This window comes from Lepidochelys olivacea (genome assembly GCF_965140295.1).
Source record: "Lepidochelys olivacea isolate rLepOli2 genome assembly, chromosome: 14".
Taxonomy (NCBI): Eukaryota; Metazoa; Chordata; order Testudines; family Cheloniidae; genus Lepidochelys; species Lepidochelys olivacea.
In genome coordinates, this window is record NC_140424.1 from 38,917,768 (window position 1) to 38,987,872 (window position 70,105).

The 70,105-nt window shown below is 50.3% G+C and overlaps 2 protein-coding genes and 1 pseudogene across 4 annotated transcripts; 1 reads left to right on the forward strand and 2 right to left on the reverse strand.

Annotated features, from left to right (window-relative positions):
- Window positions 1-1,350: 1,350 nt before the first annotated feature.
- LOC311530996 (class I histocompatibility antigen, F10 alpha chain-like) lies at window positions 1,351-10,521 on the forward strand (annotated as a pseudogene). The gene is made up of 7 exons: window positions 1,351-1,411; window positions 4,268-4,528; window positions 6,247-6,524; window positions 8,577-8,855; window positions 9,309-9,425; window positions 9,761-9,793; window positions 10,340-10,521. The product of its transcript is annotated as a class I histocompatibility antigen, F10 alpha chain-like (transcript).
- A 5,216-nt stretch (window positions 10,522-15,737) lies between these two features.
- Window positions 15,738-30,713, reverse strand: LOC311530814 (uncharacterized protein). Its single transcript, XM_084647756.1, has 5 exons — window positions 30,470-30,713; window positions 20,675-20,762; window positions 19,083-19,209; window positions 18,363-18,476; window positions 15,738-18,032 (listed from the first exon to the last, which is right to left on the reverse strand). The coding sequence occupies exons 2-5, from the start codon at window positions 20,696-20,698 to the stop codon at window positions 16,042-16,044; spliced, it is 2,256 nt and encodes a 751-aa protein (XP_084503882.1). The 5' UTR covers window positions 20,699-20,762; window positions 30,470-30,713; the 3' UTR covers window positions 15,738-16,041.
- A 16,013-nt stretch (window positions 30,714-46,726) lies between these two features.
- LOC311530862 (zinc finger protein RFP-like) lies at window positions 46,727-63,128 on the reverse strand. 2 transcript variants are annotated; one of them, XM_084647840.1, is made up of 7 exons: window positions 62,695-63,128; window positions 58,124-58,219; window positions 54,927-55,157; window positions 52,204-52,226; window positions 51,529-51,644; window positions 49,224-49,274; window positions 46,727-47,281 (listed from the first exon to the last, which is right to left on the reverse strand). In XM_084647840.1, the coding sequence occupies exons 1-7, from the start codon at window positions 63,109-63,111 to the stop codon at window positions 46,734-46,736; spliced, it is 1,482 nt and encodes a 493-aa protein (XP_084503966.1). In that variant the 5' UTR covers window positions 63,112-63,128; the 3' UTR covers window positions 46,727-46,733. The 2 variants fall into 2 exon arrangements, with proteins under 2 accessions (XP_084503966.1, XP_084503967.1); XM_084647841.1 differs by lacking the exon at window positions 49,224-49,274.
- Window positions 63,129-70,105: the final 6,977 nt, after the last annotated feature.

Here is a 70,105-nt window from a genome sequence, read left to right on the forward strand (position 1 = left end):
CTCTCTCCTGTGTGGATTCTCTTATGTTCAATAAGGTTTGAGTTCAGAATAAAACTTTTCCCACACTCAAGGCATTTAAAGGGTCTCTCTCCTGTGTGCACTCGCTGGTGTCCAGTAAGTTGTGACTTTTGAATGAAGCCTTTCCCATATCCAAGCATTTATGGGGTTTCTCTCCTGTGTGAGTTTTCTGATGTGTATTAACGGTTGATTTCAAACTTAAACTTTTTCCACATTCAAGGCATTTATAGGATCTTTCACCTGTGTGGATTCTTCCATTTTTAGAATGGGATGAACATTCGATAAAAATTCCCCACACTCGTGGCATTTATAGGGTCTCTCTCCCATGTGGATTCGTCCATGTTGAATAAGGGATGAACTTTTGCTTAAACTTATTCCACACTCAAGGTATTTATAGGGTTTCTCTCCTGTGTGCAGTATTGGGTGCTTAATAAAGTTTAACTTCTCATTTAAGCTTTTCCCACAGTCTAAGCATTTATAGGACTTCTCTCCTGTGTGGGTTCTCCAGTGTGTAATATAGTTTGCACTGAATTGGAATCTTTTCCCACAGTCAAGACATTTCTAGGGTTTCTCTTCATTGTGACTTGACAGCTGGAGAGATGGGGTGAATTAGCATATCCATTACATTTCTGACTCCCTTGTTCCCTTGAATGGCATATGGAGAGGCAAGTCTCTCTCACACTGGAGCTGTGCACTACCCGACCCTCCCAACCTAATACAACTGACCAGGGAAGAACCTGACCAGATTCAGACAGGCAGACCCCATGGCTTCTAATAGGTGAGGAAACAGGAATCCTTTACCCAGCGAGGTCACCGTCTCATAGTTCTCCTGCATGACGTCCCAGTGGAGGGCTCTCTGACCGGAGTCCAGCAGAGCCCCCTGCCCCCGGGTTTAGGTGGGGTTTAGGGGAAGAAGTGGGGCGGGGGAAGGTCCCCGCGCTCCTGCAGCAGGCTCTGTTTTTCAGGAAGTTGACAACCCTAGAGAGCGATTCCAGCCCCGCTCTGCTTGCGCTCTGCTGGGCTCAACCAGCCGGTCTCCTCTGCGCAGCCAGACTCTGCCGCCGCCCAGCCGCCCTGCACCTGCCCGCTTGCAGCCAGCCCAGGGGACACGGGGCGCGGCCCCACAGTTAACCTGGCACAGCCACTTCTGCCCGGATACCGATGACGAACGGCTGCTGCCTGCGTGCTGATTGGAGGCTGGGGCAAAGGGCTAGGAGGACAGGGTGGCCGTGGGTCCTCTGGGCGATCGCACCTGCTCCCCGGCTGGCAGTGAGTAGAGATGGGCTTGGGGGGCCGCTGTAAGACACCGCGCGTCTCGCTCTCAACGCCGGGATGCGCAGCCTGGGCCGCTTCCGCGGCGGGGAAGAGACTGGGGTCCCGGGGGTCCCGCAGGGCCCGCTGCCATAATAGCGGGTGCACCCTAGAAGAGCCCCACTGCCAAGCCCCCCTCCCTGCAGGCCTGGCCTGTGTGGCCCCTGGGAAGGGGCCTGTGCGCACATTTCCGTCCCCCCCCCATACACTCACACGCCCAAAGCTCTTGGTCTTCGGATTTTATTTCGTGTGAGTTTTCCTGGGAGTTTATCCGTGTCACATACAAAAGGGGGTGAAAACCAGTGCCAAATACAGACTTCCCACCTTCTGGGTCAGTATTGGGGTGAGGACTGGGGGGGACGGGGGGAAAGCAACAAAGGGGGAAATCTGAGTATTGAAAGTCAAAGGAGCCTCATACGGTGGGTTATTTCATGATCTGCATTGAGGGGTATAAAGAAAAGGAGGACTTGTGGCACCTTAGAGACTAACCAATTTATTTGAGCATAAGCTTTCCTCAGCTACAGCTCACTTCATCGGATGCATAAAGTGGAAGATACAGTGAGGATGTTTTTATACACACAGATCATGAAAAAATGGGTGATTATCACTAGAAAAGGTTTTCTCTCCCCCCCCCACCCCACTCTCCTGCTGGTAATAGCTTATGTAAAGTGATCACTCTCCTTACAATGTGTATGATAATCAAGGTGGGCCATTTCCAGCACAAATCCAGGTTTTCTCCCCCGCCCCCAACACCCCTCCCCCCCCAAAAAACACTCTCCTGTTGGTAATAGCTTATCTAAAGTGATGATTCTCCTTACAATGTGTATGATAATCAAGGTGGGCCATTTCCAGCACAAATCCAGGGTTTAACAAGAACGTCTGGGGGGGGAGGGGGGGAACAAGGGGAAATAGGTTACCTTGCATAATGACTTAGCCACTCCCAGTCTCTATTCAAGCCTAAGTTAATTGCATTCAAGCCTAAGTTAATTGCAAATGAATTGCAAATTGGATACAATTAACTTAGGCTTGAATAGAGACTGGGAGTGGCTAAGTCATTATGCAAGGTAACCTATTTCCCCTTGTTTCCCCCTCCCCTCAGATGTTCTTGTTAAACCCTGGATTTGTGCTGGAAATGGCCCACCTCGATTATCATACACATTGTAAGGAGAGTCATCACTTTAGATAAGCTATTACCAGCAGGAGAGTGGGGTGGGGGGAGAGAAAACCTTTTGTAGTGATAATCACCCATTTTTTCATGGTTTGTGGGTATAAAAACATCTTCTGTATTTTCCATAGTATGCATCCGATGAAGTGAGCTGTAGCTCACGAAAGCTCATGCTCAAATAAATTGGTTAGTCTCTAAGGTGCCACAAGTCCTCCTTTTCTTTTTGCAAATACAGACTAACATGGCTGTTACTCTGAAACCTGTCATTGAGGGGTATGTACATGTAGGGGTGTGTGTGTGTGTTCAGGACCCGCCTTAGGGGAAATGGCGCCCTGGGCAAACTTGTATTTGGTGCCCCCGGCTCCCTGAGCCCCCAACCCCTGCACTGTGCCCCCTTCACCCCTAACGCCCCTCCTGCACCCACGTGGGGAACCTGATCTGGATGCATGGAGCGGCTGGCATTGCTGCTCACTCCCCCACTCAAACACTGCTTCTCCACGCACCCCTAGGGGGCTGTGAGGCGGGGAGCAAAGAGCGACATCAGGGCTCTCTGCATCCAGGTCACTTTTCCCCATCTGGGCTGTGTCAGCACAGGAAAGCAACAGCTCCTGGTGCCTCACAGCACAGCCCCCGGGGGGGAACGGGGGGGAGAAAGTGACCTGGATGCATGGAGCACTTGGTATTGCTCTCCCACAGCCCCCTAGGGGCACGGAGAAACATATGGAGTGGGGGAAGCAGTATCTGTGCATCACCACTCATGCTCCCCCATGTTCTTCGCTGGGAGAAATCTGGGTGCCAGCCGCGTAGCCAGGTGGAGGGAATGGGGGGAGCCATCCAATAAAGAAGGCACCACCCACTGCGGCGCTCCCTCGCTCACACCGGGTGTCTTCGGCGGCACCGACGGTCCCGCCGCCGGGTGAGTAAAAGCGCCGCAGCGGGAAAATTTCCTCAAGAGGGGAAAGTTTAAAAGGCGCCAAGACATTGACCAGGCACCACTTGTGCTCAGTGGGGGAGCGGCCGCTGCCCCGCTCCCCCCACCCCAGCTACGCTACTGCTGGGCGCCCCCCTCAGTGCTCCCCTGCCAGCTGGGAGCAGTTTCTGACTCTTCTCCGGCAGCCTGCACCTCTGCGCTGCTGCACAGCAGCCCTGGCCCACCTGCGCCCCTGGACAGTCACCCAGGTGGCCCACCCCTAAGGCCGGCCCTGGTTTCCGTGCGCGTGTGTTTGTATCTTCCTCTCCATTGCCGGACGTTAACAGACAGCCTCGCCTTTACACTTAGACTAATTTATTGTTAGCAGAAACACATCGACCCACTGTCACGGGCTGGATTTTCTTGCCCTAATCAGTACTTCTGTGCACCTCAGTGAGCCAAAATTTGGGTGAAAATTGGTAAACACCAAATAACGCCCTACGTGTGGCACACGGGCCACAGACGCCCCAGGTTCCGCTGTAAGCAGTTTGCCCATCCGCCCCTCCCATCCTCAGGGCATTTGGCCATGTGAGGAGCTCTACAGGGGGCAGTTAGCCCCCCCCCCTCCGCCAACTGACTTCCCTAATCAAGCCGCCGACTTTCAGAGGCGCAGGCTGAGAGATCATCCTTCCTGATTCCCCCTCGGCACAGTGCCGTGTGAGTTACTGATGGATCCCAGCTTGTCCCTTGCTCAGGATGGGGTTGAGGGAGGGAAGTCTGCTGGTCCCCACTGGGTGACCCTCTTGTCCCCTGAGCAAGGGAGGAAGCCTCTGGTTAACTCAGCCTCTTCCCTGTTACTTTAGGGCGCCACAGCCTGGATATACTAGTCACAGGAGTCATTGACAAAGAGAGGACCAATCAGTACCTCATGATCGCCAAGCTGGATGATGTTAAGATGGCGTACTACAGCAGCGACACGCGAGAGGTCAGAACCACCCAGGAGTGGGTGGCTCAGGCCGTGGGCTCTGACTATCTCCAGGAAAAGACCCAGAAGTTCTGGAGGTACGAGGAGGGCTCTAAAGGTCAGACCAGATGGTGGATGCAGCTGCACAACCAGACGGGCGGTGAGTGTCTGAGAGGTATTGTTATGAATGGACACAAGAGAGCTGCCCGCTCAGAATCACTCCCATTGGGGGATCGGAGCCTCGCTGCCCACACCAGAGCTGACTGGAAAAAGGAATTTTCTTCCCACAGAAAATTTGGTATTCCCAGAAGTGTTTTCATTCCCGATCGGAAGGAAAAGTCAGAAATGGGAGGTTTCCCTGGGAAGGAAATTTTTCAGAGATTCCATCTTGGGAGAATCCCTGGCAGAGATCTGGGCAGCCGTGGGATCTTCCCTTTCAATTTTCCCAACACAAAACCAATGTTTTCTGGCAAAATTGCAACTTTCTCACAAAAAATTATAATTGTGCAGATACAGCCTTTTCCCAGGCTAAACGTGAAAGGAACCATTAGGAAAGGGATAGAAAATAAAGCCGAAAATACCGTAATGCCTCAATATAAATCAGTTGTATGCCCATGCCTAGAATATTGTGTGCAGCTGTGGTCACCCCAACTCAAAAAGCGTAGAATTGAACTGGAAATGCTTCAGAGAAGAGCAACAAAGATGATCAAGGGTATGGAATGGCTTCCAGGTGACTAAAAAGATTAGGGCTGATGAGTTTAGAAAAGGGATGAGTAAGGGAAGATATGATAGAGGTCTATAAAATCATGACGGGAGAAAGTGAATAGAAAAGAGTTCTTTACCTTTTCCCATAATAAAAAACAGGGGTCACCCGATTAAATTAATAGGTAGCAGGTCTAATGCAAACAAGACTAAGTACTTTTTCACACGACACACAGTCAGCCTGTGGAACTCCTTGCCAGGGGATGTTGTGAAAGCAAAAGTATAACTGGGTTGAAAAAAGAACTAGATGAGTTCCTGGAAGATAGGATCCATCAATGGCTAGTAGCCAGGACGGGCAGGGATGCAACCCTATGCTTGGGGCGACCCTAAGCCTTCAACTATCGGAAGCTGGGAGGGGAAGGCAGGGGTGGATCACTCCAAAGTTGCCTTGTTCTGAAAACTTTCCTTGAATCTCTGGTATTGGCTACAATTGGAGACCTTGGTCTTGCCCAGTATGGCACCTCTTATGTTTAAGGCTACGATTTAGTCATGGGTATTTTTAGTAAAATCGTGGACAGATCACGGGCAGTAAACAAAAATTCATGGCCCGTGACTTGTCCATGACTTACACTATAAATACCCCTGACTAAATCTTGGGGCGGAGGGGTGCTGCTGGTGCGGGGGATGGAGCCAGCAGCACGGGCTGCTGGGGGCCACTGAGCAGCTGCTGCTCCAGCCATTCCCAGGACCGCTGCGGCTGGTCCCGGGGCTGCCCGAGCAGCTGGCTGCAGAGCCACTCCAGCAGCGCCCGGTGTGGCTGTCCCTGGGGCCCCAGACCCAGCTGCTTGGGCGGCCCTGGGGTCAGCCACACTGGCCACTGTAGAAGTCACAGAAGTTGCGGAAAGTCACGGATTCCATGACTTTCCGTGGCAGACACGGAGCCCTATGCTCACTATTGGAGAGACGCCAGGAGCTGAGTAACTGTCCGGCAGGATTCCAACACTTCAGTCCTTCTCATGGTTCTGCTCTGAACCCTCCTGCTTCTCGGCATCCTCTGGAACTGGTCGCTCGCTCAGCACCGGTCAGAGATGGGTGTCACTGACCCCACCCCACCCTATGTACACGTTTCCCAGATCTCAGTGCCCGGTCTGAGCTCTCTCCCTCCCCCGCCTCCAGGGTTTCACACCGAGCAGGTTCCCGTGGGCTGCGCTCTGAGCGGCCAGGCCCTCGTGGACCCCCGAGGTTCCAGTATGCCTACGATGGGAGGGACTTCATCAGCTTTGACGACCAGACGGGGACGTGGGTCGCGGCCGAGCAGCCGGCCTTCCCTCAGAAGCAGAGCTGGGAGACGGGCAAGACGTGGACTCAGTACGTCCGGTGGTACCTGAAACAAAAGTGTCTGGACACCCTGCAGAGCCCGGTGCAGCAGGGGAGTGGGGTCCTGCGGCAGCAGGGTGAGTGAGCCTGCAAGGAGCTAGCATGGGGTGCGGGAGGGGCACAGTCACACCAATGGGACTTAGGTACAGAGGTGCCGACTTCCCAATTCTCCAGGGGATGCTCGACCCCCACTCTGCCCCAGGCCCTCGCCCCACTCCACCGCTTCCTGCCCCACCTCTTCCCACACCCGCTCCGCCCCCCACTCCAATCCCTCTGCTTCTCCCCACCCTGTTCCGCCCCCTTCCCCCTCGTGCGCCGCCCCCTCCCCCTCCCCCTGTGAGCCTCCTCCATGACACAGAACAGCTGACCGTGGCGGGCCGAGACGGCGTTGCGGGGGAGGGGAGGCGCTGATCGGGAGGGCTGCTGGTGGGTGCTGAGCACCCACCATGTTTTTTCCTGTCGGTGCTCCAGCCCCGGAGCACCCACGGAGCCGACGCCTATGCTTGGGTATCTCCGGAAAGGGTGGTGTGGCTGGGCAGAGGGACTGTGATGAAGCGCGCCTGTGTTCTATTCCAGCTCTGTCCCTGGCCTGCTGGGTCACCCTGGGCCAGTCACAACCCCTCTCTGTGCCTCAGTTTCCTCATCTGTATAATGGGGATAAAGAAGCTGACCATTTTTTGTAAAGTGCCTGGAGATGGAGCAATGGCGAGCTTGCCGAGAACTGCGGGTTGTTCTCAGTTGTTACCAGTGCAGACAGATTATTAGCTGGTGCTAGCAGTTCTGGCTGCCTGGGCGCCTCCATTCTGCAAGCCCTTTCCTATTGGCTTCCAGCTCCCTCCAACGTCTCCTTTTTGGGCTGAACCGTTTCAGCCCTGGGTTGTGAGTTGATTAATTTTGGCAAGTTTGAGCCGGAAAAGGCCCAGCCGTCTGTGCGTGTGAAGGCAGCAGACTGGGAATGGGGCGGGGGATGCATTTTGTCATTCGACAAAGAAAAAACACTTGCCTTGAGCTTCTTTTGCCCAGCGCTAGCACCTCCTCAGTCGAGGGCAGAGGCGTGGAAAGGGCCAGGGACTCGGGGCAGTGTGGCAGCGGGATTGAAGTGCCCGAGGATGCAGAGAGGGGCCTGCTGGGATTTCCAAAGGGAGGCGCCTGACTCCCTGTGAAATCACCGGGGTTAGGCACCGAGGGGGGTTGGAAGTCCAACTGGCCCTTAGCCCCTTAAATCGCACATGCGTGTTTGGAGGGCCCAGTGAAAACCTGCCTGGATGTAGCTGGGTTACAGTGCAGGAGCGTGCGCAGTGAAGGAGACCTGGGCCCAGGCTTCTGCTGGTACCTACCCAGTTCAGCTACACCAATATGAGAAAGGATTAGAACAGAGGGGATTGACACCAGATTAACTAACTCCATTTACAAATCAGTGTAAATGGGTGCAGACCAGGTCTCTCTCACATGTGAATACTACCTGAATTCAAACTGGAACAGGTGCAGAGAAGGGCTACTAGGATGATCTGAGGAATGGAGAGCCTACCTTATGAGAGGAGACTCAAAGAGGTTGGCTTGTTGAGCCTAATCAAGGAGCGTATGATGGGTCCACCTACGATGGTGTGTGGCCCATTGGTGACTGCCAGTAGCAAAAATCCCCAATGACCAGAGACAGGACATTAGATGGGGAGGGCTATGAGTTGCTACAGAGAATTCTTTCCCAGGTATCTGGCTGGTGGGTCTCACCCACATACTCAGGGTCTAATTGATCACCAGATTTGGGGTCAGGAAGGAATTTTCCGCCGGCTCAGACTGGCAGAGACCTTGGGGGGTGGGGTTGTTGCCTTCCTCTGCAGCATGGGGCATGAGACACTGCTGCTTTAAACTAGTGTCAATGGTGAATTCTCTGTAACTTGAAATCTTTAAATCACGATTTGAGGACTCCAGTCGCTCAGGCAGAGGTTAGGGATCTGTTGCAGGAGCAGGTGGGTGAGGTTCTGTGGCCTGCAATGTGCAGGAGGTCCGACTAGATGACCACAATGGTCTCTTCTGGCCTTAGTCTGTCAGACACGCTGAAGGGCCTTTACCTGTTCTGTTACATGGTCCCAGCCCCCGGCGTCTGGCTAACGCCCTGTGTCTCCTCCCAGTGCCCCCCAAGGTCTCAGTTTCCTGCAGAGACGCCCCCGACGGCTCCATCATCCTCTCCTGCCACACCAGGGGTTCTTACCCACGTCCCATCCACATCTCCTGGATGCGGGATGGAAAAGACATCCTGGTGGAGAAAGAGTCCAGCGGGATCCTGCCCAACGCTGACAGCACCTACTACATGCAGTCGTCTCTTGAGATCTCCCTGCAGGAGGAGGACAGGCACCGCTATGCCTGCCGGGTAGAGCACAGCAGCCTGGCAGAGCCTGCGCTTGTCTGGGGTAAGGGTGGGGCGAATGGTGGGGGCACAGCCCTCTTGGAGTTTCAGAGATGGGGTGAGCCCCTGTAGCAGAAGGGTCAATATCCCTGCCCATCATCAGTGTGAACTCTTCTAGTCTGGGGATTTGTGTGACCCACAGAAATGGCCGATCCCTCAGAGAATCTGATTTTCTGGCCATGGTGGCATCCAGTGACGGTGAGTTCCACAGGCTGATGTTATTACAAGTGAAAGGCCCAGCTACTGTGTGGTGTGTATGGCTGGCAGTGCCCGGCAGAGTGCTTGGTCTTGTGCCCCATCCCTGTTCACCTCCTGCCTCGGACTTTCCTCTCCTCTGGAGGCCAGGTCTCTGCATAGGCCCTTGGGGAGAGGTTCAAGGCAAAAGCCTGTGGCTGACCCGGGAGGATGGACCAGTGGATGCTCCCCTCGCTGACCTGAGTCCTTCTCCATCCCACAGCCCCTGGGAAGAAGGGCCCCCTGCCCCTCTGGGTCCTGGCCTCCATCACCCTGGCTGCGCTGGTTCTGGCTGGAGCCATAGGAGCCAGCATTACCCTGTAGAGGAGAAAATCAGCAGGTAACAGCTGCTCCCTGTGAAGCTGGGATGTATGCGGGGGGAGGGCTCGGGAATGGGGTGGCCCAGCCAGCCAAGGATGAATGGGTCCTCCCACCTCCAAGGAGAGGTGGGGCAGCGCTAATCACAGTAGCCTGGTCCTGCTGGGGGCAGAGTGGGCTCTGTTGTTGACTGGGCATCTTATTGTGCGGGGGGTCACTGGGGTAGGGCTGGCCTCGGCGAGGTGCAGTCGGGGTCACGGGGAGCCTTGTGTCTGGGGAAGGGGGAGTCAGGGTCACCATGGGGGAGGGGTTACCCTGCTCCCCTGCACTGATCCTCATTCTCTGCTTGTGTTTCAGGCCCATGGAGACCTAGCTACGCTCTGGCAGCCAGTGAGTAAATCTGGGGTACAGGGCCCAGATGCCCCAGTGCATCATAGTGGGAGGGGAGTAGTGACTGGAGATGAGCACCGATTGCTGTTTACTCTAGGCCTGACAATTCCTGGGCCTGTGGAAATCTGTGGGGCCGCCCCAGCCATCACCCTTCCCCGGCTCCCCTGGAATCTCTGACACACGCGCTGCCTTCGCTCAAAACCCAGGGAACCCCAAAGAGCGGAAACAGCATCCAAAGGTCACCCCCCAGGGCAAAGCTCGGCCAGCGTCCCAGCATGCACTGCGTGCCCCTTAGCATGACTCTGGGGACAGGAGTGCAGGCCTGTACCCGGAGCACCGGGAGATGGTGCGTAGGGTTGTTATGCTCTCTCCTGGAGGCCTGCCCATTGTCAGGACTGGGGGTTTCTGTACAGAGCTTAGTTTGGGGTCCATGAGGGGGCATAGCGGGAGGAAACCCACAGCTGAATTCCCATCCTCCTTCCCTAGCTGGGGTTCCCAACAGGTAAAGCCACCTCTAAACAAGTGTTTTCTCTCTCTGTACCGCAGCAAAAATTGGAGAAGTTTCTGCTTCCAGCTCTTCATCGGGAACAGACATCCAGAGCATGGGAGCCCGGAGCTATGTTCAGAGTGGCCCTGGCCATCCAGTGAGGAATTATGGGATGCCACCTCCATCTGTGAGGCAAATGGGCCCGCTTGAAAAAACTGAATGCAAAAATTGTGGTTTGTAGGAAGAAGACCCTTTGCTCTCATCGAGCTCCAGTCTGAGATGCCACCAGCTTTTCTGACACACAAAAATTTGCTCCAAACTGAGCCACTGAGCCTCCAGATATCAGACGGTGGTTTGTTAGCATCTCTGGGTGGAGCAGGACTTGCAGAAAGATGAGGATCTATCCCTCTCTGGCTGTGGCTGAGGGGATGTGGAATGGGTTTTTCCCTATTTCTTTTCCAGTTCCAACTTTTTGCTGGCTTTTCATTTTTAAGAAATGATTTCTGGGGACTGACACACGACCTCCAATGTCTCAGATACCTACAGACCTGCGGACTGCGTGGATTTTTGGGTAACAAAGCGCGATGATGGGGGTTCCCCTATCACAGTAGTGCTACCTCTCCCTTTCCTCATGCTCCGGTCCAGGGGCAGCGCGTTATGACAGACGGGGGCATTCCTGTCACCATTTGCTACGAGTGTGACATTTCTATTTTAAATTTGGACACAAATAAAGTACCTTTGTGATTGGAAAACGCGTTCTACAGCATTAAACCTCGGGGCAAGTGTAGTAACTTCTTGCTTAACGTTGTAGTTATGTTCCTGAAAAATGCGACTGTAAGCGAAATGATGTTAAGCGAATCCAGTTTCCCCATAAGAATGAATGTAAAGGGTGGGGGGAGGGGAGGTTCCAGGGAAATTATTTTCACCAGACAAAAGACTGTACACACACACACACAAACACAAACACACACTATAAGTTTTAAACAATTTAATACTGTTCACAGCTACGATGGTTGTGAAGCTTGGTTGAGGTGGTGAAGTTAGAGGGTGGAGGAGGAAGGGATATTTCCCAGGGAATGCCTTACTGCTAAATGATGAACTAACACTCGGCTGAGCCCTCAAGGGTTAACACATTGCTGTTAATGTAGCCTCACACTCTACAAGGCAGCACCAATGGAGGGAAGGGAGACAGCATGGCAGACAGAGACACAGGGGGGGTGGGGTGGGTGGGTGGGTGGGTGTGTGTGTGTGTGTGTGTGTGTGTGTGAGAGAGAGAGAGAGAGAGAGAGAGATATGCACTTTGCCCCTTTAAGTACTCTGACCCCACTCTAAGTACATTGCCTTTTTAAGAAGATCGGCAGGTTGAGATGGGAGCTGCAGCCAGGAAGCTCTCTCCATCCTGAGCCCTGTCGTGTCTCCCCCACCACCACACACCCATTCTATGGAGATGGGGTAAGTGGGGTGCAGGGGGCAGAGGGACACCTGGACATTAGTCCCCCTCCCCTCCCTCAGCACAGCAAGCAGGAGGCTCTGGGGAGCAGCTCCAAGGCAGAGGGCAGGAGCAGCATATGGCAGTGGCAGGAGGGACAGCTGAACTGCTGGCAATTGATAGCCTGCTGGGCGGCTGCCACACTGGGAACTTAGGGGAACAGGGAGCTGATAGGGGGGCTGCCGGTCCACCCTGGTTCCAAGCCCCCACCAGCTAGCTGCAACGGGCTGCTCTTCCTGCAAGCAGTGGACAAAGCAGGTGGCTGCCAAAGGACGTTATAAGGGAGCATTGCACAACTTTAAACGAGCATGTTCTCTAATTGATCAGCAAGGTAACAACATAACATTAACAATCTGCTTTACAAGGCTGCTTGCTGGGTCTGGCAGGAAATGAAACTTACCCTGTTACACTGTCTGCAAAAAGCCATGGCTGCAGCCGTGAATCCTTTGAAGAGCCTCGGAGAGGAAGCTACTTGCTCCATCTGTCTGAGGTTTTTTTTTTAAGGATCCCGTGTTTTTAGATTGCGGGCACAGTTTCTGCCAAGCCTGCATCACTGAGTTCTGGGAGTGACCGAATACAGACATCTCCTGCCCTCAGTGCAGCGAGACCTTTCCCCAGAGGACCCTAAGGCGGGACAGACAACTGGGGAACTTTGTAGAAATAGCCAAGCAGCTGAATGTCCCAGCAGCAGCAGCAGGAGATTTGTGCAATGTGCACCAGGAGCCTTTCAAACTCTTCTGTAACCAGGACCAAATGCTCATCTGTGTGATCTGCAGAGAGTCCCAGGCTCACCGCGCTCACAGGGTGGTCCCTATAGAGGAGGCTGCCTGGGAGCATAAGGTAGGCCACAGCTGGGCACGACTTTAAGTGAGGAGTTAGTGTGTATGTAAACCCCAGAATGAAGGTGGTGTTATTTCTTTATTAGTCTCATTCCATTACAGATTAGAACAGTTTAATCTGATCAGGGCTTAAATTCTTATAGAGTATTTCCCAGAGCCCCCCATGCCCTCCTCCAATATGCTATAAAAACTCCAGGGGGGTTGAAAATATTTACCAGCTGAACTTAAGCCCTGAATCTGAAAATCGATCCCCTGTTCGCCTGTCTCCCATTCTCATCCTCAGGGTTGGCTGCGGTGGCCCATGACTCCAACTCCTCCGGTACCCATGGGGCTTGGGGGTGGCACGGCATCACCGCAGAGGACAGCGTGCAGCTCCTTGTCAAAGCAGCATGTCTGTGGAGTTTCTGTTCCCCCAAAATATCCCCCCCAAGCCTTACACCCTTTTCCTGGGGAGGCTTGAGAATAAACAAGATGAGCACTGACCAACCTTGGGTTTTTAGAACCCTAAAAACCCCAATCAGATTTTTTTTAAAAACAACAGAACTTTATTAGAAGAACAAAACAAAGAACTAGTCTTGTAAGATTAGGATGGAAGATAATCTCACAGGCAATTAACTTCAAAACATAAAGAATCCCCCTCTAGGCAAAACCTTAAAGTTACAAAAAAAACCCCCAAAACAGGAATGCACATTCCCTCCAGCACAGAGAATTTCACAAGCCAAAAAAAAAAGAAAATCGAACGCATTTTCTAGCTAAATTACTTACAAACTCTATAGGAGTTGGATTGCTTGCTTCCTTGATCTGTCTCCAGCAGAGGCATCACACAGACAAAAAAGCCTTCTCTCCCCTCAGATTTGAAAGTATCTTCTCCCCTTATTGGTTTTTTTGGTCAGGTGCCAGCCAGGTTACTTAAGCTTTTTACCCCCTTACAGGTAAGGAGGAATTCTAGGCTACCCTTAGCTGTATGGTTATGACAGTCCTTCTCCTCATCTCCATGGCAGGGGGATCCTGGCTGGGAGGGGAAGGGAGAGGGGGGAACTTCAGCCAGGCAGAGGGAGCAGTTGGAGGAGTTTCTCTCTCTCCCTTCCCCCACCTGTGGCCCATCAGCTCAGCAGCCAGGGCTGTAGCAGGGAGGAAGGGCTGATCGGGGCTTCTGCTCCTTTGTCTGTGGTTTGCTTAGGCCAGGCAGAGCCAGAGGGTCACTGACCAGCTGATGCTCGGCTGCTGCTGGATCCTCACCCGAGTGATGGGCAGCTGGATCCTTGGGAGCCAAATGCCCCTGATGTGTGTGGAAATGAGGAAATGGAGGCGTCTCTGATGCCCACTGTGGGTTACTTTCATTTGGAGCATTTTCCACATGGAGAACATCTCAGAGGTTACTTCCCTGTGCAGATTTGCAGATGCCTGATGCTCCGGGAGCAGCACGCTGAACTTGATCAATTAGGACAAACTGCAAAGCATGGGGCAGACAATCCCCCAAACTGGTGGATATTCCAATACTTAGATTCACCAAACCAGCAACAAAACACCTTCTATGCCTATCTTACTGGTTACCCAGAAGCCAAAACATAGTTCCCTGAAAGCACAGGTAGCCAATTCTTTTTTTCAAGGTCAAAATTTCCTTGTCAAGCTATAGACAAAGTCCACACTCCAGAGAAAATAATAATAAAGAAACCACAACAGTAATGATAATAGATAAATAAAAACATTTCAGGGTTCCATTCGAAAGCACCTGGTTGTCTAGATTTGGCCCATGTCTGCCTATTGACTACCCCTGCATTAAAGACACCCAGCCTTGGGCTCCTGCCCAGACAGCCCAGTTAAATATAATGCGGATTACTGAAAATCTTGTTCATCATCTAAAAAGTTCAGCCAACCCCAAAGGATCGGATACATTACCCAAGAAGTTAAGGAATACTTCAGTTCTTACCCAAATACATGCTTACAGCCAATTCTTATTAACTAAAGTAACTCTTATTAAAAGAAGAAAAGAGAGAGTCTTGATCATTATACACACAGACATGAATAGAGTCCTTAGGGCAGTTTCACTGCAGGGATGATGCTTTAGAATTGAAGGGTCCTTTTTCGAATCATTTCATCAGGTTCTTGTCCAGATGTGAGCAAACTATGGCCTGCGGGACCATCCTGCCAGGCCCCCAAGCTCCTGGCCGGGGAAGTAGCCTCCGGCCCCTCCCCTGCTGCCCCCCTCCCCCACAGCTGCAGCGCGCCCCGCGGGCAGCGAGCTCCTGCCGCTTTGAGCGCCATGGTAAGGGAGTGACGGTGGCGGCAACAGACGTGGTGGGGGGAGGCGGTCAGGGGACAGGGAACGGTTGGATGGGGCAGAGGTTCTGGGGTGGGGTGGTCAGGGGTCGAGGAACAGGGGGGGTTGGATAGGCATGGGAGTCCCAGGGGGCCTGTCAGGGGGTGGGGGTGTGGATAGGATTCGGGGCAGTCCAGGGACAGTGAGCGGGGGGGGGGGGGAGGTTGGATGGGGGGGGTCCTGGGAGGCCTGTCAGGGGGTGCAGTTGTGGTTAGGGCTCGGGGGGGAGTCAGGGGACAGGGGGGTTGCATAGGGGGTGGGGTCCGGGGGAGGGTGGTTTGGGGCAGGGGTCCTGGGACGAGGTGGTCAGGGGACAAGGAGCAGGGTGGGGTGGATAGGTCGGGGGTTCTGAGGCTGCCAGTCAGGGGGCGGAAGCGGGAAGGGGCAGATAGGGGGCAGGGGCCAGGCTGTTTGGGGGGCACAGCCTTCCCTACCCAGCCCTCGATACAGTTTGACACCCCAATGTGGCCCTCAGACCAAAAAGTTTGCCCACCCCTGTTCTAGTCTAATGTCAAAATCAGGGCAGTTCACTATCAGGGCAGTCCAGATGGGACTGGAGATCTCAGTCTTACCACTCAAACTCAAACTAAGAAGATCTGAGAGAAAAGGATCAGGTCCCAAGAGTTTTTATATAGATTTTTGCAGCCTCTCGCTGGCACGCAGTCCTGGGGTGAAAAATAGGCTTTTGAAATAACCTTGTATTTCCTAAATATCACTGACAATTAACTACAGGGATTAACAGAAGGTGATTATCCATTAAGCAGTTCATGGACTGTTTACCACAAACTTTAAAGAGACATGCAGACAGGGACATTATTACACCTAAATTTTATCTAAATGTTAATATTTCCTTTTGATCTCCAAGTTAACAGAATACAGCCCTAGAGAGGAACTGTCTGATTACATTGTTAACCTCTAACAAGACATAGGTAAACAGAGACTACTACGGTTACCATCTTCCAATTCTTTAGGAATACAAGTTTACATTTCAAAGCTCAAGCCTATAGAACATGCAATGGCCCTAAATACCATTTACACACTTAGAAGCATGTCTCTAAAGGTTGAATCTAGATCAATTAGCCTGCAAGATGCTTCACCCTTTCTGGCCATGGGTCACGGAAGTTTAAATGCTGTGTGGATTCTCCAATGTTTATTGAGGTTTGATTTCTGTGTGAAACTTTTCCCACAGTCCAAGCACTTATAGGGTCTCTCTCCTGTGTGGATTCTCCAATGATTAATGAGGGCTGATCTCAATATGAAACTTTTGCCACAGTCCAAGCACTTATAGGGTCTCTCTCCTGTGTGGATTCTCTGATGTCTTATAAGGTCTGATCTCAATGTGAAACTTTTGCCACAGTCCAAGCACTTATGGGGTCTCTCTCCCGTGTGGATTCTCCGATGTTTAAAGAGGCCTGACCTCCATATGAAACTTTGGCCACAGTCTAAGCACTTATAGGGTCTCTCCCCCGTGTGGATTCTCTGATGTCTTATAAGGTCTGATCCCAATGTGAAACTTTTCCCACAGTCCAAGCACTTATGGGGTCTCTCTCCCGTGTGGTTTCTCTGATGTTTAAGGAGGCCTGACCTCCATATGAAACTTTTCCCACAGTCTAAGCACTTATGGGGTCTCCCTCCTGTGTGGATTCTCCGATGTTTAAAAAGGCCTGATTTATCCTTGAAACTTTTCCCACAGTCCGAGCACTTATGGGGTCTCTCTCCTGTGTGGATTTTCTGATGTATAACAAGGCCTGATTTGTGTGTGAAACTTTTCCCACAGTCTAAGCACTTATGGGGTCTCTCACCTGTGTGGATTCTCTGATGTCTTATAAGGGCTGACTTCCAAAGGAAACCATTTCCGCAGCAGAGGCATTTATAAGGTCTCTCTCCTGTGTGGATTGCCTGATGTGAAACAAGGGCAGCTCTCTGTATGAAACTTTTCCCACAGTCCAAGCACTTATGGGGTTTCTCTCCTGTGTGGGTTCTCAGATGTGAAACAAGGGCAGATCTCCATGTGAAACTTTTCCCACAGACTAAGCATTTATAGGGAACCTCTCCTGTGTGGGTTGCCTGATGTGAAACAAGGGCAGATCTCTGTATGAAACTTTTCCCACAGTCCAAGCACTTATGGGGTCTCTCTCCTGTGTGGACTGCCTGATGTGAAACAAGGGAAGATCTCTGAATGAAACTTTTCCCACAGTACAAGCACTTATGGGGTCTCTCTCCTGTGTGGATTCTCCCATGTTTAACAAGGCCTGATTTCTCTGTGAAACTTTTTCCACAGTCCAAGCACTTATGGGGTCTCTCTCCTGTGTGGATTCTCTGATGTGTAACAAGGCCTGATTTCTGTGTGAAACTTTTCCCACAGTCCAAGCACTTATGGGGGCTCTCTCCTGTGTGGGTTCTCTGATGTGTAACAAGGCCTGTTTTCTGTGTGAAACTTTTCCCACAGTCTAAGCACTTATGGGGTCTCTCTCCTGTGTGGATTCTCTGATGTGTAAGAAGGCCTGATTTCTGTGTGAAACTTTTCCCACAGTCTAAGCACTTATGGGGTCTCTCTCCTGTGTGGATTCTCCGATGTGTAAGAAGGCCTGATTTCTGTGTGAAACTTTTCCCACAGTCTAAGCACTTATGGGGTCTCTCTCCTGTGTGGATTCTCTGATGTGTAAGAAGGCCTGATTTCTGTGTGAAACTTTTCCCACAGTCTAAGCACTTATGGGGTCTCTCTCCTGTGTGGGTTCTCTGATGTTTAATTAGTGCTGACTTCGAGTAGAAAGATATCCAGCACTGGAGGCACTGAGAGGGTTTCTCGCCTGTGTGGCTTCTCCCATGATTATTCAGGTCTGAGCGATTAATGAAGCTTTCGCCACGGTCCAAGCATTGAAGGGGTTTTTCTCCAGTGTGGATTGTCTGATGTGTCACAAGGTGTGAGCTCAGAATGAATCCTTTCCCATATTCGAGGCACTGGTATGGTTTCTCTTCATTGGGATTTCTCTGCTGGGCTGTGGGATCCTTGTGTCCTCCACCACATATAACAGATCCATCAACTTCCCCAGGAACGTCCTCATGATGATTCCCATCTTCACTCTCACTCACTCTCTTAGCACCTGCTGGGAGAGAGACAATCCAGACAGGAGTCATCGTGCTGGGGAGAAAGAGGAATAGCACACAGGGAAAACCCAACACATTAAAGTTGTGAAGAATCAGCAATTGCATTTTGACTCTACATTCCACCCAAACACTCACAGGGAAGGAAAGTTGGGAAGGAAGCTCCAGCAGCTCACAGGGTGGGTGGAATGGCGTGAGCGATATCTGCTGACTACGGTCCTGCCCTGGCTGAGATGAGGAAGAACAGAGGGCGCTTACTCACACCACTCACATTTGGGATTCTCAACTTTTTCCTTCACTCACCACATGGTTTCTGTGTCAGTCCTCACCTGTGCGGGTGCCTCTCGGGATCTCTCTTTCCTCACAGGCCTGGAGATCCGGGACCCACAACTCTTCCCCTCGTTCCAGCTGGGCGATCAGCTCAGGTTTGGGAATGGGAAACCCTGTGCAGGGGATGAAATCAGACCAGATCAGGGTGCATGGAGAATTGAGAGAGTCTGTCACAAAGGGCATTCCATGTCCCGGTGCTGTGCTGGGGGAACGTGGAATCCAAGGGGACAGGAACATGGTCACTGAGCCCCCTTGGGAGAGGCAGACATCTGGGGAGGTGAGGGGAATTGTCACACCCTCACTAGGAGTTTGCAGGATCTGTGCATTCTGCGGGCCTTGCTGACAAACACACAGCTCTAGAGTTAAACCCCTGCCTCCTTCTAAACCTGCAGAGCCCAGAGCCCTCCCCATGGCGAGAGCTAGACCCAAGGAGGGAGATGAACAGAGATGCTGTGTGTGAATGAGAAATAATAGACAGGACACTTCATGAGTTCTGCCCCACTGAAAGCTGGAGGTGGGTGGGAATGGTTTCGCATGTCCATTAGGTTTTGACACTGTGGTCCCATTGGAGAGGGTACAGAGATGCAAGTCTCTCTCGCCGCAACTGTGGACTATGGGACAAATTCTCCTCCAATCTAACTGACCAGGGAAGAACGTAACCAGAGTCAGAAATGCAGGCCCTACACTTTCTAATAACCGAGGGAACGGGAATCGCTTACCCAGTGAGGTCACCGTCTCGTAGTTATCCTGCATGACGTCCCTGTAGAGGGCTCTCTGACTGGGATCCAGGAGAGCCCCCTGCCCCTGGGTGAAATACACAGCCACCTCCTCGAAGGTCACCGGCATCTGGAACAACAAGAGTCCCCCACTCAGCACCTGCTGCTCCAGCCACAATCCCACTAGTCACGGGAAAGGAAGAAAAAAAAGCTCTGGGAGGGCCAGAGAAGCAGAATCCCTCTCCCACCCTGCAGCAGCCATGTGGCTTCAGGGGGTGGGAGAAGGTGAGAGCTCCTTGTCCCCCCAGCACACAGAGCAGGGCAGGGTCTTCTCATTTCCCACATGCCTGCCAGCCACAGGCAGATACGGAAAGCAGAGCTCTGAGCCGGGGACAGGGACAGGAATCCCGACAGCTTCCCTTCGTATTTCACAGCAGCCTCTGGCCAGTGGGGTCAGGCTCCAGCACTGGGAGTCTGGAAAATGTTCCAAGCCCTGTTTCCTGTTTCATAAATGAGGAAAGTTCCCCTGCTGCCAATGGGCCTATTCAGAAAAGCAGCAGGTGTGAGGATGTAGAGATGCAGGCCTGGCTGTAAAGGCCGATACTCTAAGAATTTAGGTGTATTCTTATCACTTGGCTAGTTCTAGAGATGTAAAAGAAAGAATCAAAATCACTGTCTGCGGGTGTAAGGGCCTTCTCTTACTGTGACAGTCTGAGGCCCTGTGCTTAGACTAAGGCCTTTGGCTAAGCAGCAGAGGCAGCCATAAACCGGGAAGCCACCGGTCACCTCCTCACATTCCAACCTAGTCACATTGAAATAAGGTGCTATTGGGCTGTTAGGAATACAATCCTGTCCTGATAATGCCTATCGCCTCCAGAGAAAGGGAAGTGCCTAGAAAATGTAAAAGGAAACTTAGTTTGATAGCATCCTGTCTGGCAAGAACCCACTTATCAATAGCTGGGATGGGAAATCCTCACTTCTGTATTGTTTTGTCATTATAGTTCCCACTTTGCTATTGTTTATTTGGATGGTCTCTGTCTGGTTCTGTGATTGTTTCTGTCTGCTGTAAAATTAATTTTGCTGGGTGTAAACTAATTAAGGTCGTGGGATATAATTGGTTACATAATCATGTTACAATATGTTAGGATTGGTTAGTTAAATTTCAGGAAAATGATTGGTTAAGGTATAGCTAAGCAGAACTCAAGTTTTACTATCTAGTCTGCAGTCAATCAGGAAGTGAGTGGGGTGGGGGGAAATGGGAACAGGGAATGGGTTTGGGGAAACTGGAATCATGTTTAGCTAAGGGAAGGAATGGGAACAGGGACACAGGTAAGGCTCTGTGGTGTCAGAGCTGGGAAGGGTGACACTAAGGAAGGAAACTGGAATCATGCTTGCTGGAAGTTCACCCCAATAAACATCAAATTGTTTGCACCTTTGGACTTCGGGTATTGTTGCTCTCTGTTCATGCGAGAAGGACCAGGGAAGTAAGTGGGTGAAGGTATAAGCCCCCTAACAGCAGGTGTATCACACCCTGTTTCCTCCCTGCCTCTCCCTTTGACCCCCTCCCCCCTAGCAGCTCCCTTAAAATCTCCTACCTGAGCTGGCTCCATCACAGCCATTTCCCTTCCCTTTCTCCTGGAAGATGGGTTGATCTGGAGCGAAATCTGGACGTGATTCCTCAGCCTGTCAGGGTGAGAGGGGCGATGGGGAAGGTTTCAGAAGGGGCTTGAGTCCATTTCGCACCCCGATCCCCCCCCAGGCTCTTTCCCTAGAGTCTGATGCTCTGGACTTTGCCATGCTGGGAAGAAACCCAGTTAGGTTATTACCACCCAGGCCAGCCCCCTCCCAGGAGAACTGAACCCACCGGGACACTTTGAAACTCTCCCTGTAACAGTGTCTCTGAGCCAAATGCTGGAAAAAGAGCAGAATCAGAGAAGCCACTTTTGGGGATTCCCTCTGACACTATCCCCAAAGGCAGCGCCTGTCCCCCCACTCTACAAGCAGTGCAGTGATTCCAGGCAGTCAGCAACTGGCTTTTCCTCTCTCAGCTCCTCTCCTTGTGCCCAGGAGAGTCAGTCTGGCCGGGATAATGTAGGGAATGGATCTGGGTAGGTCTGGGAACTTCTCTTCCTGCTGCTCCTTCCAGTCTCTCCACTCTCCCTTTTTATCATCTTCCCTCTCCCTGGAGAACTGGTGACTGCTCCATTGACGTGGGCCTTTGCTCTCCTTCGGGAGATCAGCCACTGACACTGCTAACAGGGGTTTGAACCCTAGCAGTATCCATGAGGACAGCAGCTCTGGGACTCACAGACACACGGGGAGCCCCTCCCTCCTGTACTTCAAACTCGCCAGCAGGTCCCTGAAAGGGGCCCTTTGTGCAGAGTCACTTTTCTGCCATGTGGAGGAGCAGAAACTGCTCCCTGTAGGAATTTGCTACTTAGGGTGCACTGAGCATGCTGACTGAACTGAGCACGCTCAGTAACATCTGCTGAAGTCACTGCCCTTCACCCTGCCCTTATTACCCATAAGATTCTGCAGACTGTTTTTACAGGAGTTAAAAAGAAGGAAAGGGGGCAAATCGGAGGAGGGAGGTGTTGGCCAGATTCTGAGCAGGGGGCAAAAATTCATTGGTCAGGGGGGTCAAGCAGCTGGAAGCAGGGTTAGGATAGGGGCTGAAGGGCAAAATCAGGGATGTGGGGGAAGGAGCTGGGGTTAAGCCCAGGGGTAAGGCGCTGCCAGAAGGTAAAACCCTGGCAGAGGCAGGGGCAGATGGGGTATGAGTTACCCCGGTGGACTGAGACACCAGTGTTTCCAAAAATAGGGTGTATGGGGGGGGAGGGGGAGAGGGTCTTTTTTATTTCTCCTCTCACAGACAGCTCCTGTCAGCATGGGTTTCCCAGGGCTGGGTTCTTAAAGGCATCCCAATGACTAGCCACTGGAGCTCCTCTCTGTCTGATGTAACCTACTAAGGTGCTGCAGGAGACTTAATTCAGTGAAACAGGGACTTCCCTCCCCCTCCCCGCCCCATCCTTTCCCCGCCCCGCAGTGATCAACTAGTTACCTGCAGTGTTGCCAATTTAGTCATTGGTTGGAAATTGCAATCGAAATTGAAACATTAATACGCACTTTAAAATACACATACAGTGTATGATAAAATAATTGTACCTGAAAGTATAATAGGTTTGAAAAGTCTGAACAAAGACTGGCTTCCTCACACAGCCGTTGTTTTTTCTGACAACGTCGGCACATTGGTTTTGGCAATGTTGGCTAACCTTATAATTTAAAATGATGATTTGTAAACAAGGTGTGAATGAGTTCTCCTCTGACAGCGAGTGATGAGCCAGGGGTAGGGGGAAGGCTTCAGGACCAGACTGTATTTACATGAACTCACCTACTCTGCCGAGGTATCCAGCAGACAGAGCTGCGGTGCCCAAGTGATCAATTTTGGCTGGTGTCGGGAGTTTCTGTACTAAACATTTTTATCATATTATAATTAATTTTTGCATAAGAACGGCCAGACTGGGTCAGACCAAGGGTCCATCTAGCCCAGTACTTGGTCTTCCGACAGTGGCCAAGGCCAGAGGCTTCACAGGGAATGAACAGAACAGGCAATTATTGAGTGACCATCCCCTGCCGTCCACTCCCAGTTTCTGGAAAACAAAAGGCTCTCAGAGCATGGTTTTGCATCCCTGCCCATCCTGGCTAATAGCCATTGATGGACACATCATCCATGAACTGATCTCGGTCTCTTTTGAATCCAATTCTAGTTTTGGCCTTCACACCCCCCACCCCGGCAAACAGTTCCAGAGGTTGACTGTGCGTTGTGTGAAGAAGTCCTTCCTCATGTTTGTTTTAAACCTGCTGCCTATTAATGTCATTGGGTGACCCCTTGTTCTTGGTTACGTGAGGGAGCTTATTCACTTTCTCCACACCAGTCAAGATTTTATAGACCTCTATCATATCCCCTCTTAGTCCTCTCTTTTTCAGGCTGAAAAGTCCCAGTCTTTTTAATCTCTCCTCCTATGGAAGCTGTTCCACACCCTTCATCATTTTAGTTACCCTCTCTGTACCTTTTCCAAGGCCAGTGTATCTTTTTTGCGATGGGGCGACCAGCACTGCACACAGTATTCAAGATGTGAGCGTTCCATGGATTTATAGAGTAAAAGTGGAGGAGCTTGGTTTGCCAGACTGACCAGCAAAGCCAATGCTGACAAACTATGTGAAAAGGCTGCAAAACACCAATCCTTTGGACTGCATCGACATGCAGAAAGCCTCAGAAGCCAGTCATTGCCAAAGCCAATTTGAGAAGAACTTAGTGAGGTGTTAAGAATGCTGGAGACACACCACAGTTTATGCGAACAAACATGGCTGTCACATCACACTTTCTCTTTAAGCAAGAGATACCACATGCTACAAACTGGGGGCCAATGTTAAGTGCACTGTCCAGCTGAAAAGTAAAGTACATTGACTTGATTCTTACATCTCTACAACAACAACTTTTGGATTCTATCAACCTCTATGTAGCTTTTTCAGATGCCTGTCTTACAAAACAACAACAGTTGAGTGGAGTGAGGCACTCCCAGCAATGGGGCTGCCATGTGATCAGGACAGAATAGAGAATTTGAACACAGAGTGGAATATCACATGATGAACAAATGAAGATTTGATTTCAACTTCATCATCATCATCACGAATGGTTTGACCCAATTTTTGTGCTGTGTTTCCTGGGATGAAAGGAGTAGGAATTCACCTCTTCCTACTCTCATTCACAACAGCTACAGCTGAGTGTTCTCGTTCCTCATTGAATAGAATTGTGTGTTCTGAAAGAAGTCGGCTTCTGCCTGAGCATGAGCATATCTTGAAGGAAGGAAGGATCTGACAGATGAGAAGCCTCCAAAAATGAATGCCCTGCATTCGAGAAGTTCATTAACAGAGTTTGCAAAATTACAACAAGAAAACAAGAAGGATGTAGATATAGTGCTTCATAGTAGGCTTGTGTCACAAAAGTAAAGGGAAGGGTAACCACCTTTCTGTATACAGTGCTATAAAATCCTTCCTGGCCAGAGGCAAAACTCTTTCACCTGTAAAGGGTTAAGAAGCTAAGATAACCTTGCTGGCACCTGACCAAAATGACCAATGAGGAGACAAGATACTTTCAAAGCTGGAGGGGGAGAGAAACAAAGGCTCTCTCTGTCTGTGTGATGCTTTTGCCAGGAACAGATCAGGAAAGCAGTCTCTGAACTTCTGTTAGTCAGTAAGTAATCTAGCTAGAAATGCGTTAGATTTCCTTTTGTTTAATGGCTGGTAAAATAAGCTGTGCTGGATGGAATGGATATTCCTGTTTTTGTGTCTTTTTGTAACTTAAGGTTTTGTCTAGAGGGATTCTCTATGTTAGAATCTGATTACCCGGTAAGGTATTTACCATCCTGATATTACAGAGGTGATTCTTTTACCTTTTCTTTATATTAAAATTCTTCTTTTAAGAACCTGATTGATTTTTCATTGTTCTTAAAATCCAAGGGTTTGAGTCTGTGTTCACCTGTACAATTGGTGAGGATTTTTATCAAGCCTTCCCCAGGAAAGGGGGTGTAGGGCTTGGGGGGGATATAGTAGGGGAAGACATCTCCAAGTGGGCTCTTTCCCTGTTTCAGAGTAGCAGCCGTCTTAGCCTGTATTCGCAAAAAGAAAAGGAGTACTAGTGGCACCTTAGAGACTAACCAATTTATTTGAGCATAAGCTTTTGTGAGCTACAGCTCACTTCATCGGATGCATTCAGTGGAAAATACAGTGAGGAGATTTATATACACACAGAACATGAAAAAATGGGTGTTATCATACACATTGTAAGGAGAGTGATCACTTAAGATGAGCTATTACCAGCAGGAGAGCGGGGGGTTGGGAGGTGAAGAAAACCTTTTGTAGTGATAATCAAGGTGGGCCATTTCCAGCAGTTAACAGGAACGTCCGAGGAGCGGGGGGGGGGGGGTGATAAACATGGGGAAATAGTTTTACTTTGTGTAAAGACACATCCATTCCTAGTCTCTACTCAAGCCTAAATTAATTGTATCCAGGTTGCAAATTAATTCCAATTCAGTAGTCTCTCGTTGGAGTCTGTTTTTGAAGTCTTTTTGTTTCAATATTGCGACCTTTAGGTCTCAGATCGAGTGACCAGAGAGATTGAAGTATTCTCCGACTGGTTTATGAATGTTATAATTCTTGACATCTAATTTGTGTCCATTTATTCTTTTACGTAGAGACCAATGTACAAGGCAGAGGGGCATTGCTGGCACATGATGGCACATATCACATTGGTAGATGTGCAGGTGAACGAGTCTCTGATAGTGTGGCTGATGTGATTAGGCCCTGTGATAGTGTCCCCTGAATAGATATGTGGACACAGCTGGGAACGGGCTTTGTTGCAAGGATAGGTTCTTGGGTTAGTGGTTCTGTTGTGTGGTTGCTGGTGAGTATTTGCTTCAGGTTGGGGGGCTGTCTGTAGGCAAGGACTGGCCTGTCTCCCAAGATTTGTGAGAGTGATGGGGCGTCCTTCAGGATAGGTTGTAGATCCTTGATGATGCGTTGGAGAGGTTTTAGTTGGGGGCTGAAGATGATGGCTAGTGGTGTTCTGTTATTATCTTTGCTGGGCCTGTCCTGTAGTAGGTGACTTCTGGGTACTCTTCTGGCTCTGTCAATTTGTTTCTTCACTTCAGCAGGTATTGTAGTTGTAAGAATGCTTGATAGAGATCTTGTAGGTGTTTGTCTCTGTCTGAGGGGTTTGAGCAAATGTGGTTGTATTGTAGAGCTTGGTTGTAGACAATGGATCATGTTGTGTGGTCTGGGTGAAAGCTGGAGGCATGTAGGTAGGAATAGCGATCAGTAGGTTTCCGGTATAGGGTGGTGTTTATGTGACCATCGCTTATTAGCACCATAGTGTCCAGGAAGTGGATCTCTTGTGTGGACTGGTCCAGGCTGCGGTTGATGGTGGGATGGAAATTGTTGAAATCCTGGTGGAATTCCTCAAGGGCTTCTTTTCCATGGGTCCAGATGATGAAGATGTCATCAATGTAGCGCAAGTACAGTACGGGCATTAGGGGACGAGAGCTGAGGAAGCGTCGTTCTAAGTCAGCAACAAAAATGTTGGCATACTGTGGGGCCATGCGGGTACCCATAGCAGTGCCGCTGATTTGAAGGTATACATTGTCCCCAAATGTGAAATAGTGATGGGTGAGGACAAAGTCACAAAGTTCAGCCACCAGGTTTGCCGTGATAGTATCGGGGATACTGTTCCTGATGGTTTGTAGTCCATCTTTGTGTGGAATGTTGGTGTAGAGGGCTTCTACATCCATCGTGGCCAGGATGGTGTTTTCAGGAAGATCACCGATGGATTGTAGTTTCCTCAGGAAGTCAGTGGTGTCTCGAAGATAGCTGGGAGTGCTGGTAGCGTAGGGCCTGAGGAGGGAGTCTACATAGCCAGACAATCCTGCTGTCAGGGTGCCAAAGCCTGAGATGATGGAGCGTCCAGGATGGGTAGCAGATAGAATGCCCCAGGTCGGGGTTCTAGGGGTGTGTGTGTGTGCGGATTTGTTCCTGTGCTTTTTCAGGGAGTTTCTTGAGCAGATGGTGTAGTTTCTTTTGGTAATCCTCAGTGGGGTCAGAGGGTAATGGCCTGTAGAATGTGGTGTCAGAGATTTGTCTAGCAGCCTCTCGTTCATATGCTGACCTATTCATGATGACGACAGCACCTCCTTTGTCAGCCTTTTTGATTATGATGGCAGAGTTGTTTCTGAGGCTGTGGATGGCGTTGTGTTCTGCACGGCTGAGGTTATGGGGCAAGCAATGCTGCTTTTGCTCAAATAAATTGGTTAGTCTCTAAGGTGCCACAAGTCCTCCTTTTCTTTTTGCGAATACAGACTAACACGGCTGCTACTCTGAAACCTGCCATTATGCAAGGCACTGCATTTAGCCGTATGGGGTGGAAATCTATCAACTTCATGAAAAAACTCGTACAGATACAGACAGACATCATCTTCCTTTCCAAATGCAAACAGATGGACATCGTACCAAAAGGACTGAAGGTAAAAAGTCCATTACAATCTACATACCACACAGACTATGCTGACAGCCTGTGCCACACGCTCTCAAAGAAACCGCGGAACCACCTGACCAACATCCTCTACAGCAAACAGGGAAAGATTAAGAATGAGCTCTCAAAACTGGATACTCTCATAAAAAAACAACCTTCCACACAAACTTCCTCCTGGCTGGACTTTACAAAAACTAGACAAGCCATTTACAACACACACTTTGCTTCTCTACAAAAGAAAAAGGACACTAAACTCTCTAAACTACTACATGCCACAAGAGGCCACAGCAATGGTTCCCTTAACCCACCCAGCAATATTGTTAATCTATCCAACTATACTCTTAGCCCAGCAGAAGAATCTGTCCTATCTCGGGGCCTCTCCTTCTGCCCCTCCACCCCCAAGAACATGATACAGTTCTGTGGTGACCTAGAATCCTATTTTCGACGTCTCCGACTCAAGGAATATTTCCAACACACCTCTGAACAATATACTAATCCACAGAGACCTTCCTACCAACACTACAAAAAGAAGGATTCTAGATGGACTCCTCCTGAAGGTCGAAACAGACTGGACTTCTACATAGAGTGCTTCCGCCGACGTGCACGGGCTGAAATTGTAGAAAAGCAGCATCACTTGGCCCATAACCCCTCCCCCTCCCCCTCCGCGCTCCTCGGACGTTCCTGTTAACTGCTGGGAATGGCCCACCTTGATTATCACTACAAAAGGTTTTCTTCACCCCCCACTCCCCCACCCCCCCGTTCTCCTGCTGGTAATAGCTCATCTTAAGTGATCACTCTCCTTACAGTGTGTATGATAACACCCATTTTTTCATGTTCTGTGTGTATATAAATCTCCCCACAGTATTTTCCACTGAATGCATCCGATGAAGTGAGCTGTAGCTCACAAAAACTTATGCTCAAATAAATTGGTTAGTCTCAAAGGTGCCACTAGTACTCCTTTTCTTTCCCTGTTCTTTGTTTAACACACTTGGTGGTGGCAGCATATGGTTCAAGGACAAGGCAAAGTTTGTAGCTTGGGGAAGTTTTTAACCTAAGCTGGTAAGAATAAGCTTAGGGGGTCTTTCATGCAGGTCCCCACATCTGTACCCTAGAGTTCAGAGTGGGGAAGGAACCTTGACAGCTTGTATAGCAAACTTTAATTTGTGTGATGATTTAAAAAACAAGCTAAATCTAATAAAATGGTTGTGAAACATTTTTCAGTTTTTACTATGGTGCCATACAGCCCACCTTCACCCTAACAATCTCACCCGTCATCGGTCTCCCCCTCCAGAGGAGGAGAAGGTGATACATCTTTGAGCAATGGTGGTAGGCGGGGCGAGGCCCTGGGGCCACCAGGAGCACTGGGGAGTGAGGGTTGCCCTCACCAGTACAGAATAGGTGTAGCAGCATACACTCCACAGAGTGCATGGCTCCTCTGGGCTGCTCAGGACAGCTGGCAGTGCCTTCTGCCCCCACCCGTTTGCCATCAGGGTATTTCGGCAGCAGCAACATTGCGGCTTCCACATGCACGGGAGTGTTTGGGGAGGGAAAGGACTTCTTGGCCCCCTTCTCACCTCCACCACCACTAATGGCTCTGTGTGACGGCAGCCATATTTTGACCCTGTAACAAATAGATAGGAATTGTTTCTGCCAGGAAAAATGTCAGGGGAGCATAGATTGTCCTCAGTAAGGGAAACAGGAAATCCAACATACTTCTCTCTCCTTTCTACCCAGCCCCCAGAGACTAAAATACACCTGCATGAAGACAAACCCCTCTGGCTCATCTTTATCCTACAGATTTCAAAATCTCTGTCTGAATAAGCCCTTTCATCGCCAGTGAGACATTACCCTAGGAGCTGGCGGGAATCTACCCTCCCTTGGATCAGAACCTTTCTCAGTCAAGGCACCAGGACAAGGGCATTGCTGCCTGGGCCTGCCCGCTGAGCTGATGAATGGTCACGGTCAGAGATCGCACCAGCCCAGAGTTTAAATTATCCTCCATGTGTCCCGCGTCCCACTACGATGAATCCAACCCACAGTTGCACGGAAATATCAATATCAGGATGCTACATTGTTAGCACAGTAAGTGACGCTGCAAAATGAGTGGTGTTTCAATGACCTCCCTATTTTTTACAATCCTCTATTAAGAGGTAATTGATACATCTGTACACCAGGCAGGGTCGTTTGGAAGCCGATGACTTTATGCTTCCATCCCTTGCCACTGTCAAGTTTTAGCAAATTTCGACAAGTCAGCCCATAAGAACGATGTTCTTAGGTATGAGTAACTGCTACTGTTAACAATTTGCTACCTCTGTCCCTGAAGACAGGAAAGGTTAGTAGCAAATTTCTACAGATAGCAGTTTCTCACACCCTACAGTGTGAAATTAGCTAAGTCAGCTAGCAGTTTTTAGCAAAGTAGGACTTGTCTGCTACATGTAGCAAATTCCTACAGGGAGCAGTTTCTCATACTATACCTACCCCAGCACTTTGCCCCAGGTCTCTCCCCTCACCTGCAGGCTCCGGCTCAGGGGCTGGTGTCAGCAGAGCCTGGGGCTGCCCCGGGGCTGGTCCCAGGCCCCGGAGAAAGTCCCCACCCGAGATGGGCACTGAGGGGGCTTTAACAAAGGTCGCTCCTCTGCTGGATAAGCAGCAGCTTCTCAGTTTGGGTTCCTAGGTCAAAATGCAGGAGGCAGCTTCTGATCCAGGCAGCTCAAACTCCAGAGCTGTATCCTGAGCAGAGAGACACACACCAGCCTCCTCCTCCGGCTTAGCAAGAGCCGGAGTCTTCTGGTGGCAACACCTGATGAACGAGTTGCCCTGGACTCGCCCTGCACCAGGGCCGGCTCTAGCTTTTTGCCGCCCCAAGGGGGGGGGGGGGAGTGCCCTCCCTTCAGAAGTGCCCCCCCCCCAGCATGGCCCCTTGAGAAGTGCGGCCCCAACCCGCCTCCTGCCCCCTCACACATCCCTGCCCCCCCCCTTCAATTCCCCTTATCGACACCCCACAAAGCCCTGGCGGGGATGGTTTAGTTGGGGATCGGGCCTGCTTTGAGCAGGGGGTTGGACTAGATGCCCTCCGGAGCTCCCGACAACCCGGAGAGTCGAGGATTCTCCAGACCCCTCCCGGCTGCCCCCACGTGTTGCCCCAGCGCGGCCCGGCCGGGCTCCCCCCGCCCCGCGCACGCCGGGGGCTGCGGCAGCTTTCCCGGGCCCGGGGCAGGGAATCGCAGCCGGCTCCGCGGGGAGCAGCCCGGGGCCAAACCCGCCCCCTGCAGCCCGGGGGTGCCGGGGGGGGGCGGGTCTCTCTTACCTTCCCTCCGAGCGGGGCCCCCCGGGGCAGGGGCCGGGCCGGGAAGGGGCCCTGGCCGGGCTGGGGGCTCTGCCCTGGGAGAGGCTCCCGGGGAGCAGCGGGCAGGGCCCGGCTGGAGGTTCCCCTCTCCCGGCTGCAGCCCGGGCTCCGGGCTCCCAGCACCAGCCGCCGGGGCGCGGGGATCTCGCCGGGAGCCAGAGTCCCCGCAGCGGCTGCGAGTCACTTCCTGCGGCCGGGCCTGAGCCCCGCGATCCTCCCCCCAGAGCCGCCCCCCAGCCGCTCCTGGGTCCTAGCGATCAACCCACCGCGCTGCAGCCGCCTGCCCCAGATCCTGCCCCCTGGGGGCCCCACTTCCCCAGGGCTCCTGCAGCTTCTCCCAGCCCTATGCAGGCGTCCTGCCTCGAAGCCACAGGATCACGGGGGGGACAGAAAGGAGACGAGCAGAGCCCGGGGCGGGGGAGAAGGGGGGTTTCTAGGGAGACTCCAGGTTGTTCCAGAGGATCCAGGGGTGACGGAGCCGGGGACACTCTGTGTGTGATCCGCTCTGGTAACAGACTGGCACAGGGAGCAGGTGGTCAGAGCTGGTCTCGTCTCTCCACACCAGGCTCACTGGCGACCTGCTCTGCTCCCCTGGCTCGGGTCATGGAGCTGTCAGAGCTTTGCCCCTGGGTTCCTCTGGTTACCTGTAGGTCCGGATGAACCCACCCCTGGGCTCTATTTAAACTCCCCTCCTGTCTTCCCCCTCTCAGGGATCCCCTCTGCCCATGTCCTGGCTGGCTCCCCGTGTGGGCACTGACTGCAGCTCCCCATCGGGCACCGGGATGTCGGCAGCGAAGCTCCTGTTGTTCTGGGTCAGGGACTGGTGCTCTGCCCACTCAGGCTTGTCACCTGTTTCCCCCTCATTGTTTTCCGATTGTCACCAAAATCATCCGCCTTCTCCTAATGGTCACCTAGAAATTCCCCTGAAATGTTGGAATTGATCCGATGCAGCCATCGAAACAGACCAGTGCCACCGAGTTAAGTGCTAGGCCAAAAATAAATCAAGATATTCGATAGCACTCTTAGGTCATGGCCAATGATGGAGCCGCACCCCAGTTAGCTCTCTGGTGCAGGGGTTCTCACAACAAATGTTTTGGTGGCCTCACAGCATGGCCACCAACTACCACTGGTGGCCACTCTGACAATTTGGTCTAAAATACTTAATTAACTTTAGGAATAAATAAATCTGCCCTTATCCATGCCCAAATCATTGCAATTTATTGATGTAGGGTTTTTTTCATACTCAATAATAAAAATAATGTACAGTTGTCTCTATTCTTTACAGGACCTACACAGAATAGAAACACAAGTAAGGTGCTTTGCATGTTCTTGTCTTTGTTTAATTGTTGTTTCTTTTGCTTTTTTGGTTACTTTTTTAAAGACTTGCTCGCGAGTAAGTCTGCTGCTGTGAAAAGTGATGTTTGTACGTTTGTTAATATCACGTCTCACAGCAGGAGACTTGCTAGCGAGCTGGGAGGCAGCGAAAAGTGATTCACAAACATACAGATATCACTTTGCACAGCAGCCTTCCTCAGACCCAGCAAGCTGGGGGACAAATTAAGCCCTGGATGGGAGGTGGTCAGGGTCCAGGGCTGGCCTGACCATGAGGCGAACTGAGGCGGCCGCCTCAGGTGCCAGACTGTGGGGAGGCACCACTAGGACCCAGAGCGTAGAAAACTGTGTCTGCTGCTGGGGCATCTGTATTCTCTGCTCGAGATGCCCAGAGATGGGGGAGTGCTGTGCTGGAGGAAGGAGGGCACAAGAGACCTAACAGGCAGGCAGGAGAAAAGGTGAGAGGGAATAGCAGAAAGCAGCAGGAGCTGCAGGGAGAGAGAGGAGAAGGAGCCTCTCATGTACCTCTCTAGCACCCCCAGGAGCCTGGCCTGATTAACCCCAGCTTCTCAGGCAGCTTCCTGTTTCCTGCTGCTTCCCTGAACCCACCTGGGGAGAACAGGCAGTCAACTGAAACAGTAGGAGCCAGTTAGGCCCTTAAGACGCTGATATCTTCCCTCACTCAGGCCTGTTACCAGCCTGCTTATTTGTCCCCTTCCACTGAGTGTTGAAGGCCACTATAGCTGGCACAGAACAGCAGTCATGAGTGAAAGAAGAAAACGCCCCTCTGGGGCAGCACTCAGAAAAAGAAAGAAAGTGAAGGAAGCTTTTCTATCTAAGCAGGAAGGAGCTCTCCTGAGATACACAGACACAAATGTTCACGGTGAGCCTTCCGGCCCCAGTGAGGATGTGAGTGGTGAGGAGATGCCTGATCTTCCAGTTAGTCGGAGTGCAGGTGACCTGGCAGCTACTGCAGCATCCCTATCTCCATCTCAAATGGATGTAACCATGCACATTCCTGAAGAAAAGTGTAGATCAGAGAAGAGTGTGGTGGAGGCGCAAGAAACAGCTGCTCCTGAGTTTAGTTCCTTAAGTCTAGATGATCCAGAACTGTGGACCCACTTGAGCAGTAACCCGAGGGACTTCCTTGTACTGCATTGGCCTCAACAAGTGAAAAACTTCATGTTCCCCAAAGACAACGAAAATAGAAGTTTCCATCCAACACTTTACTGGCGTGAAATCCCCAGTGGTGACAAAGTGGAGAGACCATGGCTTATGTACTCAAAAACCCAGAATGTTGCATACTGGTTTTGTTGCAGACTCTTCCCGTCTAATGTTCCAGCCACATTGGGTTCTACAGGAACAAAGGACTGGAAAAATCTGGCTAGAAAACTGGCATGCCATGAGAAGGCAGCAAATCACCAGAGAGCATTCCATAGGTGGAAAGAGCATGAGATGAGACTAAGGTTAAAGGCCACCATAGATGATCAGCATCAAGAGAAGATTGCATCACAGTCTCTTTACTGGCAAAATGTTGTGAAAAGGTTCATTGCCATTGTGAGAATGCTTGCTACCCAAAACCTAGCACTGCGTGGCACTTCAGATCAGCTGTATGTGCCAAACAATGGAAATTAACCTTAATTGACCTTAAAATTGTGGAGCTGATGGCTGAGTTTGATGCCGTACTCCAGGAGCAGCTAAGAAGAGTCACCACCCAAGAAACGTGTACACACCACTACCTTGGAAAAACAATTCAACATGAGATCATACAGTTACTGGCAACAAAAGTCAAACAGAAGATGGTGGCAGATCTGAAGTCAGCAAGATATTACTCTGTTATTCTGGACTGCACACCTGACATCAGCCATACAGAACAAATGACTTTAATGGTGCGTTTTGTAACAAGAACAGAACCTAGTGAAAATGTCCCTGCAATGGTGACTGTCAGAGAGCATTTTCTAGAATTTATTGACATTGATGATACCACAGGAGCTGGTATGACAGATGTGCTTCTTAAAAAGCTGGAAGATACGGGAACTGCGATAGCTGACATGAGAGGTCAGGGCTACGATAAGGGTGCCGACATGAGAGGAAAGAACAGAGGAGTACAGACACGGATCCGAGAGTTAAACCCTCGAGCTTTTTTTGTCCCATGCAGTTCTTATTCATTGAACTTGGTGGTCAGTGATGCAGCATCAGCTTCTAGTGAGGCTGCTGAATTTTTTAATGTAATTCAAAGCATCTATGTATTTTTCTCGGCATCAACTCATCGATGGCAAATTTTGAAGCAACATCTGGGAACATTCTCTCTGACACTGAAACCGCTGTGTGCCACTGTGATGAAGCGGGACTGTTCGTACTGTTTCCTCTGAATATTGTGGGGGTGCCTCAGTTTCCCCTAGGCAGTTCTTAAGTATCTAGGTGGTGGGATAAGGGCATATGATCCTTGCAGAGCCCTAGAGGGCAGGTATGTGCAGGGGTCTGGACACAGAGAATGGCCAACACCCTGTTTCCTGGCAACTGATGGCCTGGGCCCTTCCCCCCTGCAAGGTAAGAGCTAAAGGGTTGGAGAACAAAGGAATCAGGTGACTTCCTGGCCCGGGAAATGGACAAAGCCCAGAGGAGGAGGGGCTGGAGGGAGTTTCAGTTTTGAGGCTGGCTGGGGACGTGGAGTGAAGTACAGATGTGGTTGTCTGGCTCACTGGCCCCCAAAATGGACCCAGCTGAGGGGTCCTGTTCTCTGCACCTACAACCATGTTCCTGTCGTCTAATAAACCTCTGTTGTACTGGCTGGCTGAGAGTCACGTCTGACTGCGGAGTTGGGGTGCAGGACCCTCTGGCTTCCCCCGGAGCCTGCCTGGGCGGACTCGCTGTGGGAAGCACAGGGAGGGGCAGAGGATGCTGAATGCTCCGAGGTCAGATCCAGGAAGGTGGAAGCTGTGTGAGCTGTGTGTCCTGCAGACAGTCTGCTCCCAAAAAGGAGACTTCCCCAGAGTCGAGCCTGGCTTCGTAGGGAGCAGTTCCAGAGCATCGCCCAGGGACTTCGTGACAGCCACACAATAGGAAAGTCAAGTGGAGGCCATAAAGCCTATCAAACACCAAATTGGGAAGATAGATGATGCCATAGTTGCTATTATGGAGGATAATGCTATGAAAGGAACTGTTTGGGGGAGAACAGTGGCAGAGGGAAATGGAATCACCAGAAACATACAAAAAGAAAAGGAGGACTTGTGGCACCTTAGAGACTAACCAATTTATTTGAGCATGAGCTTTCGTGAGCTACAGCTCACTTCATCGGATGCATACCGTGGAAACTGCAGCAGACATTATATACCCTTCTGCCCATCAGAGTTGGCAGCAGCAAGGGCTGGGTTCAGTATCTAGGGGTTCCATTCCAATAACACAATGCAAAACTGGCTCGAGCCCCCACTCAGTGACCTGGGACAAATATATACCACCCCTGCTGGGCGTCTCCAAGAGGCAATACTTCCCCTCTCGCAAACACAGAGTCTGAGTGTAGCAAAAAGCCTTTTAATAACAGAGAGAAACAATGTGGCATTTTGTTGGGGAAACACCACCAACAGGATTCGTAACACAACCCATGAGTAAAAAAAAAAAAAAAAAAACCCACCACAAGCAAATTGGGGCATGCCCTTTCCCTTTGGTTCTTGAGTCCAGCAACCCAAAATCACCCAAAGTCCCAAAACTCCAACGACCCAAAAGTCTCTGTCCCTGGTCAGGGCAGCCCCAGAGTTCGAAAGTTCATCTGCAGAGTTTTACCTCCCAACCTGGGTGGAGGTGGGGGGGAAGAGGTAAGGGGCACCTTACATGATCTGAAGCTGACTGCCCTGCAGCTCCATAGGGCTTTACTCCGATCCGCCCCACAAACTGCTCCGCTCCGCTCCGCATCCCACAAGCAGCTCCTGCCATCCCATGAACTGCTCCACGATATATCTTCAGGCTCCCCCACTACTTAATACAACACTCAGTGATTTCAGCTCTTAGTCAGTTTAGCTCTTTTGTGATTTCAGCTTGTAGGAGGGGAGCCTCAGTACTGGTGTACTATTACCCCAAAGTGAATTTAGCTCAGCAGCCTGTAACTAGACTCCTAATAGAATCAAAATTAGCTCTGATATTCCACAGTGGAGAGAGAAGGAAATGCAATTAGCATGTAAGGCCCATGCCACCAACTATTAATACCTATCCCCAGCCTCTCTTCATTCACTGGGTTTTGGAACCCATGACCCTTGCCTAGCGAGTGCTGCTTAGTTGATGGCGAGTCCCTCCATCATAACAAAAGGCTGAGTACAGTTCCACTGTCCTTGATTCACATAATCAGGATAATAACAGTTTATTCCTGCCCCAATAACAGAGAAATTGGGGTTCCTACAGCAGCCAAAGTGACCATCAAGGATGTGCCTATGCAAATGAGATCAGCCCCTGAAGTTCTTTTCCACAACCCACCATGACTTGCCACCAGATGTCAGGGTAAAGCTCATCCTGGCTCTGCTTACACAAGAGTCACCACAGAAGAAGACATTTTGATGACGAGGCACGGGATAATCCCATCAGAGACCCCAAACAACAATTCAAAGTTGAATTCTTTAACCAGGTGCTAGATTGTGCAATACAGTCAGTTGAAGAACATTTCATGCAGCTGAAGGAACACAGCAGTATGTTTGGGATGTTGTATGATATTCCAAAACTCACTACACTTGAAGAAGACCTACACCAGCAATGCAGGGCACTAGAGACAGTGTTGACACATGATGACATGCGCGATATTGATGTGAGTGATTTAGGTGATGAACTGAAAGCCCTTTCAAGATATATTTCAGCAGGATCAACTTCAAAGGCTGTCCTGGAATATATGTGCACAAAGAAGATGACCCACCTCTTTCCAAATGCTTTTGTTGCTCTGCGCATACGTCTAACACTTCCTGTAGCAGTTGCCAGTGGAGAACGCAGCTTTTCCAAGCTGCAGTTAATAAAAACACATCTGTGCTCCACAATGACACAGGAGAGGCTGGTCGGCCTTGCAACCATCTCAATAGAGCATGAGCTGGCCCAGACGGTGGACCTTCAGCAGGAAGCAGTTCAAATCTTTGCAGCCAAGATGGCACGGAAAGCACCACTTTGATTATTCAAACAGACAAAAATGCCAGTGTTTACTCTGCAGACAAGAAAAGTTACATTTGCTGTTCAGGTGTTTGAAAGTTGTTACTTAAAATTTTGGAACAAGGCATTTGAAGTTGTTAGTTCAACGCTACGAACTGCTGCCTGCACAATTTGCGACTTGTAGTTGCTACTGACATCTCTATTCTCCCTTTTACTGCCATGAAACAATTTGCTGCCTTTGCCTTTCCCCATCCTGCAGTCCAGAGGGAGCATTCCCATCGCAACTTGCTACCTGTCACCTTTCCCCATCCTCTACCTTTCCCCATCTCCTGGCCCAGGGGTAACAGAGCGCGATGATGGGGGTTCCCCTATCACAGTTGTGCTACCTCTCCCTTTCCTCATGCTCTGGTCCAGGGGCAGCGCGTTATGACAGACGGGGCATTCCTGTCACCATTTCCTAGGAGTGTGACATTTGTATTTTAAATTTGGACACAGATAAAGTACCTCTGTGATTGGGAAATGTGTTCTACAGCATTAAACCTCAGGGCGAGTGTTTGTAAACCCCAGAATGAAGGCGGTGTTATTTCTTTATTAGTCTCGGTCTATTACAGATTAGAACACAGAGTTTAATCTGATCAGGGTTTACATTCTTGTAGTGTATTTCGCGGAGCCCCCCATGCCCTCCTCCAATATGCTATAAAAACTCCATCGGGGTTGAAAATATTTACCAGAGCTCCGCTCCTGACAGCTCCAGCTGAATTTAAGCCCTGAATCTGAAAATCAACCCCCTGCTCGCCTGTCTCCCATTCTCATCCTCAGGGTTGGCTGCGGTGGCCCATGACTCCAACTCCTCCGGTACCCATGGGGCTCGGGGGTGGCACGGCATCACCGCAGAGGACAGCGTGCAGCTCCTTGTCAAAGCAGCATATCTTTGGAGCCGCATCTGAGTGACTGGTTGCCTCCCTCACCTCCTGGTACGCCTGGCGCAGCTCCGTGGCTGTCACATGGCAGTGCTGTGGGACCCTCTTCTAGCCCTTCTCCCCCACGCTCCGAGCAATCTGCTCATAGACGTCCACATTTCTACGCTGGATCGGAGCCCGGCCTGCACAGCCTCTCCTTATTCAATCGACGTAGCAGGTGAGTTATGTCGGTGGGAGGAACACTGTAGTATGGAAGCTGACATTATTAGGTCGGGGTAAGCTGCCAGACTTCGACCTAACTCTGTAGTGTAGACCAGGCCTTCGTTGCTTAAGTCCCTTTGTGAATCTGAGCCTTTCTTTTAACGTTGCTCAAATCCTTTCTCTTTCCAGTTTAGTAACTTGGAGACTTGTGTAAACAGTAGGGAAAAATGACACCCAATGAAATCCATTTATTGGCTTTCAGGGGCACAGTTTTAAGGTATGATCTCAGAGGCTGAAGAGAAAAGAAAGGGAAGATTTTCTCAGTGAAGGCATAATTGAACATGAAGACTGGGGTCTTGTGATCAGCATCGTAAAGTGTCACTCGCCCCGATAAACCCTGATCTTTGTGAGTCTTATGCTCGGAGTCACAGAGGTCCTTGGGTAGGTGAGAGCCTGGATTTGGTTCCAGCAGAACCTCAGAGCCAAGATGCCCTCTTCAGGTTTAACACAGAACCATCCCTTTCTCTTCACTGATTTTCTGGCCACATCAGTGGTCCAGCTTTCCCTATTCCCCACCTCCACCTCCCAGTGATGTTTCCCTGCCAGGAATCCTTCAGAGCCCAGTGCACACAGCAGAATTAAATCTCTCAGAATTGTTGGGCAGGTCCTGTCGTGTGTGTTCATGTCTGACACTTTTCTGATCTGCAGACAGGTTAAGGTGAGGGTGAGCTGTTCCTGGATCCCATGCAACCTCTGCTGGGGACGCAAACTCAGTATGCAGTAAACACTGGGCTTTCCCCACACCCTGGAAGAGACTCACATTTGCTGAGCTGGAATCAGACCATAGTTAAAGTTACAGCCCCTGCAGGCTATGGTAAGAATTGTAACCCAGCATGCCCTAGGAGTGGTGTGAAATTCACAGGGACAAGCTTGACTAAATGCTGGAACTAATGTTGTCAATCTCTAGTGTCAGCTACAGCTCAGAAAATCCCGATTAGGATGGTGGCATTTTTAAAGAACAAACTCATTATAAAGCCAGGGGGAAAGAGAGAACAGTTACACCAGTGAGGCCCCAGTGAGCACTGTGTGGACAGATGCAAAATCATTAGTCCATCCATCTGCAGAGCAGCCTTAGAAAGACTAGGCAATAGTGAACAGCCATGGGGCAGCAAGACATAGCTCTGCAGGCCCAAACAAACATCTTAAGGCCAATCTGTAAACAGGAGTTTCCTGGCCCCACTGCCCACCTCCCCTCTTTTCCCCTGCTCGACTTACATCTGACCTAGTTCTCTCTGGATTCCCTTCAGAGAGGCACCTGAGAAAGATTCAGCCGTCCCCAAACCCCTTGTTCTGGGGAGAAACAAAGTGAGTGTCAAAGCCTTGGGGTTGGGACCAAGTAAAGATGCTTCTTTCTGGCTGGTCTGTTTCAGTTTAATAACCCAAATCCTGTCCATGTGGCCAGTGGCTGAAAGTCCATTGGGGAGCTGCTCAGGGGGCTGTGTGAAATGCGCTGGGATCTCAGCCTGGTTCCCGGGGTGTAGACGTCTCCATCACACGCCGAGGTAACCAGCAAACTCTCCACTGATCGTGCCCCTCTGTGTGAGGCTCAGCGGAGAGGTCAGGGACTCAATGGACCGTGCAGACAGAGCTCCCCTCTCCCCTTTAGAGAGAGATTCACCCCAGGTCAAGGCAGAGGACCAATGGCCCAGGAAAGTGTATGTGAGGGGAACTAGTACTGGGACCCCTGCATTATACAGGTAAGGGGTTACACAGAGTCTGCCAGCTCCCTTCTCTATTCCAGCTGCAGGAGGGGGCATCCTGGGACAGACTGAGGGGGCCTCGGAGAAGCAGCCACCTGGGCCCAGAACATGTAATGTAACCATGGTGGGAAAAGGGCAGTGACTGGAGCACCGCTGGGGACCCGTCTGGTTCCAAGGATGGCTCTGCAGAGGGATACAATGTTGCAACAAAATGCAATTTCCCTTCCTCGCTACTCTGAGTGAAGGCCACATGAAGATCATCCAAAATTCGTCTCACCAAGCACAACCCTGCAGTGTCCTCCTTTCTGATGCACCCCACCGCGCCCTCCCCTCACTTCCCAACAGGGGGTGATTGTGAACGTGGAACCCCCGCCAGAGCCCTGTACAACACAAACTTATTTCTCGACCTCCAAGCAAGTCAAAGGAGGTTGGCCCTGCCCTGGAAGAGCCCAGCTAGCTTACAGATGGGGAAACTGAGGTACAGAGTCTGTGTCATTCACCGAGCCTGCCCATTCTCATCAGCCACCCCAGTCTCAGCTGATTCTCTGTTGTCAGCGCCGCGTGTCTGTGCCATGCACAGAGCGTGGCTGCTCCCACCCCACTTCCAGCACCACGTGTCTCTGCCAAGCACTAGGCATGACTGTTTGCAGCTCCCCCCGCCCCAGTCCGTGCTATGTCCGTGTCATGCCCCAACTCTGCACGTTCTCAGCGCTGTGTGTCTGCCATGCCCCAAGTCGGCCGGCTGTCGGCTCTCCCAGCCTGCTCGCACTGCTGCGTGTCTGGGACACGCACAGAGCCGACCTATTCTCCTCTACCTCCCCTGCCCCCGGTCCCAGGGCTGGGTGTCTAGGCCATGCTCCAAGCCTGAATCAACTGCACCCTTGTTTCAGTGTTGTGCAGCTGGGCCATGCACCACTGGCCTGTGTGGCTAGTTGAGCTGGTAGGTTCATTTCCAAAGGCCGCGGGGTTCAGTGATTGAGGTGTGGGTCTGCTGTATTTGACGGAGACCTGGCACGAAGGTGTACATTTCTAATGGTGAGAGTAATTAAGCACTAGAGCGATTTGCCAAGCGGCGTGGCAGAGTCTCTGTCACTAACAAGTTTTAAATCAAGATTCAGGAAAAAAAATCAAAATGATGCTCTAGGAATTATTTGGGGTAAGTTCCGTGGCCTGTGTGACACGGGAGATGAGAAAATCGGTCTAGAAGATCACAGTGGCCCCTTCTGGCCTTGGAATCCATGAAACATCGTCTCAGCTTTGTCTGAGCCCTGGTCTACACCAGGACTTTAGGTCAAATTTAGCAGCGTTAAATCGATGTAAACCTGCACCCATCCACACGTTGAAGCCCTTTTTTCGACTTAAAGGGCTCTTAAAATCGATTTCCTTACTCCACCCCTGACAAGTGGATTAGCGCTTAAATCGGCCTTGCTGGGTCGAATTTGGGGTACTGTGGACACAATTCGACGGTACTGGCCTCCGGGAGCTATCCCAGAGTGCTCCATTGTGACCGCTCTGGACAGCACTCTCAACTCAGATGCATTGGCCACGTAGACAGGAAAAGAACCGCGAACTTTTGAATCTCATTTCCTGTTTGGCCAGCGTGGCAAGCTGCAGGTGACCATGCAGAGCTCATCAGCACAGGTGACCATGATGGAGTCCCAGAATCGCAAAAGAACTCCAGCATGGACGGAACGGGAGGTACGGGATCTGATCGCTGTATGGGGAGAGGAATCTGTGCTATCAGAACTCCGTTCCAGTTTTCGAAATGCCAAAACCTTTGTCAAAATCTCCCAGGACATGAAGGACAGAGGCCGTAACAGGGACCCGAAGCAGTGTTGCATGAAACTTAAGGAGCTGAGGCAAGCCTACCAGAAAACCAGAGAGGCGAACGGCCGCTCCGGGTCAGAGCCCCACACATGCCGCTTCTATGATGAGCTGCATGCCATTTTAGGGGGTTCAGCCACCACTACCCCAGCCGTGTTGTTTGACTCCTTCAATGGAGATGGAGGCAACACGGAAGCAGGTTTTGGGGACGAAGAAGATGATGATGATGATGAGGTTGTAGAAGCTCACAGCAAGCAAGCGGAGAAACCGGTTTTCCCGACAGCCAGGAACTGTTTCTCATCCTGGACCTGGAGCCAGTACCCCCCGAACCCACCCAAGGCTGCCTCCTGGACCCGGCAGGCAGAGAAGGGACCTCCGGTGAGTGTACCTTTTAAAATACTATACATGGTTTAAAAGCAAGCATGTGAAAGGATTAATTTGCTCTGGCATTCGCGGCTCTCCTGGATGTACTCCCAAAGCCTTTGCAAAAGGTTTCTGGGGAGGGCAGCCTTATTGTGTCCTCCATGGTAGGACACTTTACCACTCCAGGCCAGTAACACGTACTCGGGAATCATTGTACAACAAAGCATTGCAGTGTATGTTTGCTGGCGTTCAAACAACATCCGTTCTTTATCTCTCTGTGTTATCCTCAGGAGAGTGAGAGATCATTCATGGTCACCTGGTTGAAATAGAGTGCTTTTCTTCAGGGGACACTCAGAGGTGCCCGTTCCTGCTGGGCTGTTTGCCTGTGGATGAACACAAATGTTCCCCGCTGTTAGCCACGGGGAGGGGCGAGAGTTGAGGGGGTAGCCACGTGGTGGGGGGAGGCAAAATGCGACCTTGTAATGAAAGCACATGTGCTAAGTATGTAATGTTAACAGCAAGGTTTACCCTGAAAGAGTGTAGCCACTGTTTTATAAAATGTGTCTTTTTAAATACTGCTGTTCCATTTTTTTTCTCCACCAGCTGCATGTGTTTCAATGATCACAGGATCTTCTCCTTCCCAGAGGCTAGTGAAGATTAGAAAGAAAAAAAAACGCACTCGTGATGAAATGTTCTCTGAGCTCATGCTGTCCTCCCACACTGATAGAGCACAGACAAATGCGTGGAGGCAAATAATGTCAGAGTGCAGGAAAGCACAAAATGACAGGGAGGAGAGGTGGCGGGCTGAAGAGAGTAAGTGGCGGGCTGAAGACAGGGCTGAAGCTCAAATGTGGCGGCAGCGTGATGAGAGGAGAAAGGATTCAATGCTGAGGCTGCTGGAGGATCAAACCAGTATGCTCCAGTGTATGGTTGAGCTGCAGCAAAGGCAGCTGGAGCAGACTGCCACTACAGCCCCTTGTAACCAACCACCCTCCTCCCCAAGTTCCATAGCCTCCTCACCCAGACGCCCAAGAACGCGGTGGGGGGGGCCACCGGCCAACCAGACACTCCGCCACAGAGGATTACCCAAAAAACAGAAGGCTGGCATTCAATAAATTTTAAAGTTGTAAACTTTTAAAGTGCTGTGTGGCATTTTCCTTCCCTCCTCCACCACCCCTCCTGAGCTACCTTGGTAGTCATCCCCCTATTTGTGTGATAAATGAATAAAGAATGCATGAATGTGAAGCAACAATGACTTTATTGCCTCTGCAAGCGGTGATCGAAGGGAGAAGGGGAGGATGGTTAGCTTACAGGAAAGTAGAGTGAACCAAGGGGCGGGGGGTTTCATCAAGGAGAAACAAACAGAACTTTCACACCGTAGCCTGGCCAGTCATGAAACTGGTTTTCAAAGCTTCTCTGATGTGTACTGCGCCCTCCTGTGCTCTTCTAACCACCCTGGTGTCTGGCTGCACATAACCAACAGCCAGGCGATTTGCCTCAACCTCCCACCCCAGCATGAACGTCTCCCCCTTACTCTCACAGATATTGTGGAGCGCACAGCAAGCAGTAATAACAGTGGGAATATTGGTTTCGCTGAGGTCTAAGCAAGTCAGTAAACTGCACCAGCTTGCCTTTAAACGTCCAAATGCACATTCTACCACCATTCTGCACTTGCTCAGCCTGTAGATGAACAGCTCCTGACTACTGTCCAGGCTGCCTGTGCACGGCTTCATGAGCCATGGCATTAAGGGGTAGGCTGGGTCCCCAAGGATACATATAGGCATTTCAACATCCCCAACAGTTATTTTCTGGTCTGGGAATAAAGTCCCTTCCTGCAGCTTTTGAAACAGACCAGAGTTCCTGAAGATGCGAGCGTCATGTACCTTTCCCGGCCATCCCACGTTGATGTTCGTGAAACGTCCCTTGTGATCCACCAGAGCTTGCAGCGCTATTGAAAAGTACCCCTTGCGGTTTATGTACTCGTCGGCTTGGTGCTCCGGTGCCAAGATAGGGATATGGGTTCCGTCTACGGCCCCACCACAGTTAGGGAATCCCATTGCAGCAAAGCCATCCACTATGACCTGCACATTTCCCAGGGTCACTACCCTTGATATCAGCAGATCTTTGATTGCGTGGGCTACTTGCATCACAGCAGCCCCCACAGTAGATTTGCCCACTCCAAATTGATTCCCAGCTGACCGGTAGCTGTCTGGCGTTGCAAGCTTCCACAGGGCTATCGCCACTCGCTTCTCAACTGTGAGGGCTGCTCTCATCTTGGTATTCATGCGCTTTAGGGCAGGGGAAAGCAAGTCACAAAGTTCCATGAAAGAGCCCTTACGCGTGCGAAAGTTTCGCAGCCACTGGGAATCGTCCCAGACCCGCAACACTATGCGGTCCCACCAGTCTGTGCTTGTTTCCCGAGCCCAGAATCGGCGTTCCACAGCATGAACCTGCCCCATTAGCAGCATGATGCATGCATTGGCAGGGCCCATGCTTTCAGAGAAATCTGTGTCCATGTCCTGATCACTCACGTGACAGCCCTGACGTCGCCTCCTCGCCCGGTATCGCTCTGCCAGGTTCTGGTGCTGCATATACTGCTGGATAATGCGTGTGGTGGTTAATGTGCTCCTAATTGCCAAAGTGAGCTGAGCGGCCTCCATGCTTGCCTTGGTATGGCGTCCGCACCGAAAAAAGGCGCAGAACGATTGTCTGCCGTTGCTCTGACGCAGGGAGGGGCGACTGATGACATGGCTTACAGGGTTGGCTTACAGGGAATTAAAATCAACAAAGGGGGTGGCTTTACATCAAGGAGTATTTCAGGCAGGACTTCACGGAGGGTTCCAATAAGAAATGGTGCACCTAAGTAATTGTTCTTATTGGAACAAGCAGGTTGGTCTGGCCTCTGATTGATACATGGCTAGATTTACCTCACTGCACCTTCTCTGTGAGTGACTGCAGTGTGACCTAGAGGAATGAGTCCCCTAGACGGGGGTGGGGCGGAAGCAAATGAGTACAAAACAAATCTGGTCTATTTCTTGTTTTGATCCACTCCATCTATCTTTTACATCTTTGGCTGGCAGCAGACGGTGCAGAAGGACTGCAAGCCATCCACATCTCATGGCTGCTCGGCCGAATTCCACACTTAGTTCACAGCGTTTTAGAAACAGCTCCTCTTGAGAGGGGCTGAATGTCACACACCCCTTGACCAAATGACTCCAGATTTGTGCCCCTGACCCTACCCTCTGCAGGTGTAACGGGTTTCTAGGCACTCAGACTGCAAATGTGAACTTAAAGAAAAAGGGATAATTTGGTTTGGGAAAGAAACGCTGTTGCAGCACCATGGTACGGCCAGGTGCCAGCCCATAATATTACTGCAGTTGATGATGTGAGCTGGCTACTTTATTGCCAGTTTCCTTCTGTTTCTCAGCAGCTGGAAGTTGCCAACAGATTTCTTTCACAGCGAGGATGCTGTTGCTTCTTTTCTTGCCCAGGGAAAGCATCGCTTGATGCTTTGATTTTATTTACTCTTTCCTCAGATTTTGCTTTTAGAGCTCTCGCTTAAAGTTACCCAGCTGCTTTTCTTCAAGCCCCTTCAAGGCATTTGCTGGTGGGTCTGTCTAGCCTTTCAGGGCAGAGCCGCACAGATCTAGAACCCTTGTGACGAAGTCCAAGACCAGAAGATAGAAATAAACTTTATTCTGTGAATTTACTCATCTGAATCTACAGCATCCAAATAACGAAACAGAGCAAAATAGGAGCATTGAGCTGGGGAATTGGAGGGAGAGGGAAACACCACTATGGTTTTCATATTCACAAGTAAAGAGCAGAGGACTTTGATGGATGACCCGAAGTGAGTCAGAACTTAGGCCAGGTCTACACTATAAACTTCCATTGGTAGAACCATATCGCTCAGGGCTGTGACAAATCCACACCCCTCAGTGAACGCAGTCGTATCGACTGAACTCCTGGGGTAGACAGCGGTACGTTGACGGGAGAGCTTCTCCCCTGGACATAGCTACCGCCTCTCAGAGGTGGATTAACTACACTGATGGGAGAAGCTCTCCTGTCGGCATAGGAGCATCTTCACTTAAGCATTACAGCGGCGGAGCAGCACCGGTGCATTTGTTTTGCTGCAGTATTTTAAGTGTAGACCTGCTCTACCAGAGGCAGGCTCTGCTGTGACCCTGAGAGTGGCTCCTGGTGTCTGCTGGTTGGCCAGTTTTTGTGTGCCTGGAGGATCACAGAGTTACAGAGACAGGCATGTAAAAGGGTCGAGAAACTCCTGTCACCAGTATAATGCTAAGCAAGTCAGTCTTGTCCTCTCTCATCATTTTATTGTGAGTCTCGCAGCACTTGGTGTTTTTCTTAAAGTCCCGGCAGCTGGAGTAGGTAGATTGCAAGGCAACCTCAGATTATACTGCAGATACATTTCCTGCCTTCACGTTTGTGTAGCAAAGATTGAAAATCGGAAACAAGAACACCCCAAAAGCTGGGAAACCAGAAGGCAAAGAAAATAACACAATATTTAAAAAGATGTTTCAGCCAATCTCATGATTTTGGGGGTCCTGACAGTTTTTGAATGCTTGATGCTGACAAGACTGTGATTAGAATGGCAAAGTGTGATAGCTGTAATTTATATATTACCTATGTCTTTGCTCCACTTCAGATATTTCATATTGAGTGATCCCTACTCCTCTGTCACAGGGATTAACGATATGTCGGACAGCGACCACGAAGCAGTTTGTTTTCCAGTGAACTCAGAAATACTACACGTCGGCTCCCAAAGAAGGGGATGATCTTCCCAGTGAAAGAAGATGTGAAAGTAAAGATTGGCTCTCTGCCAGAAGATGTAATGTCATAAAATGTAACTTTCTCCCCTTCATAATCCAGATAAACCCCAATGTTACTGGGGCTACGAGGTAGGGCCAGAGCAGTCTCAGGGGAGGTGAGGGCTGAGTACCCATTCCCTGTGCTCTGCAAAGCCCAGATCCCCTCCTCTGGTGTATGGCTTTTCGCTCCCTCATGTATCACAGACTCTTTGGCAATGCCCAAAACCCAATTACGTTTGTTCCCCACCTCCACTTGCCAGTAACATCTCCCTGAGGTGAAGCCCTTATAGCCCAGCACACAGGCAGCAGGGTGAAACCTGTTCTGTGTCCCTACATATCCCAAGTTCTGGTATTTCTGTATCACACTCTCATCTGTGGACACGACGGAACAGGGAATCCCCAGGTCTGGATCCGGAGTGGCCTGCACTGCACGAGGGGAGAGAGAGACAGGAGGAGAGTGTTAAGGTCTATCCTCATTGCAGAGTTAACCCAGCCGCTTACTCGGCTGCTAACTCTAATGCTCTTCCTGTCCAGATGCATAATCGTGCTGGGAGCATGATGTTTGAATGAAACCCTCTTTATCTAGGGTTCTGTATCACAGAGCTTCTGTTATGCTCCTCCTTCCTGTCTGGGAAGCCAAACCACTTAAAGGGACAGTTCCCAGTACCACAGGGAGCACCAACCCCCAGGGAGAGACAATACTCCTTGAACGGATGGACCTATCTTCCATGAATTTATCCATCACTGGCTATTCATGTCCTGTCTTTCGACAGTGGCCAGTGCCAGGTGCTTCAGAGGGAATGAACCGAACAGGTCATCATCCAGTGATCCAGCCCCTGTTGCCCATTCCCAGCTTCTGGCAAACAGAGGCTAGGGACACCATCCCTGCCTATCCTGGCTAATAGCCATTCATGGACTGATCCTTCATGAATTTATCTAGTTCTTTTTTGAACCCTGTTATAGTCTTGGCCTTCACAACATCCTCTGGCAAGGAGTTCCACAGGTTGACTGTGCGTTGTGTGAAGAAATCCTTCCTTTTGTTTGTTTTAAACCTGTCGCCTATTAATTTAATTTGAAAAAAGAAAAGGAGTACTTGTGGCACCTTAGAGACTAACCAATTTATTTGAGCATAAGCTTTCGTGAGCTACAGCTCAAAGTGAGCTGTAGCTCACGCTCAAATAAATTTGTTAGTCTCTAAGGTGCTAAAAGTACTCCTTTTCTTTTTGCGGATACAGACTAACATGGCTGCTATTCTGAAATTTCATTTGGTGACCCCTCGTTTTTATGTTATGAGAAGAAGTAAACAACACTTCTTTATTTACTTTCTCCACACTCGTCATGATTTTATAGACCTCTATCACATCCCCCCTTAGTCGTCCCTTTTCCAAGCTGAAAAGTCCCAATCTTATTAATCTCTCCTCATATGGCAGCTGTTCCATGCCCCTAGTAGTTTTTGTTGCCCTTTTCTGAACCTTTTCCAATATATCTTTTTTGAGATGGGGCAACCACATCTGCACGCAGTATTCGAGATGTGGGCGTACCAGGGATTTATATATAGGCAATATGATATTTTCTGTCTCATTATCCATCCATTTCCTAATGATTCCCAACATTCTGTTTGCTTTTTTGACTGCCGCTGCAGTCCTGATTCTCTGCCTGGTTCAGTACTGGCCTTAGCATGGTCTCCCCGCAAGGGGCCTTCCACCAGCTGGAGATGGATAGAGCCCAGCACATGAGTCCATGCTCCTGACGCTAGGGTGAGAGGGAAGTATAGCACAGGAACTGGTGGGAGACACTTCCTTAACTCTTTATTTCCCAGTTTTCAGAGGTTGAAACATGGGTTCCTTTCACGTTCTGGGAGAGTACAAGGCACTGATGGTCAACCTGCACTCTGTGTTAATGATGTTTTCCAGTAGTGAAGCTTGTCTTTCATATAAAAAATAAAAATAGAGCAAATTTCTAGTCCTTATAATTGCCGAGAGAGGCAGAAAAATGTGACCAGAGTGTGCCCTAAAGGCTGATTATTGGAGCTAAAAAATGTACCCTACTTTCCAATTGTAAATAGTATGTGCACGTTCATACATCACAAAATGGGAAGGGGTGATGGGCTGGATGATTCCCTGTTCTGTTCATTCCCTCTGGGGCACCTGGCATTGGCCACTGTCGGAAGACAGGATACTGGGCTAGATGGACCTTTGGTCTGACCCAGTCTGGCCATTATGATATAATGGTTCCTTCTAACCTTGGAATCCATAGCTCTGTATTGGTGGAAACCTCTCTTGTTTGAATTCAGAAGTGTCTTCTAAAAAATTAATCCGGAGATTTTAATTAATAATTGTTGTAGGAAAATATCCTTATGAAAACTTACCCTCTTTCTCTGCCTTGGAGATCAGAAAGTTCAGTTGATAGGGCAGGGTCTCTAGAGGAAGAAAAGATCAGAGGAGAGGTGATTTCCCCCTTTCTTGTAGGAAAATAGCCTCATGAAAACGGGGCTGGATTCACAAACAAACTTAGGCAAGCTGACGCTTAGCATCACAACACCCAACACTTAGACACCTAGAAAGTCACTGTGATTTACAAAACCAGAGTCAGAAACCCAGGCAATCTGCACCATGAATGGGAAGAGAGATGCGCCTTGGAATGAGCTTCATAAAAGCCAGCATGCTAGGCGACTCCCTGTTTATGCCAGCCAGTGGGAAATGCCAAGGTGTGGGTGTGTGCTAAGCCCCGGCCCCCTCAGGGAGTTCAGCGACCGAATCTAGGCAGCACCGTAGGTGCCTCCCTTGGTGTGGGATTCTCAGCTGCGAGCCCTCTCTTGATGACCAGCACCTGTGCCATTTTTTTGTAAGAAGCCTGGGGGGGGGGGGGAGGAAACCCACCTCGCTCATAACTTTTAGCCCAGTGGTTAGAGCACTCAGCTGGCCTTTGGAAGATCCCTGGTTCATGTCAACCCTGTGCCGCAGAGGGAGCAGAGATTTGAAATGGGATCTACCACCTCTCAAGGAGTGCCCTAATCTCTGGGCTGCAGGATTGTCTGACGTGGGGTGCCCACATGCTCTCCTGTGGGAGAGGTTCCACTGGGGATAATCAATAATTCATTGGGCCAGAAACAGAGAGAAATCATGAGAACGTCCCAGGTGGTTAGAGCACGCTCTTGGGACATGGGAGACCCAGAAGCCTGTCCCTCTGCTCAATTATTTATCCACAGTGGATCAGATTCAAAAGGGGCAACAGAGAGGCCTATATCAGACCCCTGTTGGAATCCCTTCTTCCCCTCGGGGGGACAGAGGATTTGAACTGGGGATCTCCCACATCCCAGGTCAGTACCCTAATCACAGAGCTATACATTATAAGGGAGCTCCTCTTTCCCTAGAGCCTGGTTCTTTTGGGTAAGTTCACATATAAGGCCTGAGTCAGTAAGTGTGCTCAGAGCAGGCATCTCTGATTGGGCCCTGTAGGTGAGTTAGGAGGAGGAACCCCTTTCTTTCCCCAGTTCGTGTATCTCTCTGGGGCTTAGGTGTCTTGGTAGCTGGACTGGAACTGCAGTGCGAATGCACAGAGGCAGAAACATAGGTGCCTAGGGGACTTTTACTGCAAAAATAGAAGTGATGAGTGATTTTAGGCACCTACAAGGTTTGGTTGCAGCTGAGTGGGGGGTCTTTGTGAATCCCAGTGTGGTCTGATTCTGGGATTTAGGTGCCTAAAATGGCAAGTAGACCCACACCCACCCCAAGTCCTTTTGTGAATCTAGCCCATACTCTTTCTTTCTGCATTTGAGCTCAATTCATAGGGCTGGGTCTCAAGAGAAAGGAAGGATTGGAAGAGAGGTGATTTCATGTTGTCTTGACTCTGGTGACATTCCTACCACTAATTAATATAACCATGATTGAGAGAGACCAGCTTTGGAGCTTACTCAGAGCTTTCTTCAGGTCTGTGTAACTCAAAAGTTTGTCTCTCCCCAACAGGAGTTGGTCCAATAAAAGCTATGACCTCGCCCATCCTGTCTAATATCCTGGGGCTGACACGGCTGTCACAGCACGGCATGGAACCGTGCTATAATTCTGAGACACAGCCCAAAGGAAAAGACCATAGAATGAGAGGCAAGTCGGAATGGGGAGACCTTTCCAGTGAGACCAAACTAAAGTGAAATCATCGTCCAAAATATATCTTGCACCTCTCCATCTCCTGCCTTACTCCAACGATCTCAAAGCACTCGGCGGCATTCACTAATTAGCACAAGGTAGGTTGGCCATTATTTCCTCCTTTTTCAAGATGGAGGAACTTGAGGTACAGAGTCTGGGATTTTCAAAAGGGCTGAGGCCACGTGGTGGCCAATTCCCATTGACAGTCAGAGAGAGATGGGGCCTAAATCCCTTAGGTCCCTTGGAAAATCCCAGCCATGCAGGTTAAATTCAACATTTTCTAAAACATCTGGCAATTGTGTCTCTCTGAAATTCTGAGTGGCCAATTTTGACACCCATGGTTGGGTCTGAGACAATCCAAGTGGAGGCCTGGCGAACTGGCATCAGCCCTGAGCCCTCCCCATCCCACCCACAGACATCTAGCTGTGACGAGCTGAGAACTAATAGGCCAGAGTCCAACTCCTTCCACGGTCAGAGGCACATCTCGATGTGCCATCACCATATCATGAGCCCAAATAACTGTTAAGTTACCTCTGAATTTCTTCAGAGCCTCCTGTAGACAAACATTTCTTTGGGAAGAGACGCCAACTCTCTCACTCACATCCTGTGGCACAGCCATTGGTTTCTCGAACTTCACCTTCTCACACCTGGGGGGGGAAGGGGGAAACACCCTAAATCTTTTCTTTCTTGAGAATGAGCTACCAGAGGCTGCTCTCTTGTGGGCTCAATGAGAGCCTCTAACTCCCACTGGTGAGACAATTCATCTCCTCACTGGAGTTTTTAAATGCCTAGCTCCTCCAATGGGAGTTAAAGAGAGTAAGGGGTCCACAGGCTGCCCCTCAGAGAGAAGGGCCTAATCTCATGGGAAAGGATGCTCCAGTGGTTAAGGGGTTGCTGTAGGACTCTGGAAACCTATGTTTCACACCCTGCTCTGCCACAGCCTCCCTGCATGACCTTGGGCAAGTCACTTAAGGCCTGATTTTTAAAGATGCCTCCTGGGATTTTCAAAAGCACCTAACCAAGTCAGGCTCCCAACTGCCACTGATCACAATGGGAGGTGTCTAACTCGCTTAGCTGCTTTGGAAAACCCCACCAAGTGCCTAGCTACGTCTCAGGTGTTTAAATGCCCTGCAAAATCTGACCCTGGGGGGACAATCCCTTTCTAGCATCATGACGCGTGAGGGGGAGTGGGAAGGAGTCACGTACCTGCTCCAGGTGCTTTTGATGTCCTAGAAAAGAGAAAGAGAGTTCAGTCCCACGTGCCACAAGATGGGGATCGCTCCTGCCCTGCAGGGGACTTGCTTTGCCATCCCTAGTTGAGCTCGAGATCCAGTTCTCTGCAGTTAGCAACTTCAAAAGTCCATTCACAGATATCAATGGAATGGGACCCCTAAGCACACACCATGATTGTGGGTTTTCTCCTTCTAAATTCTATTTTGCCTGTGCCAATGGCATTTGCTCAAACAGACTGATCAGACACATGAATCCCTGACTGCCACATGCAACTGCTGTGTCCAGAGCGTTTGCCTTTCTCCATGTATGCAATTCTGCTCAGCAATTCTGGAAGTTGGATTTATTCCCATTTCTTAATAGGCCCTGCAAAGAACTTCGCTTTCCTAATCTCACACTTCCTAGAAAGTGGAGTTGTGCCTTTTATTGCTTTCATATCGTTAGGGCCCTTCATTTTCAGTTTTTATTTTAGTTAATTTTTCCTGGGATTTTATCAGTGTTTATTACCACAATAAAAACAGGTAAAAAATCAGTGCAGAAAACTATTAAGTTTTCTGGGTAAATATCGGGATTTGTTTTGGTGGATGGAAAGACAGGGAGAAAAAGTATTCAGTAGATGAATGCTTTGAATTCTGTTCATCCCTGTGGTTTGCTGCAGAACTAAAACAGAACTCAAAGCACAATGCCCTCCCCGAGTTTAAGAAAACAATATATCTGTAATCCCCAAATAAAACATTTCATTTGAACAAACAGGTTACTGGTGTAGAATCATAGAATATCAGGGTTCGAAGGGACCTCAGGAGGTCATCTAGTCCAACTCCCTGCTCAAAGCAGGACCAATCCCCAACTAAATCATCCCAGCCAGGGCTTTGTCAAGCCTGACCCTAAAAGCCTCTAAGGAAGGAGATTCCACCACCTCCCTAGGTAACCCATTCCAGTGCTTCACCACCCTCCTAGTGAATTTTTTTTTCCTAATCTCCAACCTAAACTTCCCCCACTGCAACTTGAGACCATTACTCCTTGTTCTGGCATCTGGTACCACTGAGAACTGTCTAAATCCAACCTCTTTGGAACCCCCTTTCAGGTAGTTGAAAGCAGCTATCAAAAATCCTCCCCCTTTCTTCTCTTCTGTAGACTAAGCAATCTCAGTTCCCTCAGCCTCTCCTCATAAGTCATGTGCTCCAGCCCCCTAATCATTTTTGTTGCCCTCCGCTGGACTCTCTCCAATTTTTCCACATCCTTCTTGTAGTGTGGGGCCCAAAATTGGACACAGTACTCCAGATGAGGTCTCACTAATGCAGAATAGATGGGAATGATCACGTCCCTCAATCTGCTGCCAATGCCCCTACTTATACAGCCCAAAATGCCGTTTGACTTTTTGGCAACAAGGGCACACTGTTGACTCGTATCCAGCTTCTCGTCCACTGTAACCCCTAGGTCCTTTTCTGCAGAACTGCTGTCAAGCCATTCGGTCCCTAGTCTGTAGCAGTGCATGGGATTCTTCCGTCCTAAGTGCAGGACTCTGCACTTGTCCTTGTTGAACCTCATCAGATTTCTTTTGGCCCAATCCTCTAATTTGTCTAGGTCCCTCTGTATCCTATCCCTACCCTCCAGTGTATCTACTCCTCCTCCCAGTTTAGTGTCATCTGCAGGTGCAGTTGCTGAGGGTGCAATCCACACCATCCTCCAGATCATTAATGAAGATATTGAACAAAACCGGCCCCACGACCGACCCTTGGGGCACTCCGCTTGATACTGGCTACCAACTAGACATGGAGCCATCGATCACTACCTGTTGAGCCCGACAATCTAGTCAGCTTTCTATCCACCTTCTAGTCCATTCATCCAGCCCATACTTCTTTAATTTGCCGGCAAGAATGCTGTAGAAGACCGTATCAAAAGCTTTGCTTAGAACGATTAGCCTATAAAATATTCACCTTTGATAATTGGGCCACACCAGTTGCAGCGTATACACTCAACTTCATCCTTCTCTCCTGTTTTTGTTTCTTTAACCCTTTTGAATACTTCCTTGTGTTCTGAAATGTATTCTGATATAGATTTTCATTTTTTTCCACTTTAGTGAGTCAAATCTTTAACCCATTGTTTTAACCCATTGTCCACTAACAGTTTGAAACGTGTACGTGGTGGGCATGAGATTTATCAGTAGGTTCAGATGCACACGCACTTCAGAGCTTGCATGCGTGCCTGTTGGTTTATTGTGTGTATCTTCTAGAACAATATGTTCTTACTTCAGCAGGCAGCTTTGCATACACACAGAGACTAATGTATTATCGGAATACAGAGATCTCATGCAATGTATTGTATTTTCTTAATAAAACAAGTTTTTTGTATACATTTGAATGATACAAAAGTAGGATGAAAAATCAGAAAAACCTGAATAATACTTTTTTGTAAAATCCAGAAATTTTTTGGTAAAAATTGGTTTAAACTGAAAACGAAGGGGCTTATATAGGATGAATCAAAAAGGCCTGAGATGTCTGCTTTAAAACAGCAAAGCTGTTTCCACACTGGAAATATTAGAAATGTCACATTTTGTTTTCCCTCGCTTCGCTAAAGGACACACTGACAGTCTCCATTGTGGAGTGGGAGCTCTCCAAGAACTTAATAAACTCCAAAGCTAATCAATCAGAATCTCTCCCTTCCCTGGGCAGGGATCTGGGTGTCTCTAACTGTCTCACCTGCAGGAATTCACTTGTTGGCTGCTGACACTTCTCTTCTATCTCACTGATCACGTCACTGAGATGGGAAATCTCCTCAGATAGTTTGGTGACATTTTCATCCTGTATCTTCACAATTTCCTTGTTCAACTCTTCCAGCTGGGCCAGCAGGAGTCGCTCTTGTTCCTCCAACAACTGCCGCAGTTGCTCAAATTCAGACACAATCTTCTGCCTCTCAGCTTCTATTTTTCCCTGTAATGAAGAGACAAACAGGGAAAGGACAGGTCAGGGACTTGGGTTGCCAGATGTCCAGTTTACAACCAGAAAGTCCAGTCAAAAAAGGGAACCTGGCAGTGTCCGGTCAGCACTGCTGACTGGACGTTAGAAGTCGGGTTACCCACAGTAACTGGCTTCCACCACCAGGGGGTGGGAAGAGCAGCAGCTGCTGCTGGGAGCCTGGAGGAGCACTCAGGGATGGCTCTGGGGGGGAGAGAAGTACGGGCAGCTCCCCTGTCCTGCCTCAATCACCCCTCTATCCCTCTCCCGCCCTGACCCAGTCACCTCCACCACACTGCTAGAGCCCTGCTCAGCTGGCAGGCGGAGGGAGGTGGAGAGAGCAGCAAGCGACAGTGAGGGGGGAAAGAGGAGTGGGCAGGGCCGGGGCAACCACTAGGCAAACTAGGCGGTCACCTAGGGCACCAAGTGGTTGGGGGCGGCCAAAAGCGCGCTCCGGGGAGGCGGTGGAGCGGAGGTGAGCTGGGGCAGGGGGGCGCGGGGAGGGCCGCCTGCAGCAAGTAACGGGGGGTGGAGGGGGAGTAGCGCCGCACAGGGGAACCACTCCCCGCCACAGCTCACCTCTGCTCCGCCTCCTCCCCTGAGCACCGCCCCACGCTGCCGCTCTCCCTCCCAGGCTAGCGGCTCCAAACAGCTGATTGGCGCCGCAAGCCTGGGAGGCAGGAAAAGTGGAAAAGGCGGCAGTGCGCTCAGGGAGAAGGCAGAGCAGAGGTGAGCTGGGGCGGGGAGTTGCCACACGGCTCCCCGGGCCAAGGGGAGGGGGGGAGTTGCCGCACGACTCCCTGAGGGGAGACGGGGTGGCGGGGAGCTGCTGCTGGGGGGGGGGGGGCCCGCGCATCAGGGCGGGGGAGGAGCGGCGGGGAGCTGCCGCCGGGGGGGGCGCCTCAGGGCGGAGGGGGGGGTGCAAGATGGAAGTTTCGCCTAGGATGCAAAACATCCTGCCACCGGCCCTGGGAGTGGGGGGCGCGGCCACAAGAGAAAGAGGTGGAGCATGGGACGGGGCAGGTTCCAGTGTTCAGCGTCCGGTTCTCACAAATGAGAAAGTTGGACAGCCTATCAGGGCCATGGGGAGAGTCTGGGAACAGTTCTTAGAGCCCTCTTTTCATTTCACCCTGCTACAAACACACGGTTGAGATTTCAGGAGAACATGCCTGATGTTCATTCAGGCCAGCGGAGACTAACATGTTCCCAAGTGTCTTGGGGACTTACGCCTCCAGTTCCCATTTTCAAAGTGACTTTTGGTGCAAAGTGACTGAGGAGCCGAAGTTTCCTTGAAAGTGACTTTTGAAAATAGAACTGAGGGTAAATTTTCAAAAACAGCAAAATCATTTAGGAGCTGAAACCCATTTAAAAAAAGGTATAAGGAGCTGCTTTTAAAAGATATTTAGGTATCTAAAGAGGCATATAAGCCCCTAGAGGGATTTTCAATATCACATAGGTGCCTAAGACGCCTTGACTACAGAGGACGTCAGGTGCTACTTAGTTGCTTTTGAAAAATCTCACTAGGCCTCTCTCTGCATTTTAAGCCCCTAAATACCTGTGAGAATCTGGCCCTTAACCACTTGCAAAATTGTAAACCTTAGGCTCCAAAATCACTTAAGCACTTTTGAAAATGTCACCCAATATCTCAAGAATGATGAGTCTTCAGGTCTGAGTGGCTTAGTATTCTGCTGATCATCTAGATTGTTCCAATAGCAGAAAGGTTGGAAGAGGGGGGGTCTGACTCAGAATCAGAAATACATTGGCAGAGAGTTGTAGAGAAGACGGAAGGAAAGTTCTGCTGGTTACCCACACAAAACACCAGTTACAACATATACTGTGCAAAATGCATTTTCTCCAGCTCTTACATGTTTCATCTGGCATTTTGTTAATTACATTGTCCCAGAGGAAACCAGTTGTGTCTGGTGGTTATAGATGGAGATTCAGGGGAAGGATTTCAGAGATAGGTACCCAGTGGCTGTTTTGTAAGTGCTATTGACTGTTAATGTGAATTAGGCACCTAATCACCATACGTGCCTTTGAAAAAATCTCCCCTCAAATCACTGTTTGTAGCTCGATTTGGACCCACTGATGTGTGGAGAATAAGATCAGTGCTTAGAGTTGAAACTGGAAGCCAGTGGAGGAATCAGCCCAGAGGGATGAACAACAAAGACCAACAGGATCACACCCTGAAAGGGTGAGTCTACAAGAGGCAAAGTGCTTGAGGTTACCTAATACATCACAGCTAACCCTGATCTAAGCTCGACCTTGCTCCTAGTTAGCACATTTTATCTCAGTTTAACTGGACAAGGTGAACCCTACACACCACACTAGAGTCAAATTAAATTAGGTTTAAAATGTTTGCAGGTCAGGGGCTTACACCAGTATAAAGACGTTACATTAAAAAGTGATTTGAGGTACAGCTGTACTACACAGATGTTATGGCGGTGTGTAGAGGATGTACACTATATGCACCGCTAACATGGGCATAAATAGCAGTGTAGATGGCGAGGCATGGCTTAAGCAAGTAGAGTCGCAATATGCCTGAACCCTCTGGGTATAAACCCTACACACAGGGCTCTATACACCCCCAAGCAGGGCCTCCCCCATCTACACTGCAGTGTCCCGCTGCTTCCCCAGTGCCAGAGCCTTTCCCCACCACAGGAAAAGGCTCCAGGGAGTGGAGGAAGGCTCCGGCCGCTCTGCTGCCTCCCCCTGCTGGAGCCTTTCATTCACCCCTGTAGCTACACACCACAGCATGGACACAGCCCGCTTTTCACTGTGCGGTGCACGTACCTTACAGGTTGCCCCCAGCGGTGTGCCGTGTAGATGTAGCCATAGCTAAGTCAGGCACTGCTGAGTATAGAGCAAGCTTGACACTCTCCCCACAGAGAGATACCAACTCTGATTGATGCAACTGCTGGACCATAACAATGGGAACCTACCAGATATTCCTGGCTTTGCTTCTTTCCATCCTGTTTCCACTCCAGAAGTTCTTCTCTCTCTTGCTTCAGGGTGTTCAGTCGGGTTTGAATTTGTTCCTGAGGCAAGAAAAACAATGTTTGGGAGGCTCAGGAGCTGAGGAGTCTGTCCTCACAGATGCAATGTACATACATTGCACGTCCCTCTCAGGCTGTCCCACAGATGGTGCTCATGGCAATGTCACAATTGCCTCTTGAGAGGTGGGAGATTCCAGTTCAAATCTCTTCCCCTCATCAGCCCCTCTCAGCAGCGTCTCCCGTTGTAATCCTGCCAATTACAGGCCAGTAAGCCTAAGGGCTTGTTGATAAGTACAGCGCTGTAGCTGTACCCATACATCTGTGCCGCTGCAGGGCATGTGGTGGAGACGTTCTATGCGGATGGGAGCATAATAAACCCACCTCCACGAGCGGCAGAAGCTATGGTGGCGGGAGAAGCTTTCCTGCTGACCTAGCACTGTGCACATGAATGCATAGGTCACTCAGGGAGGTGAAATATTCACAGCCCTGAGCGACGTAAGTTTGGGCGACATAGGCTGTATTGCAGACAAAGCCTAACTTCAGCACCAGGCAAATTGGTTGAAACGATAGTAAAGAACAAAATTGTCAGACACAGATGAACATGATTTGTTGGGGGAAGAATCAACACGGCTCTTGTGAAAGGAAATCCTGCCTCACCAATCTATTAGAATTCTGAGGGTCTCAACAAGGATGATCCACTGGATATTGTGTACTTAGACTTTCAGAAAGCCTTTGACAAGGTCCCACACTGAAGTCTCTTAAGGAAATTAACCTTCTCTCTTATCCCATGACTGTTTATCTCATGGATCAATAACCGGTCAAAATATAGGACACAAAGGATTGGAATAAATGGTCAGTTTTCACAATGGAGAGGTAAATACCAGGGTCCACCAAGGATCTATACTGGGACCAGTGCTGTTTAACATAGTCATCAATGATCAGGAATAGGGGGTAAACAGTGAGGTGGCAAAGTCTGCAGACGATACAAAATTACTCAAGGTAGTGGAGTCAAAGCAGACTGCGGACAGTTACAAAGGGATCTCACAAGAATGGGTGACTGGGCAACAAAGTGGCAGCTGAATTTCACTGTTGATAAATGCAAAGTAATGCACATTGGAAATCATAATCCCAACTATACATATAAAATGACGGGGTCTAAGGAGCTCTTACCACTCATGAAAGATTTTGGAGTCATCTCTGAAAACATCTGTTCAGCTAACAGAATTTTAATAACCACTAGGAAAGTGACAGATAAGAAGACAGACACTATATAAATCCATGGTACATCTTGAATACATCATGCAGTTCTATTGGCCCCATTTCAAACAAGATATATTTGAATAGGAAAACGTACAGCGAAAGGAACAAAAATTATTAGGGATATGGAACAGCCTCCATATGAGGAGAGATTAAAAAGACCGAGTGTTCAGCTTGGAAAAGAGACAACTGGGGTTGGGGTGGAGATGTGAAAGGTCTCTACACCATCCAAGATTTTATAGAAAGCAAATAGGGAAGTTTATTTACCCCTTCACATACCAGGAACCAGAGGAAATTAATAGGCAGCAGGTTTAAAAAACAAACAAAAGGAAGTACTTCTTCACACAACACACAATCAATCCATGGAACACATTGCCAGGCATGTTGTGAAGGCCAAAAGTATAAGTGGGTTCAAAAAAGAATTAGATGAGGTCATGGAGGATAGGTCCATCAATAGCTATTAGCCAAGATGGTCAGGGATGCAACCCCAGGGTCCAGAGATCCCTAAGCCTCTGACTGCCAGATGCTGGGACCAGATGACAATGGATGGATCATTTGATAATTGCCCTGTTCTGTTCATTCCCTCAGAAGCACCTGGCATTGGCCACCATCAGAAGACAGGATACTAGGCTAGATAGACCTTTGCTCTGACCCAGTGCAGCGGTTCTTATGTCCTTAGTGACTTTCTAGGTGCCTAAAAGTTAGGTATTGCAATGCTAATCAGCATCACAACACCCAAGTCCCTTTGGGGATTCAGACCTAAATCTCCTTTGAAAATGGGACTTTGGCTTTAAAGTCAGTTGGTGCTTTTGAAAATGTGAGGATCTTATTCTGTAATTCACCCAAGGTGAGGTGTTGCAGAGCCACACAAAGGATTTAAAAACACAGCTCCATTCATTTCATGGCAGCTGGGCATCTCAGTCTCCAGTCTCAGCCCTGCTTGCTTTCCTTCTATGCTGTATGTGTCATGCTGCCAGGGAACAGAGAGGCCTTGGGGGCACCAGTCTTGATGTAGAGGATTAGGGACTTTGTCTAGACCAGTGGTTCTCAAACTTTTGTACTGGTGACCCCTTTCACAGAGCAAGCCTCTGAGTGCGAACCCCCCTTATAAATTAAAAAAACATTTTTTGATATATTTAACACAATTATTAATGCTGGAGGCAAAGAAGGGTCTGGGGTGGAGGCTAACAGCTCGTGAGCCCCCAGGTAATAACCTCACGACCCCCTGAGGGGTCCCAACCCTCAGTTTGAGAGCCCCTGGTCCAGACAGCCCTTTGCCTCCAGCAAATCCTCCAAGTGCTGCAGGGCAATGGGTTGAAGTTGTATCCATTTTCCAGCAGTGTAGACTAGAGTGCCCTGCTCCCATACAATGACAGGGAACAGTATATGAAGAGATCTGGATGTCAGAGAGTTAAAGCCGAGCAACTTACAGGGAAGGAAGTTTTGGTAAGAGTTGTTTAAAACACTTTTTAAAAAAGTGTATATTAAACTCTGGAGCCTAATGAACACGTGGGAGAAAGGGACTCCTGGTTAAAAATACAACACACTCCCAAGGTTCATAAATATTGGCATGGAGGAAAAGAAGCACTTCCGAGGTGCTCCAGTACTGAGACTCAACGTGGTCCTGGGAATCAGCCATTTTCTTCCTTTGATCTTATTGTGGCACTAATACAGCCCACTTCGTCCTTACAGCTAGCGTGGCGTACAGCACAGCTGATTCTGCCCCGAGGGGATTGCTCTGTCCAACAGACTTTTTAAGGTTCCAATCCACTTGGGGTTCATGGGCCCTAGAATGCTGCATCGAGTTTGTGGTTCAAATGGACACATAAACCCAAAGCAAAACTCCAAAGTATGCATGGGCGGGACGAGAATCACTGGCTCGGGGAAGCTGTCTGCCAGTCCAGCCCCTTCAGCCTGAGGCCCCGCCCCTCCCACCCCCACCAGAGCCCCCCACTGTGACAGCCAGCCCCTCCGCCCCAGAGCACCAGGCAGTGCAGCCCTCAGCGTCCCCAGCCCCAGGAGCGCCGGGTGGCATGAGCACCGGCCCCAGCGGCCTGCAGTCCTGTGCCGCAGGGCAGGCCCCAGCTAACTCCAGCCCAGCCAGGGGGGAAGAGATGCAGCATACTGGCGGGAAGAAAGAGGGCACCTGTGGGTGGGCAGGGCCATGCAGGGCTGTGCCTCCCCTGACTCCCTGCTCTGCTTCAGGAGCAACAAAGTGACCAGCCTTCAGCAAACCAGGGAAAACAGGAATTGGTCATCCTGGTTTTACCTTGAGAAAAAAATTAAGCAGATTAACCTTGTTTTTTTTAAAGCAGAAATCTTTCAGTGCATCTTATGCTTCAGAAAGTAGCAGGAAACGAACCCACTGAGAACACTGCTGACAAGGTTACCTGACCGCTGCTTCCAGGAAGCTGCCAGCGGTCATTAGATAGGAAATGCTCAAGCTGGGCACTACACCAAGCACAGGCTCTGTCGAAACTCAGCTGTGCTCAGAGGTTTATAATGCAATTGTAAAGCAGTGCGTTGCAGGAGTGATGAGAGGTGGTGTGGCCTAGTGGCTAGAGAACTAGGATGGGCATTGGGAGGCCAGGGTTTAATCCCTGGTTCTGCTACTGAGCTGTTTTGTGAGTTTGGTCAAGTCATTGCCCCTTCCGTGCCTCTCTGTCCCTCCCATTCCTTTGTCTCTGAGGGTGCCCAGCAGATCAGGCCCTGCAGGGGAGAGAGGCAGGCGAACACCTGTCCTCACCCAGCTCATGGGTTGGCAGGAAATAGGCAGCCAGAAGCCTCTAGAGGGGCAGCTGTGCACATGCCCAGAGGCAGAAACCAAAGCACTGAGAAAACTTGTACCCTGAACACACAGGCACTGAGTGAATTTGGGCTCCTACAGGGCTTGGCAGTAGCTCTGGGGATTGCAGTGGAACCTAAAACTGGTATTTTAGGTGCATAAACCCCAGATTTATGCACTTCTCTCTGAATCCCCAGCCTTTGCCTCCCTGTACCTCCGCTCCCTCACCTGCACTTTGTCCACCGTGACTGTTTAGACCAGTGGTCCCCAAACTGTGGAGCTTGCCCCCCTAGGGGAGTGCAGAGGAAAGTTTGGGGGGCCATGGTGGGGCCCGGGCCAGGCCCCCACAGAGGGAAGGGGAGTGCCACCCACACATAGGAAATAGGGGTGCACTGGGGGGAGGGGAGGGTGGCTCCGCTCCCAGCCCTGGGGGGGCACGGCTCCGCTCCCGGCCCCGGGCCCACCTGTGGCCTACCTTGTGCTCCCGGGCAGCCTCCTCTGTGGGGACCACCCTGTGAGTACGGTGAGCCTGGGACTCTCTGCAGATCACACAGATGAGCATTTGGTCCTGGTTACAGAAGAGTTTGAAAGGCTCCTGGTGCGCCTTGCACAAATCTCCTCCTGCTGCTGCCGCTGTTTGGAAACTCAGCTGCTTGGCGATTGCTACAAAGTTCCCCAGCTGTCTGTTCGGCCTGAGGGTCTTCTGGGGAAAGGTTTCTCTGCACTGAGGGCAGGAGATGTCTGTATTTGGTCCCTCCCAGCACTGGGCGATGCAGGCTTGGCAGAAATTGTGCCCGCAATCTAAGGACACTGGATCCTTAAAAAAACTCAGACAGATGGAGCAAGTAGCTTCCTCTGGGAGGCTCTTCAAAGGATTCAGGGCTGCAGCCATGGCTCCCAGAAGACAGCGTAACAGGGTAAGTTTCATTTCCTGCTAGACCTAGCAAGCAGCCTTGTAAAGCAGATTGCCCAACCGGGAGCCAATCTCGCTCTCTGGCGGGAATTTAAAAACAAACAAACAAAAAACCATCAACACACACACAACACACCAGAAACCACGCATCCCCACCCCCCAGCAGAGCCCCCAAACAAGCAACAGGCGACTTAAAGAAATGAATAGGCAATTACATACACAAAGAAGCCAATAGAGGCTTGCTAGGAGCGGGCTTGGCAGCTTTCTTTCTACACCACAGAATAAACCCAGGCTCAGATTCAGGTTTAAGGTCAAGACCCTTCCTGTACCTCCTTTGTAAAGCGCTTTGAGGGAAAACACTATATAAGAGTGTTACTGATCCCTAATAGTTAGAGATCATTTTAAGCCTTGACCAATTTATTCCTTCCAAAAAATTTTATTTGCATTAACTATTATAACTCTGGGGTTTCTAGTTATTCATATCATCAATATCCCATCCCTTTTTTGAATCTTGCTAAGTTAGTGGCCACAAAAACTCCATGTGGCAATGAGTTCCACAGTTTAATTACATGTTTTGTGTAAAAGTATTTCTTATGGGTTTTGAATTTGATCCCTTTCCATTTCATTGACTGTCCTCTTGTTCTTGCGTTATGAGACAGGCAGAAAAGACGTTTCCAGTCTTCTCTGTCCCATTCATTATTTTATACCCTTTTATCCTATCCCCTCTTATTCATCTCCTTTCTAAGGTAAACAGTCCCATTCTTTTGAATCTTTCTTACCAAAAGAGTCTTTCCAGGCCCTTCATCATTCTCGTTGCCCTTCTCTGAACCCTCTCTAATATTGCAATAGCCTTTTTCAAATGGTGTGACCAGGACTGCACACGCTACTCTAGGTCGGTGGTTTTCAAACTTTTTTTCTGGCTACCTAGTTGAAGAAAATTGTTGATGCCCATGACTCGACAGAGCTGGGGATGAGTGGTTTGGGATGTATGAGGGGCTCAGGGCTGGGGGAGGGTTGAGGTGCGGGGGTAAGGGATGTGGGCTGGGGCCGGGAATGTGGGGTTCAGGATGTGGGAGGGGGCTCTGGGCTGGGGCAGCGGGTTGGGGTGCAGGGGGGGTCAGGGCTCTGGGCTGGGGGTTCAGGCTCTGGGCTGGGGCAAGGGATGAAGGGTTTGGGGTGCAGGAGGAGGCTCTGGGTTTGGGGGGGCTTAGGGCTGGGGCAGAGGATTGGGGCACGGGGTTGGGGTGTGCCTCAGGTTTACATCTGGCGGCTCCCGGTCAGCTGCACAGCCGGAGTGCAGAGGCAGGCTTCCCGCCTGTCCTGGCACCTCGGACCACACTGCGCCCCAGAAGTGGCCCGCAGCAGGTTCAGCTCCAAGGCAGAGGTACGCAAGCGGCTCCGCGTGGTTCTTGCCCGCAGGCATCGCCCTCCCCAGCTCCCATTGGCCGGGAACCAGCCAATGGGAGTGCGGAGCTGGTGCTCAGGGCAGGGCGGTGCATGGAGCCCCCTGGCGCCCCCCCCCAACGGAGGAGCCGGACCTGCTGCTGGTCGCTTCCAGGGCGCAGGGCGGTCTCGGAACAGGGAGGGACGAGCCTGCCTTAGCCGGGCAGCCCCGCTGATGGGACTTTTAACAGCCCAGTTGGCGGTGCTGACCAGAGCCACCGTGACCCAGTCCTTTCCATTCCATGACTCAGTTCTGGGTCGCGACCCACGGTTTGATAACCACTGCTCTACATGTGAGCTAGGTGCTAACTTTGTGGGTGCTCCCTCTGGGGCTGGATCAGCTCCTCCCCCTCCCTCCCAGCGCCTGCCACGATCAGCTGTTCCACAGTGCGCAGGGAGGGAGAGGGCAGAGCGAGGGTGGCGAGTGCTCAGGGGAGGAGGCAGCATGGGGCAAGGGCGAGCCCCCTGCTGGAAATGACAGCATCGGCGCCTGTGCATGTGAGCTCACGAGCGTAGCGCCTATCAAGTCGTTGCTCAAGTACCTATGTCAAACAACCTCGCTATCACGCGTGCCGGGATTTCAGAGGTTAGGGTCTGTACATTGGACCTTGAGAAATCCTGTTGTTTTCACCTATGTTTGCACTGAACAGTCCTACGACCACCAGCCTTATTGGAGCTTACTGTGTGACGTGGGAGATTACCTAATCAGCCATCATTTGGGCAGGCTGCCTCCATGGAACCGACGGCTCTAATGGCGATATTCACTTCAATCAGGGTGCGATCTGAGCCTCCCTCTATCCGCTCTTGGGCTGGAACCAAAACACATCACTTAGTATTTAAGGTTAAGGATGCCCTATTACGGCGGTATTGCTGGCTACACAGTTCCGCCACCTTCCTGGAGTGTTATGTAGCACTTAGAAGGTGCTGTTAATTTATTTGGAGTGGTTTAAATCACCAGTTACTGTACTCAGCCAGGTTATTAACGTTCTTTCATTTTTCCGTGTTTCGGTTATTGAGCTGGTTAAATATGTACTGTGGGCAGTTCGGCTGTTTGTTCCCCCAGACGTCAGGGGGCTGGAGGAGACTCCAAGCCCCACCGAAGGCTGGTCTCTAGAACTGCCCCAGAGTCCTCCAGGGACGGGCACCAGATCTGGAACCTGCTGGATTTCGAGGGAAAGATGACCTATGCGTTGATCATTTATTTCCATCAGCGTTGGGGGGCCTGGGGTGGTCAAGCCAAAGCTGACTAGTCCCCCCTTAATAAATCTGTACTCCTCACGCCTCCGACCCCCTCAGTTAGTCACTGGCTCGTGCCCTGATGCTAGGGGATTTAAATCTGTTATATCTTTGAATCCCTGTGTATAGCTACTTGTCCCAAGTATCCCTGTAGAGTGAAAGGGTGGGTCCGGTGGGTAGCGTGCTAGCCCAGGAGACCTGGATCTGCCGCACACTTCCTGGGTAATCCTAGGTTCCTCTGGTTATTTGTAGGGCTGAATTAACCTACCTAGGCAACTTCCCCTCATATCCACCATCCCCCTTGTCATGAGGGCTGCCTGCTGCCCCACTCCTGGCCAATGTAACATTACAAACTGCTGCTTGCACAATGTGCTACCTGTCCCCTTTTCCCCATCCTCCACCTTTCCCCTTCTCCTGGCCCAGGAGTAGCAGATTGTGATGACGGGTTCACCTAGCCCAGTTGTTGTCCTGCCTCTCTACCTTTCCTCATGCTCTGGTCCAGGGGCAGCACATTATGACAGACGGGGGCATTCCTGTCGCTATTTGCTAGGAGTGTAACATTTCTCTTTTAAATTTGGACACAAATAAAGAACGTACCTTTGTGATCGGGGAAAGCGTCTTTAAACCTCAGGGGTAGGGTATGTAAACCCCAGAATGAAGGCAGCGTTATTTCTTTCTTCGTCTCGTTCCATTGTAGATTAGGCCACAGAGTTTAATCTGATCAGGGTTTAAATTCCTGTCGATTATTTCCTGGAGCCTCCCATGGCCCCCTCCAACATGCTATAAAACCTCCAGGGCAGTTGAAAATTTTGACTAGAGCTCCGCTCCAGACAGCTCCAGCTGAATTTAAACCCTGAATCCAACAATGGATCCCTGCTCGCCTGTCTCCCATTCTCATCTGCCTCTTCCTCGGCCCACGACTCAGACTCCCCTGATGTCTCCATGGGGTGGGGGGGAGGCGTGCTGCAGAGGATAGCGTGCAGCTCCTCATAAAAGCGGCACGTCCGTGGCACAGCGTCAGAGCGACTGCTTGCCTCCCTGGCCTCCTGGTACGCCTGTCGCAGCTCCGGGGCATTCGCAAACAAAGTGAGCATCATAGCCCTGGGGGTTGGGGTCAAGTAAAGATGCTTCTCTCCGGCTGGTCTGTTTCAGTTTAGTAACCCACATCCTGTCCATGGGGCCAGTGGCTGAAGTTCCATTGGGCGACTGTTCTGGGGCCTGTGTGGAATGTGCTGGGATCTCACCCTGGTTCCCGGGGCGTAGGCATCTCCATCACACACCGAGGTAACCAGCAAAGTCTGCACTGGTCGTCCCCCTCCACGTGAGGCTCAGCAGAGAGGCCAGGAGTTCAATGGAGCGTGCAGATGGAGCTTCTCTCTCCCCTTTAGAGAGATTCATCCCAGGTCAGGGCAGAGGGCCAGTGGCCCAGGACAGCGTGTATGGGGAGCTGGCACTGGGGTCCCCTGCCCTGTTCAGGGTAAAGGGTAGGGTGACCAGATAGCAAGTGAAAAATCAGAACAGGGAGTGGAGGGTAATAGGTGCCTATATAAGAAAAAGCCCCAAATATCGGGACTGTCCTTATAAAATCAGGACATCTGGTCACCGTAGTAAAGGGTTACACAGAGTCTCCAAGGCCCTTGTCTATCCTGGCTGCAGGAGGGTGATCTGGGCACAGACTGAGGGAGAAGCGGCCACCTGGGTCCAGAACAGGGAACTTAACCGTGGTGGGAAAAGCATAGAGACTGGAACTCTGCTGGGGATGTGGCTGGTTACGAGGCCGGCTTTGCAGCAGGATACAATGTTCCAACACGACTTCATTTCCCTTCCTCGCCACCATGGAATCAAGGCCCCATGAAGATCAGCCAAAATTCATCTCGCCAAGCACAACCCTTCAGTGTCCTCCTTTCTGATGCACCTCACAGCGTCTGCCCCTCATGGGGGGCAATTGTGGAACCCCTGCCAGAGCCCTGTACAGGACAAACTTATTTATTGACCTCCAAGCAAGCTAAAGGTAGGTTGGCTCTACCCTAGAAGAGCCCACATAGTTTAGATGGGGAAACCAAGGCACAATCTGTGTCATGCACCGAGCCTGCCCATTCTCATCAGACGCCCCAATCTCACCTGATTCTCCTTTTGTCAGCGCTGCGTGTCTGTGCCATGCGCAGTGTACCAGCTCCCACCCCAGTCCCCACACTGCTGTGTACTAGACATGTTTGCATCTCCTCAGCCCCAGTCAGTGCTACCTCCGTGTCATGCCCCAGCTGTGTGCACGCTCAGCTGGCCGGCTGTCAGCTTTCCCTGCCTGCTCGCAGTGCTGTGTGCCTGTGACACACACAGAGCCGACCTATTCTCAGCTACCTCCCCTGCCCCCAGTCTCAGGGCTGTGCTTGTTCCATGCACTGAACTCACCTGCTCTCAGCGGTCAAGCCAGTCTCAGGGCTGGGTGTCTATGCCATGCTCCAAGCTTGAATCAACTCACCCTTATATCAGTGTTGTGCGGCTCGGCCACGCACCAAGCCTAAAATTCTAGCAGGTGTAGCTAACTGATCGGGTAGGTTTGTTTCAAAAGGCCGTGGGGTTCAGTGATTGAGAAATACACAGACATATTAACAGGGGTCAGCCGCAACAGAACAGATTAATTTGTGGTTTCAGAGTAGCAGCCGCGTTAGTCTGTATTCACAAAAAGAAAAGGAGGACTTGTGGCACCTTAGAGACTAACAAATTTATTTGCGCATAAGCTTTCATGAGCTACAGTAGTGAGCTGTAGCTCATGAAAGCTTATGCTCAAATAAATTTGTTAGATTAATTTGTGTTTTTCTGCCTCCCAGCCCAGGGCGGTCTCCAGGGTGTGTTGGGCGAGTCTCATAGACTCATAGACTTTAGGGTCAGAAGGGACCATTATGATCATCTAGTCTGACCTCCTGCACAACGCAGGCCACAGAATCTCACCCACCCACTCCTGCGATAAACCTCTCACCTGTGACTGAGCTATCAAAGTCCTCAAACCCTCAACCGGCCATGGACAGGATTTTGCTGGTATTCCACACTTAGTTCACAGCGTTTTAGAAACAGCTCCTCTTGAGAGGGGCTGAATGTCACACACCCCTTGACCAAATGACTCCAGATTTGTGCCCCTGACCCTACCCTCTGCAGGTGTAACTGGTTTCTAGGCACTCAGACTGTGAGTGTGAACTTAAAGAAAAAGGGATAATTTGGTTTGGGAAAGAAACGCTGCTGAAGCACCATGGTGCGGCCAGGTGGCAGCACATAAAATTGCTGTAGTTGATGATGTGAGCTGGCTACCTTCGGGCACATTTCTCTCTCTTCCCTGGCAGCTGGAGGTTGCTAACAGATTTCTTTCGGAAGGAGGATAGTGTGGCCAGAGGAAAGCATCGCTTGATGCTTTGATTTTATTTACTCATTCCTCAAGCTTTGCCTTTAGAGCTTTCTCTTAGAGTTACCCAACTGCTTTTCTTCAAGCCCCCTCAAGGCATTTGCTGGTGGGTCTGTCTAGCCTTTCAGGGCAGAGCCGTACAGATCTAGTACCCTTGTGACAAAGTCCAAGACCAGAAGATAGAAATAAACTTTATTCTGTGAATTTACTCATCTGACTCTACAGCATCCAAATAACTACACAGAGCAAAATAGGAGCATTGAGCTGGGGACAGAAGTGCTATGGGGATTGGGGGGCAGAATTGACAGCTGGGCTGGGGACAGGCAGATGTGGGGTGGCAGGGACACAGAATTAATTAATTAATTAGTGTTTGGGGAGAAGCTGGAGGCTCTGCACCAGCAGGGAGGCTGGGGGACGGAGACCCAGGGACTGGGGAGTTGGGGGTGTGGAGATGTCAGCTGGATGAAGAAGAGGTGGCTGTGTGGAGGGGATAGTCAGGCACTGGGCAGGTTTCACCAGAAGGGAGAGAAGAAATGAAGTGGGAAAAGGTGAAGATAAAGTAAAATGGAAGTAAGGAGAGAAGCCCAGGGAAAGAGTGGGGAGACTGAAATGAGAAGAGTGAAGGTGAAACAATCCTGAGAAGGGAAAATCTCATGAGGCACCGAGAGGGAAAGGGATACATTCAGCAGAGAGAACTGGGCACCTGCGTTGGAATGATCTGTGACACGGATTAGACAAGAGTTAGGGAGACTCAGGCCTGGTCTACACTTGAGGGGGGATCGATCTAAGATACACAAGTTCAGCTACGAGAATAACGTAGCTGAAGTCGACATACTTAGATCCACTTACTGCGGCATCTTCACGGTGGTGAGTCGATTGCTGCCGCTCCCCCGTCGACTT

Coding starts and splice junctions, on each gene's coding strand:
- LOC311530862 (XM_084647840.1), bottom strand. CDS start 63,111: ATGGCTGCAGCCCTGAATCCTTTGAAGAGCCTCCCAGAGGAAGCTACT. Junction 55,158..58,123: donor AGCAAAGCCAGGAATATCTG/GTAGGTTCCCAT, acceptor TCTTCATTACAG/GGAAAAATAGAAGCTGAGAG. Junction 49,275..51,528: donor GGCTCTGAAGAAATTCAGAG/GTAACTTAACAG, acceptor TTCTTCCTCTAG/AGACCCTGCCCTATCAACTG.
- LOC311530814 (XM_084647756.1), bottom strand. CDS start 20,698: ATGGCTGTGATGGAGCCAGCTCAG. Junction 18,477..19,082: donor CGAGACGGTGACCTCACTGG/GTAAGCGATTCC, acceptor TCCCCTGCACAG/GGTTTCCCATTCCCAAACCT. Junction 18,033..18,362: donor CCCGAGAGGCACCCGCACAG/GTGAGGACTGAC, acceptor CTCTCCCAGCAG/GTGCTAAGAGAGTGAGTGAG.